General features: G+C 40.8%; 1 protein-coding gene across 1 annotated transcript; it reads right to left on the bottom strand.

Moving 5' to 3' along the window:
* Positions 1–22252: 22252 nt before the first annotated feature.
* LOC133129807 (protein eva-1 homolog A-like) lies at positions 22253–29800 on the bottom strand. The gene is made up of 3 exons (XM_061244133.1): positions 29718–29800; positions 24521–24689; positions 22253–22759 (listed from the first exon to the last, which is right to left on the bottom strand). The coding sequence occupies exons 2-3, from the start codon at positions 24564–24566 to the stop codon at positions 22368–22370; spliced, it is 438 nt and encodes a 145-aa protein (XP_061100117.1). The 5' UTR covers positions 24567–24689; positions 29718–29800; the 3' UTR covers positions 22253–22367.
* Between the last annotated feature and the right edge of the window lie 42289 nt (positions 29801–72089).

Raw genomic sequence — 72089 nt, 5'->3', positions numbered from 1 at the left:
TTTCTTTGCCGACTATCTAGCGGAAGTAAAATGCATGTTAGTTCAAAAAGGCAGGTGGAATGTGATCGTCATTGATGGAATGTGTGAAAAGTTTGTTAAGTAAATCGCCAGCTGTCCCAAGATGTTGGTCGTTCTACATTACATTTCCTTGAACCCTCGATAAGCAGAGCGAGGTATGTTGGCGTTTGTATTGTTTGCAGTGTTGCAGTGACATATGTTTGGTGTTGTAGGTAATGTTTTGTGTTGATTTCCTACTGAAGTGCATCTATGTATATTTGTGAAGCTAGTAGCCAGGAGCCTATTGTAGGCTAATTGTATGTCATTTTGCTTTATAGTTTTCACGGTGTTCACGAAGTTTGACGTCAATGATGCTCAACAAAAGAATAAAAGGCACCCGTCAGAGAACACTCCCGTTTGCTTATTGAAAAGATGTCGAGGGCTGCTACACTGATGGTTGATGTGAACATTAATTGAAGCTCTTAACCTGTATCTACATGATTGTATGCATTGCACTGCTGCCACAATTGGCTGATTAGATAATCGCATGAATAAGTATGTGTAATAAAATTCCTGATAAGTGCTCGGTGAGTGTATGTCCCTATCTCTCAAGATAATTGTCAAGATAAGTTATTCAATAATTCATTATAATTGTTCATTATTAAGTAATAAGATAATTACCGCCAAGGTGGAGTCATCAACACTATAACTTGAAAACTAGTGCGACTCCGAACAGCTAGCAGCAGAGCCCGGAGAGGGACATATTAAAATTATCTAACCGATTATTGTGTAGTTAGCCAAACAGAATCTAAGGGTATTGGATACTCCTAAGCATTCTTAAGCATGTTGTCAGCTGTCCAGTTTTGAGCCTCTCATATTCTGTTATGCAGAGAAACCAAACAGCATTTTCATCAAACAACGTCAATTACTTGGGCTGTTTAGAACTAGTTTTTTTTTGGGGGGGGGGGGGGGGGGCACAATAGGGGCGGGCCTATGCCCCTTAAACTTCATGATCCAGCCCTGAATGTAACAGACAGATTAGTACATTTACATTTTAGTCATTTGGCAGACGCTTTTAATCCAAAGCGATTTACAAGTGCATAGGTTCTACCATAAGTCAGAGCATCACATCCAGAAACTAGCAAAATACACAGGAAATGCTGTTCTAAACATAGTTGTCATCAGAAGTGCATTTTTTTTTTTTTTTTTTTTTTTTGGGGGGGGGGGGAAAGGGATATCAGAAAGGAGGGCAGGGGAAATCAGGAGGGAGGACTAAGGTAGAGTTTGAAAAGGTGGGTTTTGAGTCTGCGTCGAAATAGGGGGAGGGATTCTGCTGTTCTGACAGTGGTAGGCAAGTCATTCCACCACTGAGGAACCAGAACGGAAAACAGGCGTGAACGTGCAGCTCGACCGCCAGGTGCACGTAGAGAGGGAACCGTAAGGCGACCAGAGCTGGCAGACCGGAGTGGTCTAGCTGGGGAGTAGGGAGTGATCAGGGATTGTATGTAAGGTGGGGCAGTCCCCTTAGCAGCCTGAAATGCCAACACTAGGGCCTTGAAACGGATGCGTGCGGTAATGGGAAGCCAGTGGAGGCCAGTGAGAAGCGGGGTGACATGAGCCGACCTGGGCTGACTGGTGATCAGGCGGCTGCAGCATTCTGGACCAGCTGGAGGGGCTTGATGGCACACGCTGGGAGACCGGCTAGGAGGGAGTTGCAGTAATCCAGGCGGGAAATGACGAGCGCCTGGACTAGGAGCTGGGTGGCTTTCTCAGTCAGGAGACGACGGATACGGCGTATATTATACAGAAAGAACCTGCAGGTTCTGGCAGTGGAGGATACTTGTGGAGCCAGGGTGAGGCAGTTATCAAGAGTCACCCCAAGATTCTTTGCCGTACGGGAGGAGGAAACTACAAAGTCCTCAACAGTCAATGAGAGGTCGATTGACGGAGAGGACTTAGCAGGGATGTAGAGAAGCTCAGTTTTGGCAAGGTTGAGCTTCAGGTGATGGAAAGTCATCCACGCAGAGATATCAGCCAAGCAGGCAGAGATCCGTGTGGTGATTTGGGTGTCGGGGGGGAAGGAAATGAAGAGTTGGGTGTCATCAGCGTAGGAATGATAAGAAAAGCCGTGGGAAGAGATAACAGAACCAAGAGACATGGTGTATAGCGAGAAGAGGAGAGGCCCAAGAACCGAGCCCTGCGGGACTCCAGTTCGTAGGGGTTGAGGGTCGGAGACTGCGCCCCTCCAAGTCACTTGGTAGGAGCGACCAGAGAGGTAGGAGGAAAACCAAGCGAGTGCAGAACCTGTGACACCCATCCCAGACAGCGATGAGAGCAGAATCTCATGGTTGACTGTATCGAAGGCGGCTGACAGGTCGAGGAAGATGAGGACAGAGGAGAGGGATTTTGCTTTAGCAGAGTGGAGTGCCTCAGTGACCGCGAGAACGGCGGTTTCAGTAGAGTGGTCACTCTTGAAGCCAGACTGGTTGGGATCATGGAGATTGTTCTGGAGAAGATAAAGATAAGTGGACAGTTGGGAGCAGACCGCCCGTTCCAGAGTTTTAGCGAGAAAGGGAAGAAGAGAGACAGGTCGGTAGTTGTTCAGGGCAGAGGGGTCAACAGTAGGTTTTTTGAGGAGGGGAGTGACTCTGGCCCTCTTCAGGGAAGAGGGCATGGTGCCGGAAGAGAGGGAGGTGTTGATTAGAGAGGAGAGAAAAGGGAGAATGTCATCAGATATAGATTGTAGGAGGGGAGAGGGGATGGGGTCAAGAGGACAGGTGGTCGGGCGGTGGGAAGTAAGGAGTTTCAGTGTGTCGGCGTCAGAGAGGGGAGAAAAGGAGGTTAGGGAGTTGGGGAGGGTAGGAGGGTCAGCAGGGGTGGAGGGTTGGGAGAAGGAATTGCGAATAGCATCGACCTTCTTTTCAAAGAAGGAGACAAAGTCATCAGGTGTGAGTGATGAGGGGGGTGGGGGGGGAGGGGGGGCCAGAAGAGAGGAGAAAGTTGAAAACAGTTTGCGGGGATTAGAGGCGGCCGCGTTAATTTTCGAGTGAAACAAGGAAGATTTAGCTCGAGAGACAGAGGAATGGAAAGATGATAAGAGGGCATGGAAGGAAACCATATCACTGGGGAGACAGGACCTTTTCCATTTTCTCTCCGCTGCCCGCAGTTCGGTTCGGACAGCTCGTAGAGCATCAGAAAGCCAAGGACTGGGGGGGGAGGCCCGAGCTAGTTCGGTGGTGAGGGGACACAGAGAATCAAAGGAAGATGAGAGGGAGGGCATGAGAGTTGTAGCCGCATCATCGGGAGACAGTCGAGAGAAAGACTCCGCAGATGGTAGGGAGGAGAGGATTGTAGATGAGAGGGTGGAGGAAGACAGGTGGCGTAGGTTCCGTCGACAGGTGACAGTGGATGGTGGGAGAGATGGATGGGTGTTAGAGGAGAGTGGAAGAGAGAAAGAGATGAAGGAGTGGTCAGATATATGGAGTGGTGTTACAGAGAGGTTGGTTGTTGTGCAGCTCCTTGTGAAGATGAGGTCAAGAAGGTTGCCTGCTTTGTGGGTGGGAGGGGAAAGAGTGAGGGTAAGGTCAAAAGAAGAGAGGAGGGAGAGAAAGGTAGACTGGGTGGACTCTGAGTTGAGGTTGAAGTCACCCAGGAGGATCAGGGGGGTGTCATTGACAGGTGAGGAGCTGAGGAGAATGTCCATCTCATCCAAAAAGTTCCCCAGAGGACCCGGGGGGTGATAAACAACAATAATAAACGGTTTGAACGGCAGAGTAACAGAAACCGCATGAAATTCAAAAGAGGAGAAGGAGAGGGATGATGAGAAGACACTAGATCTCCATGATTAGGATTAGGAGACCTGTGCCACCTCCTCTGCCAGAGGATCTGGGTGTGTGGGAAAAAGAGAAGGCAGAGGAAAGGGCAGCCGGGGTGGCCGTGTTCTCTGGTGAGAGCCATGTTTCAGTTAAAGCAAGAAAGTCAAGGTTGAGGTGGGAGGCATAGGCAGATATGAAGTCTGCTTTCTGGACGGCGGACTGGCAGTTCCAGAGGCCACCAGCCACACAGAGATCAATACCAGGGGATCTGGGAGGAAAGATGAGGTTAGAGATATTCTGCCCATGTTGGCGGGAGGCGAACCTCCTACCTGACTGGGACCTGGGGAGAGGAGAGAGGACAGGGATGGGAAGGAAACACATGGAGGGAACTAGGGAGGACAAGGGGAATACTACACAGTGGAATGAGGGCAGGCAGCAAAAACAAAATCAAACATCAGGCTCTCGGACAGCCTGGATGGACACCCGTAGATAGACACCCTCGACTTTGTACACCTGCGACTTCGCACGCCGAGGCAAGTAGCCGAGGCTGCCGCACACAGCTGCCGCTGGTGCGCTACACAACTGCTTAAATAACACTGACGCTGAATACAGAAAATGCAACCAACCCACTGCAGAACAATAATGCACACTGAAGTGAGTTCAGGTGTGCCAGTAATAATAGCCTGAGCAGGGTGCAAAGTATTGGCTCCTCCTACAACAAAAGCTGTGGCCTGCCAGCCAGTAAAACAATAGCCTTTAAGAAACAAACACCTAACCCAGTTTCACTGAATCTAAATAAACACCACTTGTAATAGCTAACAAACAAACAAGTACACAACAGAACACTATAATGACAACTAAACTGAATTTAGAATCAGCAAGCAAACAAATAATACTTAACTAATCCAGGAGAAAATGCAACCAACCCACTGCAGAACAATAATGCACACTGTATCAGAAGGGTGACTGTGTGAGGTAGGGGAAGGGAGGAGGGAGGGAGAGAGGGAGGGAGGAGGAGAGGAGAGGGGAGGCATAGATTGGGGCAATGTGAACAGAAGATTTGTACCTTTGCAGGGGCTGGAAGAGGCCAGTTTGCAGTGGACAAGAGACTAACAGGCCCCCACTGGCCAGGAGGGACAGAGTGCAGGCCTGGGCTGTGTGCTCAGCCCTCTTGCTGAGGTTTTAACGGTGCAATGAGAAAGAAGAGTTACACGTCAATTTCCAGGCCAATCTTGTCCTCTCAAGACTCTGTCATATAATAACTTCTGTATGGGGAGCAGTTTGTGGACAAAAATAAATATAGAGGGAGGCCATGTTTTCCAATCATCCACAATACCAAAAGAGGTAGATCTCCTATGTGCGACTGTGCGGAGCTTATTTTCTACAAAGCTTTCAGCACTTGATCTCAATCAGTTTTAACAATAACTTTACCACTCAAGGAAAGCATTTGGTTGAAGACACAAAACACAAGTCAATTGCTCCTGCAAAGATTATGAGCAAAACAGATATCCCAAAAGCTGATTGGCTCTTCCCATTACTCAATTTTGATGGTTGATGACATCATCATCATCATCATCTTTTTGTTTGAGGCACCTGTGATTGTTAACAACACCATATCACCTTCATGTTGATCTGCCTGTAGAGGAACTCCTAACACCACTGCTTCCAGTTCCATCTAGCATGGAACCAATACATGCTGCAATCAGTCATTCCTTTTCGCTTGCTACATTTTCCTTGCCAAATCACATTCCTGCCCGAAACTTCGTTCATCTGCATAGCTCACCACCAGGAATGGCTTTCACCATAAACTACAAGGCAGGTTCGATATCTTCATGACATGCCACATTTAACTAGCGCTATTATGTTTCATGTAAAACTTACCTTTCTGAAGCTTGTCAACAAAGCACTATTTGAGGAGCTTTGGTTACGGACACAATTGAAAGATGGCTGCCAGGGGGTTGTTCCACTAGTCGCCGCTAACACTATCACAGCCAATCACACGAAGTAGGGAAGAACTTTACAACTCTGTATACAAACAATTCTGGCATGCAGAGCCTCGCCCAACGTGACTTTCTAATACACATTTCACAATTTCTCATTCAGCAATAATGTCAATAATGTTTGTCGTCAAATGAGAGTAGCTACTACGAGCAAACCTCCACGAAACCCTGTAATCCATGTAGTAAAGCAAAAACATTACAATTTAAGTTGATGTAGGGTATTTAGTGTTTTACCTTTGGGTTTCAGTGAACAGAACTTAAAAATCTGGAAAACATTGCAAAATGCTTCCCTTTTACAAATCCGGTACAACAGTCCAGGTCTTGTAAATGTAGGCTGGATTTATTTCTTCTTTTTAAATAATGTCGGAATCTGTAATATATTCCTACTTGATGGTGCAATGTTTAGGCAACATAAGATAGAAACTATGTGCGGGAAATGGAATAGAAAATATAACAAACACATGCAGTTTAGAAGCAGCAGAACTAAATAGCCTACCTGTCATGGCTAACTCTATTGCTATGAAGCTTGATGGTGTTAAGGTGTGTTGAAACATGAGTTTTACTTGACAGTAAAATAAGTAAGTAATCTTGCTTTAAAATTTGAATAAATGTGTCATGTTTAACTTTGTACCATTTAGTGGTCAGGTTCGCTTCTGTTCACCACGATTATTTAAAAGGTTTTTATTATTTAATTAATTGATTTAAAAGGCTTTTATGGGCAGGGGTGCCCGCATTTTTGCATACGACTGTATACATTGTTTCGCCACTGTGGTTCCGCTTCCCCCACCAGATAAATATTTGACCAACGTTCAAACTGTAAATTTCCAATTTTATTTGGAAATGCAAAGATCCCAGAATTAGACTCAAAACCATACAATGGGAAAGGTCACCTGGACGACTGTCCCTGCCCAATTGGAGAAAAAAAAGAAAAAAAGTTGGGGGTTATTACTTGGGGGTGATTGGCTGTGTTATTGCTTCCAACACATGCAATACATGCCATGCTTCATAGGAGAAATGGAACAAGGGGTTTAATCTCTGTGCTTTACACATTTCTCCTCAGATTTCTCCTCATATTAGTTAGAAAATATTCAAACTTTTGTTTATATTTTTTTACAATTATTATAATGTCAGAAATTACCAGTTATCATACATATCTGGTGTTGTGCCAGCTATGTCCACTAGAGGGCCAGGAAGTATTGCCAAATACACCATTAACAAGTGTGGTTTCCCAATTTAACAAGATTTATTAATAGAACAATTAAATGTATGAAGCACAAACATGAAAATAATAGTCTCTATGCGCACACTATTACCTGTTGTTCTAGCCAGCTGTCCAACCTCGTGTGCCATCCATAAAAGGGGATGTATCGTGAGCGATAGTTCCGGTATACTGCTCCCTATTAAATAGAACAGAGAAAGCTAAATATAAACACATAATGTTGAAGCCTGGATTCAAAATGTGTTCTTCATGGTTTAAATACACAGCTATATACTGAATACGATCGGATTTAAGTTCGTAAAAAGTCGCCGAGAACTCAGCCTCTCATAATGCTTTCCATTTCACAGTGATTAAATTTCTACACTTGGACCATCCCAATGAAACCACAGTGTGGCTGTATTCATGTATTGTCCCAGCAATTTTAAAAATCTGACTTAACTGGCATGATTCTGTTGCCGTCTATGATGAAATCCACTAGCATAGCACTTAGCAGTATACCGGAAATGCCATTCAACGGGACTTCCACTTTACCTCCCTATAGTGCTATTAGCAGAGAGACTTGCATTTTACCAGATGATGAAATAATTATAACAATAGCCTAATAATAAGTTGGTAAAATCTAGTTTTCTTAGACGCTTAGTTGGCTAGTTGCTATAAGCACACGCCTGGTCAATCATTGAGTCCACGCTTCATACTGATGTTCTTTCTTTAGCAACGTCAGAAATTTTGGAACACCGTGAAAACTGAAATGTAAAATTCAATTGTTTCAATACGTATTCTCAATAATAACTCAATATCATATTCTCAATAATAACTCAGTATCACAAACATATTCAGTGTCTCTCAGATTTGGAACTTTCACATGACTGCCACAATTACATTACTATCACTCTTCCAAAGTAACCCCAATTCAAAGGCAATTTCAGTTGCCTACTACTATTCACAGACATTTCTGCACCAACAGAAATGAGGTCAGTAGCTACAAGGATCGCGAGGTAAGTATAAGCTGAAACGAACGTGCACCAGCCTTCTGGTAGCTCATGCATCCCCAAGGTAAGCATTTACTAACGTCAACATACAGCGTAAATGTTTCACACCACACATCATTTTGATTCATTGCTCTAACAAAAAAGGCCGATATAATGTGCAACAAAACATAATTTTCAATTTACTGTGTGTGCTTTTGACCAGCTGTAGAATTATGACGGTAAGCTTTCCCTCTCTCTCGTCTTCCGTATACCGCGCTTTGTGCTCTACCCGCCTCTATAGAATTAACATCCGGGTTACACCTACAAAGCAATTCATACGGCGTTATTTACACTCCCAACAAATTACCTTTTGATTTATGACCAAATGTACAAAATATTATATTGGATGTACCACACACATTACTACAATAAATCAATGGTAATTTCAGAATACCCTTGAATTCATTTAGAGCACCTAACTTGAGGGACAGGGCTTTTCGCTGCTTTCTACTGGAATGACTCATTTCTAGATGTGACGTTTAACAACGGATGGTTCACTAACTTTCTCTCACCTATCTGTGTGGTAGCTTTTCGCACAAGTCCCCCATCATCCTTATATATGTCAAGAACCCGGGCAAGTTTCCATTTTCATAGCAAGGAACATCTTCTTTGATGATGACGATATCACCGACTTTCACATTTCGTCTTGGGGCATGCCATTTCTGCCTAAGAGTAATGCCGGCAAGATATTCTTATCTCCATCCGACAAATATTGCACCGCCTCCACCTTTTTCTGGCATATAAGTCCTCCTTAACAAATTTACCTGGTGGGGGCAACGGGACTGAGGATTTCATTGTGAGTAGTTGGTTGAGTGTTAGTGGCTCCAGGCTTGTGGGATTATTGATACTATTCACAGTGAGTGGCCGGCTATTTACAATTGATATAACTTCATAAAAGAATGTCCTCAGAGAAGCATCATTCAATCTTCCAGCACTCTGTGCAAGGACTGAACCTAGTACACTCCTCACTGTCCTTATCTGCCTCTCCCAAACACCTCCTACATGACTTGCGTCAGAAGTCACACTGTTTTTCCGCCAGAAATGCGTCCACACTCTCTTTGTCCAGTTCCTTCAGAGTTCTTTCCAATTCATTTCTGGCTCCAACAAAAGTGGATCCCTGGGGCCTCATTTATAAACGTTGCGTATGCAAAAAAGAATGCGTACGCCACTTTCTAAGCAAACTTTGGCATTTATAAAAAACGAACTTGACGGGAAAATGTGCGGTCCTCCACGGAAACTCTGTGCCATGCGTACGCACATTAACTGGAGAAATTAGAAACTGCGACTCCGATGGCAATGGGATGAAACGCGAGAAATGGTGTGAAATTGATACTGTTGTGTCCTGTGCCTTTAATGCTCGTGACGTAACACCAGGAAAACGGGAAGTGAAACAGGATGTAAAAAGGTATAAAGATTTGCCGGGAGTTGTGGCTGGGTATGGCTGCTGTAAGGACGTGCTGTATTGTTGAAAGTTGTAAAGTGTTGTATTGTTGAATCTCGCTATACGGGTTCTCTCCCTTCCTAAGTGCAACACAACATTTGGCGATGAGAGAAGTCGAAAATGATACACAACAGATACCACTGTGTAAAATAAATCGAAATATTACCTCTCACGTATCATATATGAAGAGTTAATTTGCAAAAACGGATAAAAGCCTCTCTTACAACGGATAAACAAACAGCTGTTTGATTGATGCTCCCTGGAGTGCCCAAAAAATATGATTTAGGATGATAAATATAAACGGAGATAATCCCTCAAATATGTAGACGAATTGTTAAACAATACTTCATGTTATTAAATGTATTCTCATTAATAATATGGTGAACAGTCGGACAAATTACGCTGCACTGATGCCGTTTACAATGCGTCAGTCGGGCAGATACGAGTGCATAGTTTCATATATTGTTATCATATTCATATATTATGTTTTATAATGTGTTTATTGTTATGGATTTTTGTTCATTTTATCTCTTAATTTTGTAACTGTGTTTTCAATGGTGCTAGACAAATAACGTGTATTATTATCATTATTATTATTATTATTATTATCATCATCGTCATCATCACATTCGTTGTGCAGAACTGTTTGTCATTTACAATCAATCAGGATAATTCCCACACCTGTAGCTTTTCAGAGGCAATCAAATGGCTGAAATCCCTTTTCTTGGCCTTCTTTTCAGCGTTTGCCATTGTCGTCTTCGTGAAATGCATATTCATTAGGGGTGTTTCACTGCCTATTTATAGGCAACTGTGGGCGGGACATGAAGCTGGCAAAGGTGCACCACATTTAGAGTTGATTGTGATTTATAAAGGAAAACTGGCATGGGACGTGCATATGCACTGTTTTATAAATCAGAATATTTTTGTGCGTACACACGTCCTGGGTTTCATGCTTACGCAACCTTTTGACGTGAATCCTACGCACAGTTTTATAAATGAGGCCCCTGGTCTAGTCTAATTTGCCTGCTCCTTGGATGAAACACCGTTAGGCATTGATGAATGCATCAGTCCTCAAGTCCTCCAATATCTCGATGTAAATTGCTCTGGAGCAAAGGCCCATGAAAAGGAGACCATACGGTTTTTGTTCCTTGCGACTCTGCTTGATGTAAAAAGGACCAAAACAATTCATACCATAGTAGGAGAACAGTGGTGAGGGATCGATGCGATCGGTTGGTAGATCTGCCATCCGTTGCTTTTCTATGGGTCTAGGTTTCCTGCAGGTGACACACTGCCTTATGTATTTGGCTACTGCCCTGCTGCCACCAATAATCCAGTAACCATTGGCTCTGACTTCATTCAGGGTTCTCGTGGCAGTGCTTTCCTCAATCGTCCTCCTACTCTAAGTATACCATCATGGAGGACTGGATCAAGCTGGTAGAGTTTTTGCATGGAAGCTTTCCAGATTTCTGGCTCAGGATGTGCAGCTCTTCTTTGAAAGCCTCTTGCTGCACGAGTTTGATGAGAGTAAATGCAGCTCTCCTTTTCTCTTCCACGTTTAGAGGTTCTGCCTTTTTTGTCCTCTTAGCCAGTTGATGAACGCGTGCAACAACGTTCACGGCAGTGGACCATTTTGAGAATCGTGACAGTCGCTCTAGAAAACAGTCCTGCCTTTCAGCCACTGTATTCAGCACTTGCGCTACCTTGACCTCAGGGTCTCCTACCAGCAGCTCTGAAGTTCCTTACTTGGTATATAATTCTCTTTCCCATAGGAACTTGGGTCCTGAGAACCAGTTTGAGTTGATTAGCTCTGCTACTCTGAGGCCCCATGGGGACATAGACTATAATGGCACTCATATAGTTATATATAGATATTGTTGTGTTTTGTATTAGCTATTGTATTGTTGTACTCGAGGTATTCTAGCTGCCGAGCATGGTATGCTAGTTTGTAAGTTGATGTATTCTTCAAAGGTTCCAATTGTATCTGTATGGTCACACTAGGACTCGGAACCATACTGTCCTCTAGGGTCCTCTTCACACTTGTTCCTGTGTTTGATCTGCACTTCATTGTACGTCGCTCTGGATAAGAGCATCTGCTAAATGCCTTGAAATGTAATGTAATGTAATGTAATGGAAGTGGTTCGTCCCACCCCACAATCCATCAGCGGGGGGCATTTCATGAGCTATAGCTGCAAGGTGATTCCACTTATTAAGTCGCTGAATTCTCTTAGCTTAACATACTCCTTTGCACCAATCTTTGGCCACCCATTAAGCTTCTCTCTATACACACGCTGTACTACAAAGGAGTGGCCAAATCTGGCATTCAGCTAGCTTCTCCCATGCTGACTGATAGGCTTCTTCATCTTTTCTGTAGAAGCTACCTTCCAAAACTGACCTTGCCTCTCCACCAGTGTACTTTTGCAAGTAGAACAGCTTATCTGCAGGATTTGAGCAGCGTCGATCTATAAGAGCTCTGAAGCTTGTGCTCCACTGTATGAACTTTAATGGGTCACCAGAGAATACAGCAGGTTCTGGAACTGGGAGTCAAGTAAGGACGACTGAATCATTTAGCACTTGTACTAAAGATGCTTCATTTTTTGGAGCATCCTGACATCCTGCGTGGGAGTCAACAGGACGAGGATCTATCACATCGCTGCATGCAGGGCTACATCTATAACTATTTCCCTTTGACTCTTCCTCCGTGTACACTTTAAGCTTGGCTTCCATAACCTCAAGATCTCTTTGTTGTTCAAGTCTTTTCAGCTGTTGACAATGTGCATCAATAGTGGCTTCCCTTTCAAATTCAACCTTCTTTGCAGCTAACTGAGCAGCTGTCTCTGTTCTCTTGGCTGATATGTTTGATATCTCCGAGGGAGGTTTGGAGCTGCTGGGTACAGTTGATCTGGAAGCTGCAGATCCATATACAGACCTAGCATAGTGCCTGTCAAGCAGCAAATGTACCCTTGGCTTTTCAGCTTCAGCATCAAATTCCTCTCCTACTTCAGTTAGGCATACTCTCATTAGTTGTAATAGATCTGCTGTTACAGCTGAGCATGCATCAATCTTTCTCCGAACTTCCTGAGATGGTGATGACTGGTCTCGTAGATTATCATATTCTGCTTTAGCTATTGAATCAAGCTTCTCAACAGAATCCGCCATCTCACAGAAGTCACTGTCTGAGCATTCATGCTTACATGGATATCCCTGACATGGGTTTTCCATTTCTCATACACTGAGTAGAACTTCCCTTCTCTTTGAGCTGATTGTTGCTCTGTTAAATCCAGCATCTTTGGTGTCAAGCGTGTCTCACGAGAGGACTTCCTTCTTACATCTACCTTTGCTGCGGCTGAATTATGCTTGCTAAACTTGTGCCAGTGTCTAATTCCTCTAATAGGCCTACCTCTTGTTGTAGAGAATCAGTCTGTTTAACTAGCTCATCTCCCTGAGTTGGCGAGTTACCGTGCACTGTCATTTTTGCGTAGGCAAAACACTTTAAGTGAGAAATCAAATTACAACACAAATATTACAATATGTGACAGTATAACACTTTGCTTAAATCTCTATGATGACACTCTAGGCTTAACACTTTAAACTAATCCCTTTACTTTCACCACTCTATTTACTTTTAACTTGTTGTGGGACTATCCATCAATTGCCTGAGGATGCATTTTAAGATTGCATAGTTTGACCTTAAGATATCAGAACTGCACACTGAGACCTGAAGTCCTCTGCAGGAGTTGAAGCAGAGCTGCACGCTGGAACCTGTAGTCCACTGCAGGAATTGTAGGAGAGCTGCACACTGTAATCTGTAGTCCACTGCAGGAATTGTACCACCTCAGCAGGATGGAGATTAGGCTATGTTTTCACTATAACTACTTCAACTAACTGAAATGTAAAATTAAATAGTTTCAATGCATATTCTCAATAATAACTCAATATCATATTCTCAATAATAACTCAGTATCAAACATATTCAGTGTCTCAGATTTGGAACTTTCACATTACTGTCACAATTACATTACCATCACTCTTCCAAAGTAACCCCAATTACAATTTCAGTTGCCTACTCGTATTCACAGACATTTCTGCACCAACATAAGCGTCTTGAGGTGAGTAGCTACAAGGATCCCGAGGTAAGTACAAGCTGAAACGAACATGCACCAGAATTCTGCAACTAGCTAGCTCATGCATCCCAAGGTAAGCATTTACTAACGTCAACATACAGCGTAAACATTTCACACCACACATCTTTTCATTGTGATTCATTTGATTCATTGCTCTAACTAAAAAGGCCTTGTCATGAAAGAGGTCTGTTTCCGGAAGTAAAACAGTACCAAAATACAAAAATACCAAAAATTTGAATCATGGTTATGTTTTGTTTTCCTGGTGAAATCACACACAGAAATTAGCTTAGTTGTTGTAAGCAAGCTTCTTGTCGACGAACGAGCCATCTCTGTAAGCATTTAGAAGGGAACGTGTTTTTTCAGAAAGACACAACCTTTCAATGTTATCTTTATGAGCACCTCCAATAAGCTACAGTGCATAATTGCGAACAATGAATATATAATATAATATTATTTTTTAATCTCTCCAGAGCATGGGAAGTCATGAAAAATTATAAAATTTAATGTTTCATTGTAGGGCGGCACGGATGGTGCCTCACAGCAAGGAGGTCCTGGGTTTGCATCCCAGTTGGCCGGGCCTCTCTGTGTGGAGTTTGCATGTTCTCCCCGTGTTTGCTTGGGTTTCCTCCAGGTAATCCGGTTTCCTCCCACAGTCCAAAGACATGCAGGTTAGGCTGATTGGAGAGTGTAGGTATGAGTGTGTGAGTGAATGGTGTGTGTGGGTATAGCTTTTTCTTGAACAAGGGACACGCGTCAGCTCAAGTTTCACCTTAACACCAGCATTGAAATCTGAAAAGTGGGCCATACAAACATTAGCATTCCCTCTGACTGGGGTGGGATAGACTAAAGCTAGGTTTTGAAACAGCTGTTAGCTGGTTGACCAGTTAGACAAGCTTGATACTCAGCATGGTTTGACCAGCTCAAGCTATGTTATGTGAAACAGCTGGGTACCTGGTCATAGCTGGATTTTACACCAGGGACAGTTAATGTCAGCTAAGTTGTATAACAAACATTTGTTTACTTTAATGTTAAGTTAATGTTTATACTGATGAGCTAATGTTAACAACATCCACATCTCTAAGACGCTAGTTTCAAATACATTGCAGTACGGACCAGGTCAACCTGGCACAACATCAACCAGCTTGGCTGCATCGAGATAGCAAAGTATGCCTTTGAATTACACACCGGCTTTCTTGCATATTGCAGTAAGCGCTGGGCAGATTTTTGTGGTAGAAAGTAATTGTGAATGAAGCAACTTGAATGTTAGCTGTAGCAACTGGCAAATGTGCTTTTAGAGCTAGAATAGCAGACTTAAATTAGTAAACAACAATTGGTGAACTTTTATGTAACATGGCAGTGTCAATAGAATGTTGTATATCCTAAACATATTGCATCTAACAGATATATTGACCATGACAAGATGAATGAAGATTCATGGAGCACTTTAATCGGAACACTAGTACTAATACTGGGTAGGGCCTCCCTTCGCTCTCAAAACAGCCTCAATTATTTGTGGCATGGATTCCACAAGAAATTAAAAACATTCCTTTGACAATAAGTGTTGATAGTGGGAATTTGTCTGACCCACTATTCAGAAGCAAACTGAACAACAAAGGAGGGGAAATCACAAGTTTGTATTGGTAGGCCTATATTGCAAGGTTTAAGTCTTTGATGAGTCTGTCACTGAGGTTACCATAAGAGCGGAAGGAGCTGTATCCCCACTGAACTGTAATACCCACAAAGTCTCTGAGGTAGAATATTCATTCACTTCATCCATATTTCAGTGTATACAAAGAAAGAGCAAGCTCTGGTTATAACTTAGCCGACCCCCTTTCCAAAACGCCTATTCATTTGTAAACATCTAGTGCAGGTTGGAGCTGGTCCAGACTGCAATTTAATGTCCGTAATAATAAAACGTGTTCAGCACTAGTAGTGTTATAGAAACATGAATGTTGTTAACATTAGCTCATCGGTAAAAAATTAACTTAATGTTCATGTAGGGAGGGCAAAATGGAGCTTTAGAATGTAGACCGCTGTGTGTGCATGTGAACTCAACAATACACTTCTCACAGAAAACATAGTTTTTTACTTCGCAGCAGTGGTGATAAAACACTAACCCATACAATTCGCTTTTTAACAATACTTGGTCAGTTTGATTATGGTCAATAATAATGGCATATAATTTCTGTTGCACCATCCATAAACAGCAAAATTCCCACTACAGGATCTCTTTTGCTCAATTGGTTTCATAGAATACAACCAATACACAGACATTTTGCCTACATTCAGATATATACAACAACAAAAAAGATTATGCTTGTTAAAAAGTTAATAGGTGTTGTGTAGCAAAGACAGTGTGAGTGCACACTGGCTTTCTAGTTAATGACAGGAGATATATGAAATGCATTTTAAATGACATTGGATGCACCATGATACACAGCTGCAGAGTGAAATTGATCTAGTATCAGATTTTTTTGGCAACAATAAAATGTGAAACTGGGATTTTCACTCACAGATTGCAATATCTTATCAAAACACGTTTCGTGAAAATGTGCCACTGCGGAACTCTTGCAGAACTGATTTTTTCTTTGCAAATATGGCAAAGATATTGCATTTCTTGCAAATTATTACTTCTGATAGTGCTGAAACAGAGGCAGTTTCCAGAATGTGTGGCCGTGATTTTCACTGTGTGGAGTTAATTCAATAATTGAATGATATAGATTTCCATATCATGAAATATTATGTTTATGCAACCTTCTTGAGAGAACTCTTAGGTCGGTCACTACCAGGAGCATGACGTTATCAAAACTAATTTGGCCCATTATTGGCTACCTACAGCGAAGTGCATTTTAAATAGCCTCAACTCTCTGGGATTTAGTTCAGAAAAAGCACTGACAGCTCCATGTCGCCATCAACTTTCTTGGGCTTGTCAGACAAAGCAACGGAGTAAGCAAACCTTCCATTCAGATAAAGCAACAATGTATTGTGAAGACTGATTTAATTCAGTTTCCCGAGCCCCAACACAGGCGTCAAGTGAAATTGGTACTACTTGGTCTCCCAAAAGTGCAATTGGTATTAACAAATTCCCATCATCAAGGCACTGACTGAGAATGAATACACGTTTCTGTAGAAATGGGTAGGCTTCCACACTGTAAACATTGCCCAACAAGTTGTATGAGATGCCAGTTACAGAGTAGACTATGCTATTATCTACTGTGGTTAACCTGGGAGGGAATTTATTTATCAAGTAATGATGGCTCATTAACACTACTCAGGCAAACAACCACACGTGCGCTGCTAGCTGAGAGTGTAACATTTGTCAGAGCTAGCAAAATGTCAGCAATTTGGCAATATTTTTCACTGGAAAATCCCACCAGTAAAACGCCGATGTGCACAGTATGCATGGCTTTAATTTTGAGGGGTGGCACTAGTGTTGCCAATTTCAATACCAGCATTCTTATAAAGCATTTGAAGGCACATCACACGAAAGAGCATTATCAGCTCATCAAGGTAAAGGGGAAGAGTTGTAAACGTTTTTTTTTTTTATTGCTAACGGATAATCATTTTTTTCTGAAGCTTCACAGAAGATTTATGTGTTTATTCATTGACATGCAAATTCAAACTACCGGCAAACTGAACGTAGCTTTCCACTAGGCTGAATCTACATAAAATAAACAAAGTAGCTAATACATCAATGGACAATGCTGCACAGAATATTACAATAGCCTGTTTCCATTCTAAACTAGCAATCTGTGGCCATTTCAGAGGGTTAAGAATGCAAACACCGCAGGGAATTGAATGCTAAAGTACTATAGTTATAAAATAATTTATGTTTGTTGTAAATCTCTAGCTATTGGTTTATTTACAGCTTATTGTATGCCGTTTCTTCATCCGTGTTTATTCGTTGACACGCAAATTCAAACTACTTGTAAACTGAACATCGCTTTCCACTATGCGATATCTACATAAAAATAAATAATGCAATACATTATCATTAGGCTATTTATCCATCAGATATTGAAAGCGAAAACTCCCTGCTTTCAGCGAAAAATGGACCACACTAATCTCACCACCACGATTATCCCGTGCCATATTTTGACCAGTTGCATATGGTAAAATAGACCCGGTGTTGTCATATTATATCAGGCAAATATTGTATGACCAAACTTCTTAACAGCAGCATATTTACAGATTTCATACTAATAAGGTCTATCAGGCAGAAGCCATGTGGAAGAAGGATGAAAACATGAAGAATTATCATTTTAATCGATGCATTTAAAAAAATGACAAACAATCGCCTGGACGTAAACTACAGGGATTTAACTACAGCCTTCTGCAACTGTGAGGTTACACAACACAATGTCAGTGTAAATGTAAATCTTTCATTTGGCAATTAGGCTATTATCTGACTTACAATGTTGATATATAACTATTAAGATGATCCAAAATAAAGTTTGAAAATTTAATTAAATTTGTCAGTACTGCCATTAAAAAATGATGAGACCCCTAGTGGTCATAAGCAGTATCAGTTACGCGCGGTTAAACGTTCAAAAAATTGGATGGTAACCGTTCACAAAAACAATTTACAGGTATCGGATTGGTGCTCGGTATCGGCTGATACGCAAGTTCAGGTATCGGAATTGGTATCGGGAAGGAAAAAAAATGGTATCGGAACATCTCTACTTCAAAGATGATGTCGTATGTGATCCCATCTTTCTCTACACTTTGGCCTTTTGGTAGAAGCTAATCATGTTCTCATCAGTCCATAAAACTTTGTTCTAGAACTTTTGTGGCTCATCTCTGTATTTCTTTGCCAATTGTAATCTTGCCTTCTGATTCTAACTACTGATGAGTGGTTTGCATCTCGTGGAATAGCCTCTCTGGTCTTCATGTTGGCCTTTTCTAACACAAATGCAGTTTTCACAGGCAAAACCCAAGGCTAAAACCAAGAGTAGACATTCAGAACTATTTATTGTTTAACCAATTAATCTTAACAGGACGCATCTGGGGAACACGAAACATCTGTCAGTCACATGTTCCAATACTTTTGCTCACCTAAAAATTGGGTGGTCTGATACAAAAGGTGAGATGGTCTAAGTTTTTTTATAAAAATACCAGGAAATGATATTTGAATCTGTCATCTCATGTACACCATTATTGCTAAAAACAAAGGAAATTACCTTGCTGTTCCAATACTTTTGGAGGGGACTGTATGTTAGGCCTACTCCTCGTATATGTCACTGCGAACGTCATTAAATCTGCAGTAAACAGTGTCCTGGAATGCGCACTATCAGTGTTCCATTAACAAAGCCTACAGTTAAAATGAAGGACAATGTTTGAAATTAAAATCAAAGATTTATTGCAAAAAATAGCATTATAATCAGATTTCACCCTTTTTTAATGTCATATTTTTAATCAGATTTTCACCAGTTTTTCTCTTTTTTTCTCACCAAAAATAAAACCCGAAAAATTCACAGATTTTTTAATAAAAAAGAAAGTCTGAAAATGATGAGCCTTTGGCCTATTTATAACCCATAAGACACTGAATTCAATGATCTATATTTTTTCATCAGTTTTGCAATCAATACAAAAACTGCATCCACTGGCAATTACATGGTGCACACTGGTTGTCTACTGCTGAGTTTCCAGCTTGAACAACTGTAAGTGTGATGACTGTGATGGTAATGTATTTTTTCAATCCCGTTTGTCACGTTGACAGATCCTTTTCTAGCGAAACCACTGGTACCCTGGGATATAGGCTCACAACAGCTCTGGAGTACTGTTCACCTTTGCCACCTGGTGGTGGTTGTGCAGCCTGTTACCAGGCAAAAATAATAATAGAAGTCAACTGGGAATTTCATGAAAGGCGCTACAACAATAACAATCATTATAAATCAAGATTTCCCCAGCTAAAAAAGCAAAGGTTTTTTTCCCCCAAGTAGAAATTATATCTTCAAACCAGAGCTAATCAATCCTCTCCATGTGGCGAGTCACCTGGAAATGCAACGCAGCTGCCCGAACCTGTCAGAACCTTGCAAGTTTTTTTTCCCGGCCGGCGGCATTCTTGCCACAGAACACCAAATAAAACATGAAAGGTCTAGAATTATTAGCACCCTTGATATATATGCACACAAATACTAAATAATTATTAATAATCATTATTGACAATAACTATTTTCCAACATGTCTAATGTAATGTGCTTCACAAAGCCATGAGCCTTTTCCTATAATTTGTGAAAAGGTTAGCGAAAACATTTTGATGTTTGACCCTTCCTCCATGCAGAACTGATCCTTAGGCTTGCGCTTATGGGCTGCCCTCTTCAGTTCAGTTCAATGGGTCTGGAGACTGAGATGGTCATTGCAGTATATGGATATTGTTTTCACTTTAACCATTTCTGTGTGATTTTTGATGTACGTTTAGGGTCATTATTGTCCTGGAAAATCCACTGAGCAAGTCTCAGCCTCTTAGCAGAGACAACCAGATTTTCCACCAATAGTTCCTGGTATTTTGTTGAATTCATTATGCCATTGATATTAAATAGTGCCCCTGGCCAGTGGTAGCAAAACTCAGAACATCAGTTCCCACCTCCACATTAGACAGTGGGTGCTTCTCCTTGTATGCGTTCCTCTACTGCTGCCCAACATGTTGATGGTGTGCATGGCTAAAAAGTTCAATTTTGGTCTCATCTGATCATAGCACTCTCTTATGACTCTCAGTCATAATTCCAGTGACGTATGTAATGTAATTCATAATCCTTGGGTTATTTAGTGCCTCCCTCACCATCTTCCTCCCTGTGTTACTGGCAAGTTTGCAACCATTCCACATAGCTAAGTGCTATGTTTAACCATTCATGTCTTTTTGTACCCATTGCTAGACTACCATCTGTCTCTTTTGAATTGGCAACTATTTGGCTTTTTCCATGGTGATGGATAACAAAGGGATTTTGCATGCTTGTTACCACATTTTTACTCTATTCAAATAGGAAGTGATGGTTTGACACAATATAGAAGATATTATATACAATACAGATATATAATAATTTATATCTAAGATTAAGTAAATTACGTAAAATTTAATTGGAAATTGAACTTTATTTGGTTTTATTAACAATAGTGGTATAATAATAATTGTGGCACCTATGGTTTTTCACTTGATAAAAAAACATTCTAACATAAATGTACTGAAATAAAATGATATTCCCATGTGTTATGTTATGGATATAACATATGGATTGGTATGTGTATTTATGATATGCAACCTTTTTTCTTCATTTTTATCAAGGGTGGCAATAATTCTAGACCCGACTACCTTGTTGACAATGCAGAAATAATATAAAACCTATGACCCCTGGCCAAATACAGCAGAGAAATACACATTTGCAAAGGGAAACTGCAGTGATTGACTGTAAATAGCTTACCTTGGGGAAAAACTATATTTCAGAAACTGTTGCTTGTCATATTTCAATTTACTCCATTATTCAGGATACCTGAATGCAGTATGATACATGCCTGTTGATTTAATGTAGTAAGTCATGTTTACTAGGCTAATCACAAACAGGAGTAGCCCAAACTCAACTCTGGTCTTCAACACTCCATGAATCAAGGATCTCAACAGTCTGACAGAAAAATCTTTACATTCTGCCATGTACACTTATGGGTGGATGAGCAATTATGGATTATATGCATTTACTACTTAAAGGTACTCATCAATCAAACCCACTATGGAGATGCCACCCTTAAACCAACACTTCCAAGAGAATGCCATTTTATGTATTTTCAAGACAATCAAAAAACTGGAGGAATGTTTAATCAATACTAAGCATTTTTTCTGAAAATAACTTCTTGGCCTTGACCTCATTACACATTAATTAAACCTACATTAAACCTAATTCAGGTTTGATTGTGTGTTCAACAAATTTACTTGCAGCCAAACAAATCCAAAAAGATGTTTAAGGTACACCACTGTGCATGTTTCCCAAAAATTACAAAATATCTTGCCCTCTTTGAGGTTTTTTCATATCCTACTTAAATGCTGACACGACTCAAGAAATGTAAAAAAAAATGTTCATACAATGAAACAATAGGATTCCATCCCTGAGGTGCCAGACAAAGCATTTTTACCACTGTATAAAAATATTTAATAAAAAAGGTACAATAAAACTATTAAATATAAAATAGAAATAAAATAGATTTCATAAGGGCTGAGATGAATTTAGAAAATGTTGCTTCCAAGTTTGGCACATTTTAAATGCTCCTTTAAAATCAATTTCTCCAGTCAGTTTTTCAAAGACAGTTTATAGGCATCCAGTCTCTGTAAACTGTCACTTATTTGAATACTGGATCAAAGCAGTGGTGGGCAAGAGCCTGCACTGTTACAATGTATTGGCCCATACTCTCCCATCTCTTCCAAGGTCAATGAAACTGACCCTGGATATTTAAATCAGAATCTAACCCAATATGGTGATAAAAAAACTCCAACAGACCTATACTTCATAATGAAAATAATGATGGTTGAATGAAAGGGATGGCACACATGTCTCCCTCTAAGCCACAATTTTCAGGCCAAGCTTCACATGCTGAAGAGCTTATTCTCACTGCAAAGGTTTTGAGGGTGCAACCACCAGAGGGCATTGTAGGTCTGGTAATGGCCCTTGGAGTACGAAGCCACCCTTCCCCCACCTCCAGGCCAGCTACAGGATCGCCGCGCCCATCAGCCTCCTTGACGGAGGGGGGTTGGGGGACGGGCCTAGTAGTAGAGGTTGAGGCTGCGGGTCCCTGGTATGTCGGGCTGTCCGTTCATCCAGATCTCCCGGATGATGCGCTCACGCTCCTCCAGCCTCTGGGCCCGCTCCAGCTCCTCCGCCGAGGTGAACACATTGGTGTGGAGTGTCCGCTCAAAGCGGCGATGGCGGCGGGCCGACAGGTCCGAAGTTGTGTCCCAGTCTGAGGAGTCACTGTCGGCACTGCTGTCGCTGGCACTCTCTGCCCCTCGGCCCCGTGCCCGTGCACCTCGCTTCCTAAGCGGCTTGGCCTGGCAGTCTGTGCGGCAGGAGATCTGGACCACCAGCGCAAACAGCGTAAGGAGAAGGCCAAGGCACACGCCACAAACAAAATACAAGGCTGCTCTCTCCGGGTGCTCTGAAATCGAACAAGAAATTCAGCACATCAATATGCATCACATACATATACTTAAAAACATGCCAATACATGATGATGCATGTTTCCAAAAGGTCTTATTCATTAGAACTTTCACACATTCTATCCTATGACAAAATGTATGTTGTAGACTGGACAGGAGTCATTTTACAAAACATTTTATCCTTGATAGCTCTTAAAGATATTCTTATAATTTTCCGAGAGTGTTGCAGGCTCATGTTGTCACTGCATTGTCCTTCGTTGATTTAGAAGAACTATGAATAAACATCCATTCAAGTTATTCTACCGGCTGGCACTTTTCATTCTGAAATACACAAACCAAGCAGCATGAGATGCATGAAATTCATTGCATGAGAGGAATGTAGTTGCACAATAAAGAACTTGATCAGGCCTACACTACCAAGTTAAATGCCTATAATGTAATTATAAAATGACAAACCTCCTGATAAGTGTTTATTACTGATACACATTGTTGACATGATTATAAAGAACATTTTATTCATATTTTAGAATTTCCACCAAATTGTGAATAGACATACGCTTTATTAGGTAGACCTGTACATCAGCTTGTTAATGCAAATATTTAATCAGCAAATCATGTGGCAGCAACTAAATGCATAAAAGCATGGAGATGTGGTCAAGAGGTTCAGCTGTTTTTCAGACACGTCAGAATGGGAAAGTGACCTAAGTGATTTTGACCCTGGAATGATTGTTGGTGCCAGACAGGGTGGTTTGAGTATCTCAGAAACGGCTGAGCTCCTGGGATTTTCATGCACAACAGTCTCCAGAGTTTGCAGGGAACGGTGTGAAAAACGAAATACATTGTGTGAGCAGCAGTTCTGTGGGCAAAAACGCATTGTTAATGAGAGAGGTCAGGGGAGAATGGCCTGGTCAAAGCTGACAGGAAGGTGACAGTAATGCAAATAACCACACATTACAACATTGGTATGCAGAAGAGCACCTCTGAATAACACATCAAACCTCTGAGTGTGTAGGCTATAGCAGCATAAGACCAATAAGTCAAAAAATTAATTACATTTTCTCTGTAATTATTTTGCTGTGGTGTGCAAATTTGCTTTGCGCAGGGTTCCAGAACTGTGTGTTTATCTTGGGCCAGGCTTGGATGTAAAAGAACAGGAAACAAATCCAGTTCTCAGTTTTAGCAGCTGTTTGGCATAGGTGACAGGGAGAACATAATTATATTCTATATCCAGATTTCAAGAGCTCATTTGTCAAGTGTTTAATTCTATATTTAATTTACAATCAGTTCAATTTAATGACATTCAATTTAAATCCAGTCAACTGCAATAGCTCATCATTGTCTCAGTGGACAGTTTTGTGTATTGTATTCTTAAACTGACATACATTAATCGTAAAAAACATGTGAATCATTCCAGCAATAGTGATTGACGCCCTTAATAAAGATAAGCAAAAAAAGTCTATAAAATAGACACATATTACATGGTCAAAGGAGATAATACGATAATACAATCAAGATAAATTTATCTCCCAAAAATATAATTTCCCTTCTGTCTCCACCCAAACTTTGATTGGAACTGGGTGCTTTTTCCCCACAAAGGCACCATTCTTCTGACACTAAACCCACCACTGGCGTGTGGCCAAAATACCTACGTTTTGGTCTCGTGACCATAACATCCGGTTCCAACTGAAATTCCAATGCTAAGCTTCAATTGGATCCGGGTGCTTTTAGTGTGATTTTGCCCATTGCTGTTCAGTACATACCTGCTATGAAGTTGTAGGCTGCCAGAGCATTGCTGATCAGAGCCATCTCCACATTCACTGCCTGGGTATCTATGGGGGGTCTCAGGGTCCGGAGAGGGTCATCATGTGCCTTTGGGAAAGGTCTTGTCTTCTAAGGAGAACAAGCCAGACTCCCTCCCTCTCTTCTTTACTGGAGTATGCACACATTTCAGTTAACAGTTAATTATATATACAGTCTACTCACTGCAGTGATGATAAACAGCATTATTTAATTACTATTAAGAACTGTATATAACATTACATTACATTACATTAATGCCATTTGGCAGACGCTCTTATCCAGAGCGACGTACAACAAAGTGCATACCCATAACCAGGGATAAGTTCGCTGAAAGACCCTAGAGGGAAGTACAATTTCAACTGCTACCTGCACAACAAAGATAAGGACCAGGGCCTATTTATTTTTTTCATATGAATCTATTTTTAATATAAAATATTATGTACTCATATTTTATAAAATTGTTTCAGGTTAACATGCAACAGCTAACAAGCTTAACTTATACAGGCACCATCATGTAGCAGTTTACCTAAACGGATCAGATGGGCAACCCCTGTAATTGAAAGTGTAAATATGCAAATCTACCGTTACAGTTAAATTACAAGCAAAATGTTCATGCCTCCTTGAGAAACAGCAGCTCAACCACACAGCTTGTAAAGAGATGAACCCCCTTAGAAATGCTCATTATATTTATTTAACCTTAAATTAGGGGAAGTTAAATGTGAAATATGGCATACAAAGTACATAAATCAACTTTAATTAGAAGATGTGTAATGTGGATTTAATCCTGTAGTGTTAACTAAAGAGGTAAGTGGTACCATCTGGACATGCTGCTATTTTTATATAGGTTTCATATGCAAATCTGTTTTTGGTATTGCTATAGTAAAACATTTTTTGGTTTGAATATGTATTTTTGTTTGAATTAAATTTCCTTTGTTATAATCAATATTAATTCAGAATATACACCAATCACTTTATTAGGAACATTTTTACTTTATTACACCTACTCTTCTGATTACCTAATCAGCCAATTGTGTGGCAGCAGTGCAATGCATACAATCATGTAGATACGGGTCAGGAGCTTCAGTTAATTTTCACATCAACCATCAGAATGAGGAAAAATGCAAAAATGTAATGTGACTTTGACTGTGGAATGATTGTTGGTGGCAGACAGGGTGGTTTGAGTATTTCAGAAACTGCTGATCTCCTGGGATTGCAGAAGAGCATCTCTGAGCACACAACACATCATAACTCTAAGTGGATAGGCTACAGCAGTATAAGTCTAAAAAAGAAATCTAATAAATACCTAATAAAGTGCTCACTGAGTGTACATATACAGTACTATGCAAAGGTTTTAGGCAGGTGTAAAAAAATGCTGTAAAATGAGAATGCTTTTAAAAATAGAAATGTTAATAGTTCATTTTTATTTAATTAACAAAATGCATGAAGAGCATTTTTTCTTAAACAGGAACATGCTCCTTCTAATGGGTGAAAATAACGCTTTTTCACCAACGACCCATGTTTAACCCATGTTATTAAAATCAAGCTAGGTGGATAACCTATTGTTGGACACAGACTTTATTCTGGCACATGCCGTTGCAAATGTCAATTGACATTTCCAGTAACAACAGTGCAGTTTTCAGAAGGAATACACCACAGCTGAATATTCTTGACAAACCCAGCCTTTGCCCACTTGTAGACTTCCATGCTTTTGTATGCCTTTTGTTAGCCTTTTGTAGCTACTGGAGTTGTGGAAAGAAAGTTTATTTGGTAGTTAAAAATATCAAACCGAGCCACGGTGGCGCATGGCTAAACTAGAGGCCCTAGATGCAGGCATCAGTTTGTCGCAGTTGCACACTGAGGACCCGGGCTTGATTCCGAGTCCTGCCAACAGCTGAGTTTGGCCAGCTCACATGGAGGAGCATAATTGGCTCGCCACTCCGAGGGCGGGGGGAGGACTCAGCAATGGGGGAATTAGTGAGATTGCTGCATATAACATAACTGGGTGCCTAGGAATCACGGTCGTGGGTGTGATGATGCGGCTTGGAAAAGGCGTGTTGTTCTCATTGCCAGATAACCGTGTAGGCGGTGTATCCCTAGCTAACACAGTGGCAATTGGAATAGGTAGAGCACAATTGGCTACTAAATTGGGAGAAAACAGGAAAAATCTGAAACAAAAGTAGTCGCTTTCCATGCAAGCCATTTATCTAGCTATTTAACTGACGTCACTAGTTGTATTTAGTTATAGTTAGCAGCTAGCTATCGTTAGCTAAGCTACTACAACCATGTCTCTTTAAAAAACTATATGGCAATAGCTGCATTCATAGCAGTCAGACTGACATATATGCAGAACAGTTATGTGGTAGCAAATTTTAGCTATGTTATGTTACCAGTGATGAATGAACCACGCCACTGCTGCGAACGAAAGTATATATTTCAGTCTTCCTGGAAAGAAACTCACAAACAAATCAATTAATTGTCTCTTTTATTTTCATTAGACATCTCAAGTTCCCTGCCCAGGAGGGGACATAAGCTGTTGAATCTCCCAAAAATATAAGCAGTAGTACTGTACAGTGGAACCCAGCTATCATGGCCAGCCAGAGGAGGGAAGTGGGTAGATTCAGATGTAAATTATGCTGATATGGTATGGAACATATTCATTCATTCATTCATTCATTATCCTAACCCGCTTATCCTGAACAGGGTCGCAGGGGAGCCTATCCCAGCATACATTGGGTGAAAGGCAGGAATACACACTGGACAGGTCGCCAGTCCATCACAGTGCACACATACCATTCACTCACACACTCATATGGGCAATTTATTTCCAAACAGCCTAACCTGCATGTCTTTGGACTGTGGGAGGAAACTCACTCAAACACGGGGAGAACATGCAAACTCCACACAGAGAGGCCCCGGCCGACCGGGATTTGAACCCAGGACCCATCCGTGCCGCCCTATAGAACGTATTTGTTGGCTAAATGGCTTTAAGTAATCAAGGGTCCAAGGTATCAAATGAGCCTCAAATCACCATGCTGCTGGCAGATATGCAGTAGATACAAAAATAATTGTTTCTCCTGACAAACGTTCCTGTTGAACGCAATGGAAAAAAATATTCAGGAGAAGCAATTCCTTTCAGATCTACTGCATATCTGGCAGCACCAAGGTAGTTTGAGGCTCATTTGATACCGTGGACCCTTGTAATCCCACCCCCAAATTCCCATAGAGATCCATTTGAATGCATTTTTCGAAAGAGGGTTTTATGTGTTTTAGTATCACTTGTCAGTCAACCTGAAAATAAGATATCCAGACTGATGATGTTGATAGGCCACAGACATCAGGAAGTCATGGCATGCAAAGGATATGCAACAAAATACTAAACATGAGTATTTTAATTAACATAACATTGCTGTACCCTGAATGTAGAACATTCATACATTATGTATAAACAGCTGTAATTTCTAGATGGTGAAACCAAAATGTATAAAAATGCATTTACTTTATTAAAATCTGACAATGTGAACTTTAACCACATGTGATTAAAACATTTTTTACAAATCTCAAATTGTGGAGTACAAAGGGTGTAGCCACAATAAGATCCGCACAGCCGTTTGGCCCTTGAGCAAGGCCCTTAACCTTGCATTACTCCAGGGGAGGATTGTCTCCTGCTTAGTCTAATCAACTGTACATCACTCTGGATAAGAGCGTCTGCCAAATGCCATTAATGTAATGTAATGTAATGTGTCCATAGATACCGACATGCAACTGTTTTGGGACCCAATGAAATCCACCCCAACCCCAAGGCATGAACTAAGTCGGGGCGATGGGAAATCCTCCCATCGTTCAGCTTTTCCTATGTGACATGAAGCTATGACTTCTATGCCCTATTTATAGCAAGTTTACATGTTTTTTCATTTACACATACAATACGAACAGGACAGAGCACATACGTTTTGGCGCTACCAAGAAACTAACATACCAAAACTTTGATAAATCCCGCACTGTTTGTGTAAATGCATTTCTGAGTTATTGTGTGCTGCGCATTGCAATACAAAGCAGAGCTTTGTAGTGCAAAAGCACACACCTTAATATTCTCAGCCATACTTCATAATTTTATTTATTTAATTTTCTTCCTTCAAAAGTTTGGCATGCTACTCCTCCCACAGTTTTGAGAAATCCCAGGCAAGATATATATCAAAACGACCGGAATAGATGGGAATCGATGGGAAAGACTTCTCAATTCTGCGACATCTCGTTTTCTTACGAAATGCGAAAAAAATGCGATTTTTGCCCATAGGAATGAATGAGAATTCGTAAAAAAAATCTCACAAATTGATCAAACCCACCCCTCTTTTTAGCTGACTTACTGACTGACTAACTAGCTAGCTAGCTGACTGGCTAACTAGTTAGCTGACTGACTAACTAACTAACTAACTAACTAGCTGACTGGCTAGCTAGTTAGCTGACTGACTAACTAACTAGCTAGCTGACTGACTCCATCCTATCCACATTATATGAAAATACCGAGGTTTTTAACTGTTTTATTTCTATGTCCATGTCTTAATGGTTGTGCTAACTGTAACAGGAGGGTGGGTGTGGTTGAGCAACCCATACTTAGCCAGACAACGCCACCTTGGGAATTGTACCCTTATACTGCCCAGACCACCCTAGCAACCACCCAGAACACCCTAGCAACCGCCCAGAACACCTTAGCAACCGCCCAGAACACCCTAGCAACTGCCCAGAACATGTGTATAGATGAGGATGTCTATTTTTGTGAGGACCAAATTTTGTTTTAGATCTGTGTGTGTGTGTGTGTGTGTGGCCTATGAACTTATCATAAGGGCAAATACACACACACACACAAGTGTATAGATGAGGTTCTCCATTTTTGTGAGGACCAAATTGTGGGTTACATCTGTGTTTGTGTGAGGGATGGGCACCAGCAGCAGCACACTTAAAATTTCCCTGGAATTCTTTCTAGTTTGCAATCAAATTCGTTCAGCTCCCATTTGCCCAATTGATGAATGATTATTTCAAGATTCCAGATCTGCGCTCATCTCATTTTCATTCAGTATATTTGACAGCTGTGAGTATGATGGTACCCTCTTTACCGCTTCGAGTCACATACTTCCTATAGAGATGCACAAGGGATATTACCTGGCAGAGAATCAGAGGTCACATAGGTGGGTCCCTCAGGAGATGTGCAGACATCTATAACATTTGGATCAGCTTGCTTGGTGGAGGCCTCCTTTAGAAGCTTCTTTGGAACTGAAGAAGAGAGTGAAGGTAGAAAGTTAGAGTGGCAATACAGTCTTGCTGATGAATTGTGTTGAGCTGAAATTATTGATAGGGCCCTTTTCCTGAAAATGCAGCCTCTCTTCCTGACTATGTGTCCCACCTCCACATGTGCTGTGACTCAAGACTCCTGCTCAGACACTGGGGGTGCAGGTGAGAGGCTGCACTCTCCTCCCGTGGCCTGCCTACATGTGAACATTTAGAAAAACATTTGAAAGAAAAAAATGCTACAACTGTCATCTTGGAGAAAGCTGGCAATTCTGTGTGGAATGGTGAAATGCGATCAGATTTTGAAGTCATCTTTTTTGCAGACCTAATAAAACCTCACATTGTCATTTTACCAAGGGGCTCTCTTTTACTATTTTTATCTCCCTGGAAACAATAGAACATGTGCGACTGAAACACTGTATTTGATCTCAGTAATTTTCAGTTAATACTACACAACATACATGAGTGATGTCACAAGCCTGCCAATTTCCGTGTTCAGAGGGATGGGGTCATGGGGTACACCGATGACAGATGACAAAAAGCCTTTGACTTGCTTCAGTAAATATAATAAAAGTATATTCAACTAAAAGGATTGTTTCCAACAATGCAAATTGGGTAAGTTGCTAAGAGCACCTACATGTATATGTTTATTCCAAGGCATCAAATTAATCATTGAAAATTAAATGACATTTTTACATTGTACCTCACCTGCCACTACTATTCACCTGCAACACAATGAAATCCAATTAACGTATAAGAATGCATGCACTGAACTGCACACTGGTTTCCCCATCAACACTGAAAAGTACACATCAATAGGCCAATTAATAAGAAAAAGAAAGCAAACAGGAACAGGTGGAAAGTTATAATTTCACATAGTTTGCATATTCTGAATTAATGGGCATTATGTATCGGACACTTAAATATAATATGAAGGAAAACGTCTCAGATAGATTTATTACATTAGCACAATAAATATGCATCTCTCTAGAGTTTGCCAAAAAGATTGGTCCACACCATTTCAACATCTAATTAAGACTGCATTGGCATGAAATTGGTAGTTAGTTTAATCAGAAGCTTGATTACTGTAAATCCACTTTTATGGAATGAGAGAGGTGTATGAGAGCAAGGTGGAACAGTACTATCAATATTCTCTGGGAAGCAGTATTAAGCAGTGCAAAAAATTCATGTTCTGCGAGATAATTGTTTCTCCTACATGCCACAAAGCTCACATACCTAATTGAAATAATCTGCCTCAGTTTTATGGGAAAAATTCTAGAGGTGGGCATACTATGCAGCATAGTATTGCGATACCTTTTTCTGCGATAAACTATTGATACCTGCCGCCATTGAATTGATACTGTATCTAAGTATATATTTTATAATGCACCTTATTTTTTTATGATTTTAATGGAGAGTGTAAGGTGACGAACCACCCTCCCTAGAGCTCATTAAAAGTGGCCAATATAATTGCTAGTCTCGTCATGGATTATCCCGTTTATAAGATACCATAGTTGTGAATAGTTCTGTGTAGAAAACTTATTTTCATTAGATGTTTTTCATATAAAAGTGAAGATTAGTAGCAAGAAATGCCTCTTTTCCCCAGCAACATAAATCTAAACCTGGAAAACAACCACTGTCATCTCTTAATAAATATTAGTTTAGTGCGTTAATGCGTTAAAAAACACTAATTAACTCATTTGTCCTTGGTTTTACATAATCTCATTGCTGTGTGAAAGGCTTTTTTTTTGTAGGTCTTTGTTGTTTAGAGTATTTTGTATTGTTGTCCTGTGAACAGCTGTCTGTGTTTGCTATTCTTTTTTTGCAGCTCTTTTGCAGTGATGTGTGGGTTCTTCTGAGCATTTCTCACCAGGTCTCGGGCCATTCTATCTGAAATCTTTCTTGGTCTTCCAGACCTTGCCTTGACTTCAACTGTTACATTTATCTTCCATTTTCTAATAATGTTAATGACAGTGGAAATAGGTAGTTGAGAGAGTTTTTGTAGCCTTCTCCTTCTTGGCGGAAATGATCAATCTTCATTATGAAATCCTTGGACAACTGTTTAGAGGAGCCCATGATTGTTTACACCAGACAGAACTGCCACTGCAGTTGGATAATTTAGAAGGCATGGAGTTACTTCAGAATAAAAAGTTCAGCCTTGGAATTATACTCACCTGACTCACTGAAGCCCTAATGCCTTGGTCTGGGCTTTAGCAATCATCTTTTTAAGAAGTAACAAAGAATAATCCAAAGGGTTCCCAAACTTTTGCATGGGGCCATTTTCTTTATATATATATATATATATATATATATATATATATATATATATATATATATATATATATATATGTAAATAAAAAATAAATTAAAATAAAAAGCAATCTTTCTTTAAAATTTGTATAAATCTGTACCATTTAGAGTTCAGGTTCACATACAGATTCATTGTAACAGACATTTAAACCACGGGTGCCAAAATTGCACCCCACTGTATCAATGCATAGTACCTAAGGCAGCTGAGCAAACATCACACATGGCTTATGCGGCATCCTTGAAACCCTATTGTATGGAACTGGAAAGGGAAAAACACCTTTCACCTTCTTCCAAATATTTCAACATATTAGTGACTGCTGTCACCACAGAGCCAAAAGGCAGACCCAAGTACAGCATGAGGGCAAGATCACTGGTATGGAACAGGCTCTACTTCAGTACAGCAGCATGACACACTCACAGACCAGCCTTAAACAGGGCACTTAATGGAAACTTGCACCCGAAATTGCTTGGATATATTGTGTGAAACAACTAATCTGATTTAGAATAAAATCTGGTAAAGCTAAAATGATGCATGGCTTGCACTGGCTCTTAAATAATAAAAGTCTCTTTGGGACAGAAAAACAATGCTGGTACAAGCAGGGAAAATAAAAATGACAAGACTACAGTCATTTAAGGTCAACAGGCAGAAGGGAGCATGGGGGGGGGGGGGGGGGGGGGGGTCCGTACATACGGGGAGCAGAAGTGATACGGGACCCATGCTGGAGTCTGCATCAGTGACAAGAAGAATCCTGAGTTCTGTAGATGAACCGAGAGATGATATTTGCTCAGGCTAAAAATAAATTATTTTGAATACTGTATCTGCCTCATGTTCACAAACCAATAATGTGTTTTTTTATTTGTTTTAGTTTGGCAGTAGAGCAAATGACTAACACATTAATGTTGTAAAAAAAATAATAATTGTGTTTTGCAAATGTTTGTGGGAACCTATTTGTTTTAGACGATGTGTGCACTGCATTGATTCTCAATTTCACCATACTAGTGATTGCTGCAAACTTCTAAAAACTTATCAAGAAATGCTTAAAGAGCAGAATGGGAAAAGAGAGACAAAGTGGGTTATCCATACTTAAAAATTAAAATGACAGAGCCAAGAATTTTGACCTGTAGAGCTTGGTGGATGATTTTGCAGACCACAAGTTGTGCTGGGTGTCTTTTAAATGAGTGAGCGGCATTTTAGCTTTTTACCGTTAAGCTATTGTGAGTCAGAAAGAGTAATTTAATATTGTGATGTTGTCTCCTATCTGTTCGTAGTGCATTACTGCTATCTGTTAGGAAAACTGGCTAGCGCTTATCCCTGTGCTTTGTCGACTGTCTGTGGTTCTGAATTGCTGGTGCATGCACCCTGCAAGTATGTAAATGGTAAATTTGGCATTTATCTAGCGCCTTTATCCAAAGCGCTGTACAATTGATGCTTCTCATTCACCCATTCATACACACACTCACACACCGACGGCGATTGGCTGCCATGCAAGGCGCTGACCAGCTCATCAGGAGCATTTGGGGGTTAGGTGTCTTGCTCAGGGACACTTCCGACAGCTCGGGTGGGGGATCGAACCGGCAGCCCTCCGACTGCCAGAAGACTGCTCTTACTGCCCGAGCCATGTCGCCCATATGTGTGTGGGCAATGTTATTGAAGGGGAGAGGGGCCCAGAGGATAATTTGCACCGGGGCCCAACAGGTCTTAGTTACACCACTGAGGAGAAGCAAGGCCTTCCATTGACAAAGTAAACAGAGACTGGAGCAGATAAAGGGCATACTAGGAGTCATGGAGTCTACTTTAATCAGAATGACACACTAATCACTGGTCGTAACATGGTGCTTACCAACTCTGCAGCAATTACAGGCCACTGATTGGGACTAATTGTCTGCACATGTTCCAGGGTATTGTATATGTAACTGCCATATTAGCTGCACAGTAATAGAGGACCTGTAGCTGTAGAGTGCCCAGACACTTAATCATAGAAAACTTTGTCTCAGGCTGCCCCCAACTAAGGATTTTTTAGTCAAGCCTTAGTCGCTACCTATGAGTGACGATTTGACTAGTTGTTATTATGTATTATTTATTCATATTATATACACTCAGCAATTTATTAAGTAGACCTGTATACCAGCTTGTTAACATTAGTCTCAAGAGACCATTGGCATTGACTTTGTACATGTGCGCCGACAGTAATAGAGCACTGTTTTGCATGTGACTGGCAGCTACCTTTCCGGAATAATTAAGCAGCCCGAGAAATGAGTGTAGTCGGCCAACGTTTTGTGGTGCTGGGGCCTCTGTAACTGCCTTGACTTTGGATGGGGCCTTGTGTAGGCCACTGCCATCAATCACATGCCCCAAGTATTCCACAGAATGCTGAAAGAATGCACACTTTGATTTACAAACTCTCAGTCTGTGCTCTTTCAGGCACTGAAGTGTGACCAGGTTGCGCAAATGTTCCTCCTCGGTCTTTTTGGTCCATAGCGCGCTGAAAAGAGCTGAAAGAGGGCGGGCGTTGAGATGATACCAAATGAAAGATACCTATACAGCCTTGTGGGTGATTATGGTCAGTATTTCCTTTGACCTTTCATCCACATGCATTTCAGGTAAGCCTGGTTCAGGTCTATCTTGACGAATTTTTGACCACATGCAAGATCCGCAAACAGATCGTCAATGTAGGGAAGGGGGTATTGTTCGACTGTTAGAACAGGGTTAAAGGGTAGCCTTAAAATCCCTACAGATTCTAATGGGCGTGGACCAATCACTCACACTGTCAGGCTCCAGAACCCCTCTCCAAACCAGGGACTCCAACTTGGCTTCAACGTTGGGTTTGATTGATTAGAGAACTGGGCGAGCCTTCAGGAGCCTAGGCTTGCTATCTGTCTTGACTTCCAGCTTGGCAACATTATTTTTAATGCTGCCCAGTTCATCTTTGAAGGCATTTTTGTTCAGGACTGCAATTAACCCTGCTTCCCCCAATGACATCACTCGTATTGCAGGCCAATCCAGTGCCATTTTCTCTAGCCAAGCACGGCCTAACAGAGATGGGTAGTTCCCACCCACCCCATATAGTGGCAGCTTGGCTTTTTGTTCATTCTGCTGGACCGCTACGTCGATCATGCCCCTCATTGGCATGGGCTCCCCAGTATACGTTTTCAGGATGGGGCTGGCTGATGGGAGTGGAGGATGTTGCAGTACCTGTTTTTATACATTCTCCGATACCAGGGAGACTGCTGCACCAGTATCAATTTCCATGTGTACTGACTACCCTTCCAGTAGTGGTGATACCCAGCAGCCATGTGAACCTCCATCTACTGTCAGTATTTTTAGCATTTCCTCATATTTAGAACTGTCACTCTGAACTGTTTTGCAGAATGAACAATGTTGCACAGCACGCACATTTATTTTCTTATTAAACCCGTGGGCCCATTTCCACCGCATTTCCTGCATTCCAGATCTTTACTCCTTCGTTAAGTGCTCTCTCAGTTAGCAGGCATTTTTGAACAGCTTCACTCCTGAGCCCACACACAAGTCTGTCCCGAATTGTGTTATTCAACACCTTATTGAAATCGAAGTGTTCAGCTGGATTTTTGCAGCAACAAACATTTTGACAGTCTCTCTCCCCTCCTCCTTAGTTTGTGAACCCTAAAACATTCAGCAATCACCAAAGGTTCTCCTCATACGGGCCAATGCTTCCAATAATTCCAGCCATTTTAGCTTGTGTGCCACACATGCATGAAACCAAAACTAAATCTCCCGTTTGCTTTGCTAGCTAACGTCAGTTTATGAACTGTGAATAATCCAGTACACTTCTACACATTAACTTCATTTTTAACTGCGTGACTTTCGCTTCATTTTTCAAATGTGAGTGAACTATTTTTCAGAATATCTCTCTACTCACTGCTACCTCAGATCACCATTTCCATTAGCCTGCAACATTCGCTGATTCCTCGTCCTTCTTCACTGTATATTATTCACTGTGTATTATTCACTGTATATTATTCATTGTATATTATTCACACGATCACTTCGCACACTGCCTAGGTTTTGTTATCCTCGTTGCTTTTGTTGTGTCTTGTACAGGTGCATCTAAAAAAATTGGAATATCGTGGAAAAGTTCAGTTTTCCGTAATTTAATTAAAAAAGTGAAACTTTCACACATTCTAGATTCATTGCACATAAAGTGAAATATTTCAAGCCTTTGTTTTAATCTTGATGATTACGGCTTACTGCTCATGAAAATCTAAAATCCAGTATCTCAAAATATTCAAATATTATAAAACCAATCAAAAACAGGATTTATAATACATGTTGACCTTCTGAAAAGTATGATTATTTATGAACTCAATACTTGATCGGGCAATCATGGGGAAGACTGCTGACTTGACAGTTGTCCAGTAGACACTCTGACACCCTCCACAAGGAGAGTAAGCCACAGAAGGTAATTGCTGAAGGTCTGGCTGTTCTCAGAGTGCTGTATCAAAGCATATTCATGGAAAGTTGACTGGAAGGGAAAAGTGTGGTAGGAAACGGTGCAGAAGCAACAGGGATGACCGCAACCTTGAGAGGATTGTCAAGAAAAGCCGATTCAAAAACTTGGGGGAGCTTCACAAGGAGTGGACTGAGGCTGGAGTCAGTGCATCAAAAGCCACCACGCACAGACGTGTCCAGGAATTGGGCTACAAGTGTCGCATTCCTAGTGTCAAGCCACTCGTGAACCTGAGACCAAGTCAGAAGCGTCTTACCTGGGCTAAGGAGAAAAAGAACTGGACCGTTGCTCAGTGGTCCAAAGTCCTCTTTTCAGATGAAAGTAAATTTTGCATTTAATTTGGAAATCAAGGTCCCAGAGGTAGAGGAAGAGTGGAGAGGCACAGAATCCAAGTTGTTTGAAGTCCAGTGTGAAGTTTCCACAGTCAGAGTGATGATTTGGGGTGCTGTGTCATCTGCTGGTCTTGGTCCACTGTGTTTTATCAAGTCCAGAGTCAACACAGCCTACCAGGAGATTTTAGAGCATTCATGCTTCCGTCTGCTGACAAGCTTTGTGGAGATGCTGATTTCCTTTTCCAGCAGGACTTGGCAGTAATTTGTGCAAAAGGAGCCCCAACCAAGTATTGAGTGCATAAATGAACATACTTTTCAGAAGGTCGACATTTCTGTATTATAAATCCTGGGTCTTATGTAATATTCTAATATTTTTGATTTTCATGAGCTGTAAGCCATAATCATCAAGATTAAAACAAAAAAAGGCTTACAATTTTCCACAATATTCCGATTTTTTGAGCTGCACCTATATATTTCAACTAATACTGAACAACAATGATAACGCGGAGACCAACTTGTGTAATTCACTGGTTTTTCTTGCATCTGACATGTGCACACTGACTCAATGGTAAGTGCCTTTTCCACACTATGGGTATCTGTGAGGAACATCAATACATAACAGACGGGTGTCAGAAAAAGAAGGAAATACCATACCCGAGCAATCATAGTCTACAATGAGAATAGCAACAAACAATTAAAAACAGAAATAAATACAGGAATTAAAATTATAAAGAAAAAAAAGTGGTGCATTTTCCTGCTTGTGGGATTCAGCAATAACAAAGATAAACGGAACAGCATACTACCAACGAAAACTGGTCATTACTGAAATTGTGCCTTAGATCTGGGTTGAGCAGGTCGGTGGCAAAAGGGTGAAATGCTGACCTGGCTGATGGGGAAATTGCAATAAACTACACTAAAATGGCAATGAACTGCCCACTCTTGACTGACACACCCTGAGCAGCAGCTCTCCTCCCACTCTGGTGTGCCAGAAGTCCCAAAATTACCAGAGGCATCTAGATCGTCCAGAAAATGCAAAATCAACAGCACGTTAGCACACAACCCGGCAGATGCCGGCCGGAGACTTGGTTGTAGGCAGATTGCCCAGCAGGACAGTGACACTAAGCATACATTAAAATCCACACAGAAGTGGTTAAGTAAAAACAACAACCATGTTCATCTCAGTCCCATCAAAAACTGAACTGAAGAAGGGCGTATCCTAAGGGTACCAATGATTCTGAAATGTTCTGCATGGAGGAATGGTCCAAAGTCCCTCCATATGTGTTCTCTCGCCTAATCACACATTATAGGAAAAAAAAGACTCATGGTTGTGTCTTGCCTAGGGTATTTGCACAAAGTATTAAACCAGGGGTGCCAATAATTCTGGAGCCCACAGTATGTTTTATTTTACTCACAAATCAAACCCTGAGTGACCGGAAAATACCGGGAACTGGCAGGTATTTGCAGATACATTTGTAGCAAGACTTTGATTTATTTGCTTTCTAATAAGAATATACTTTAAGTTTTCATACGATATAAGCAAGAACATTTCAGAGACTGATTACAGAAGCCTTGTTGAAAGTGTTTTAACTTTTAATATGCGTACATGGTATGGGCACCTGGGGGATAAGAACAAAAATAGATTTTCCAGAATTACAAACATACAAACAAACATAGACAGTAATATGAATATTGGTAAAGAGCAGCAAAAACTGGGATGTATATATAAAACATGTGAAATGTTTCAGTCTGGGGGCATTATCAAAAAAGCAAGTAAATCGAAGTATTAAGAATAAAATCGTAAATTCTTAACCAATAACTTGTACACCATAATGGACAAGTGGGGAACCTCACAGGACATTTGGAAATATTTATTTGTTAGTGATTATGCACTTGTGCACTTCTATTAATTGCTGGAGGTAAATGATTCCCTCACGATTAAATCAGAGATGCTCATAAAGAAAGCCTTACAGGGTCTTGTCGTTCTGAAAAAACAGGTTTCCTTGTAAATGCTCTTCTAAAAAAAATGGTTTGACATAAAAATGGTCCAAAAAAGTCCAAGTTCAAAGCCAAGAGATCCACAGACAATGCCCAAAACAGAAAGCAAAAGAATAGTCGAATAAAACAAGAAAAAGGTCAAAATCCAGGGAGTCAGAAAAGCGAAGGTACAAAAGGGCTGAGGCAAAAATCAGAGTTGGGAAAAAAAAAACAAGCAAATAATCAAAAACCAAAGAACCAGATGGGCAACCAAAACAAGAGGGCAAGGCAAACTCAGAAAACAAATCAAAGGAGTGTTGTAGAGAATCTCTATAATCAGGCGTAATAGGAACCTGGCACTGAAAATGATCAGCGTTCGGACAAAAGTTTCTGCGGAGACTGAGGTTTAAATACATGAGGGAAGGTGGCAATCTAGGCGGGGCTCGGGAGAAAGGTGGGCTAAACAAATAGACAACAGGTGGGAAACATAATAGGGTAATGATACAATAATAGGGGGAGACAACAACGCGGACTGGATGCATGTAAAACATATGGCTCCGGATTAGGGAGTAGACATTTGCATAGAGTGAAGACGTAGTGATAGTAACAGATAGGTGCAAACACTTCGGTGAATCTAAGCAAGTAATCAGGGATAGCATAGGAAGGTGGAATTATAGAATAGAGCGGAAAGATAGAAGATTACGTTAGTGAGTTAGTTACATGATTAATCTAAACTACCCAATAAAAGTGACTGTTTTTGTAACGTAACGTTAATTAACTTAGTCCCTCACAATTGACACTTTTATTAACTGTCTTATATACGTTTTTTAAACGTACCTTACGTACGTACAACGTTACGGTGTAATGAAGGCTCTCGGAGTCCCAGTCAGTGACGTCACTGCCCTCCCCCTTGTCAACGGGGGGATTCCAATCGCAGGCTGAATCCCATTCCAGACTCTCCACCTGCTCCTCCGTGTCCGGAGTCCTAATCTGAGGGCTGGGGAACCCCCTAGCCTCCTCTTCGTCCAACTCTGACTCTATGTCAATCTCTATCTATCTCTATATGTTACCGCTCGGTCATCACACGGTAACGTATAATATCACATCACAATAACATGGCTAATGCTGCTAATGCTGGGCAAATCCATCTACCCCGACTTCACTAGAAGCAGTTGTCTGACAATGGCAGCACCAATGGAGGCACACATCATAAATAAAAAACAATAAAAGAGTAGACAATAAAAAAATCAACTAAAAGGCAACTTAAAGTATTTGTTCCTGCATGACATTAAAATAAAGCACACTGTCATATAGTAAATCCTGCGTGCGAACTGATGTGAAACAATGTTGCCAATGTTATTAGTTAGCTGGTTTGGGCAAATTATCTCTGAATGTTATCTTGTCTGCACAAAAGTATACTTTTGCAGATTAGCTACCAATGTAGCTAGACCAGAGCACAGTTAATGAGTGGTATAATTTCTGCCGTTGGGTCAGTGCAGAATGCGGAGAGTTCATGTGGTTATACACTTTTACATTACATTACATTATTGGCATTTGGCAGACGCTCTTATCCAGAGCGACGTACAACAAAGTGCATATCCATAACCAGGGATAAGTTCGCTGAAAGACCCTAGAGGGAAGTACAATTTGAACTGCTACCTGTACAACAAAGATAAGGACGAGGGCCAATTTTTATTTTTTTATTTTTTTTTAAACAAGAAAAACAAACAAACAGAGCAAAAGTGACCAAAGTTAACTATCAAAACACTGCTTACCTAGCCAACTAAAAAATACCGATACACAAAGCAAGTCACAGAGACAACAATTAAGGTTCACAGGGAGGTAGGGAGGGATGGGGAGAGGTGCTGCTTGAAGAGGTGTGTCTTCAGCTTGCGTTTGAAGGTGGGGAGAGATTCTACAGTTCTGACCTCAACGGGGAGTTTGTTCCACCACCGTGGAGCCAGAACAGACAGCAGTCGTGAGCGTGAGATGGAGGTTCGGAGAGGGGGAGGTGCCAAGCGGCCTGTGGAGGCTGAACGAAGAGGTTTGGCAGGGGTGTAGGGTCTGATGATTTTTTGTAGATAAGCTGGGGAAGACCCCTTAACTGCTTGGAAGGCTAGCACCAATGTTTTGAATTTGATGCGAGCTATGACAGGCAGCCAGTGGAGGGTAGTAAGCAGGGGGGTGACGTGCGAGTATTTGGGAAGGTTGAAGACCAGACGAGCTGCTGCATTCTGGATAAGTTGGAGGGGTCTGATGGCGGATGCTGGGAGGCCAGCCAAGAGGGAATTGCAGTAGTCCAGGCGGGACAGAACCATCGCTTGGACCAGGAGCTGGGTCGAGTAGGGGGTGAGAAAGGGGCGGATTCTCCGTATTTTGTATAGGAAGAACCTGGAAGACCGGGTCACCGCCGCAATGTTCTTGGAAAGGGACAGTCTGCTGTCCATCACCACGCCGAGGTTCCTTGCACTGGGTGACGGCGTGAGTGTGGTATCCCCGAGGGAAATGGAGAGATCCAGATGGGGAGAGGTATTAGCAGGGATGAATATCATTTCAGTCTTGCCTGGGTTGAGCTTTAGATGGTGGTTGTCCATCCAGCTCTGGATGTCCCTCAGGCAAGCAGAGATACGGGCTGAAACCTGCGTATCAGACGGCGGGAACAAAACAAAGAGTTGGGTATCGTCCGCGTAGCAGTGATAGGATAGCCCATGTGCAGTGATCACAGGGCCAAGGGAGCGAGTGTAAAGAGAAAAAAGAAGCGGGCCTAGGACTGAGCCCTGGGGAACTCCTGTGGCGAGGGGCCGAGGTGTCGATACCGAACCAGCCCAGGCAACCTGGAAGGAGCGACCAGAGAGGTAGGACTCAATCCAGTCCAGGGCTGTGCCACAGATGCCCGTTGCTGACAGGGCAGACAGGAGGATGGAGTGATCCACAGTGTCGAAGGCAGCAGAGAGATCTAGAAGAATGAGGACAGAGGAGAGGGAGGCTGCTCGTGCGGCATGGAGTGACTCACTGACGGAGAGGAGCGCAGTCTCTGTCGAGTGGCCCGATCTGAAGCCAGACTGATGGGGGTCTAGCAGGTTGTTGTTAGAAAAGAAAGAAGAAAGTTGAGTAGAAGCGGCTCGTTCTATAGTTTTAGAAAGGAAAGGAAGAAGAGATACCGGGCGGTAGTTCTGGATGATGGAGGGATCCAGAGTAGGCTTTTTTAGCAGCGGAGTGATGTGGGCCCTCTTGGAAGATGCCGGAAAACAGCCGGAAGACAGGGAGGAGTTGACAAGGGAGGTGACAAATGGGAGAATGTCAGGTGTGATCGTTTGGAGAAGAGAAAAGGGGATAGGGTCAAGGGCACAGGTTGTGGGGCGGTGGGCGGTGGGAGAGCGGTGGGAGAACACTTGCCACAAACACTACCAGTTCACGGTCATCCATGTTTTTGTTGCGTCGTGCACCTGAAGTTGAAAATGTAAACTGGAAAATTCCGATCTCCGATGGAATATGGAACGCAGCATAACTTCCAGAATTGAGTGTGCTCGAATCGTGGGGAAAGCATAAGGAGAAACGTTACAAGGCTGGAGAAGTCTCAGACAGTCCGCCCACAGTTACACTCTCATTGGCTGTCTACAATGTCAATCACAGGAGTGTGGACAAAATAGATGTTTATGTTTTTATCAGTCAGTTGGGAAGTTAGCAACTCTGCACACAGTGAGAACACTCAAAAAGATTCAGGGCTAGTCAAAAAATTCCTGGCTGAAACCCCGGAAGCTCGATGCTGGTGACACCACTGCCCACTGTGTATAAACAGATGAGGAGGTTTTTGATGATGGGTTCATTTCATGCAGTATTTATATAACATCGAATGCATTGCAATTCCCCTACTCCCAAGTTTCAAAAATGTGGTTTGCCAGCCCCAAAAAGAAAGATAATTTCACTCCAATCAAATTGAATGGCAAGTCAACTCATATTCGTGATGGCTACAAGTTCAAAAAACTATACTACAATTTAGATTTAATTGTGCATTGCTTGCTTTTTGCACAATGCATAAAGTGAGAGGGCCATCGAAAACAGGCCCACTGCTTATGTACACAACATCAGTTTACCTAACCATTCCATAACCCATAATCTGAGTCCAGGGCCTTAACCGCTAAGATACACCCCTGCCTGCTCAACTGTTTGTTTTCTTAACTTAATTAAATATTGTGGGAGAATGCCACTGGAAGAATGCACTGAGTCAGTACTAACACTCGCTGATTTAAGGTCTGTTGGATTAACATTGGGTAGGTTTGTCTAGCTATCCTGGGTGTGTTCCTGGCCCACAATAATAATGGTACATGTGGCCAATGGTACATCCTGGTCTCTTCTGAAGGATAATCCTGTTAGCAAAAAACAGAATTATTCAAAGTATTACTAATACAAAGTTACAGATGCTCAAACACAGTGGAAGTGGAAGCTTTTTTTTCTCACTGAAATGACTTTTTTTGAATTTGAGTGGATACAGATCCTCATGGCTGCATCTGGTTGGCTTAGAAACACAATGGATGGAATGGAACCACAGCAAAAAAAGCCGGACAAATCCTTTTTAAATTCAGTAACAATATCACAAAAAATGAGCATTCTGCATTGCTTTTCCTAAGCTATGTCTTGGCTGATTTCCAAAAAGGACATTTGGAAACTCCAAAATGACATATGGAAACTAAATTATATTGTTGGTTATGTATGAGGTGTAAAATACTATAGATGGCATACACAATGATTTATCTGGCAGCAGCAGGTCCAAATGAACAATGATTGCAATAATAAGATCTTATGTACTAATACATTGATTGAGGTCCTTTTATTTAAGTTTTTGTATAAATACCCAACCCTCAGTCAAAAAATATATACAATGAGATCAGACTCCCAAATGCTGTCCTCCTCAAGTCCATTCACAGGACCGATTTCTTTCAAGGCCTCCAAATGTAGAATCTTCTATTTAGACTTAGTCATCACAAAATATTTTTTTTGTTATAAAACCTCAACCTTTTTAGGCATAAAGTCTCCAGAACTGTTCAGGTGCGTAGCGGGTTTAGCATGCATACTGAAAATGAAAGGACAATGAATACGGCGACAAAGAAAATCTGTGATGTTTCATGCAAGCCCAACAAACAATACACTGTTGGAAACATAATTTCATCAGCTAAAATGGTAATCAGTCCTCACTCTAATACCATACTCCTACCTGGTTGTATGATGAGCAGAAGTTGTATGGTAGGTGAATGCGCCCAGAGAGGGGCGTTGTCTATTCCATGCAAATGCATTACCGAGACTGGTCAGAGAATATTTTAGTTGCGATGTTCCAGAGAGCCAATACAAAAAGTAAATAATAGCATTCATATGTACAAGTACTTTTGTAAATGCATTCAATTGTGAAATGGACAAGAATGATCATTCCTCTGGAGAAATTCTCTGAGTTAGCAAATTATTATGATTATTTGGTTAAATCAGTGAAAAGGACAATGACATTACTCTACCCTAAAATACAGAGAAGGTGAGGCCCCCCTCACTTGTTATTCCACCTAAACTTCTTCTTACTGTTTTCAATGATAGTAGGGGACACCGGGGATGGTTGTCACAAGGGTTGGTTGTCACACTACTTATATCTCACTGCCTAGATGACGCTGTTCAAAGATTTTGGTATCAAAATGTTTAGTTTTGGGGTCAGAGTTTACCCAAATGGTAATTTCATGAATAAGCCACACATCATTGAAGTGAGGGGGGTTTAATGTTTTTCATGTCAAAATGCAAGATATTTTCTACGCTATTAATCTTCAAACTATTATCAACATTGAAAACTGTGAAGGGCTACTTCTAATTCTAGCAAAAATGCACAAATCTATAGCCTAAAACTTAGCCTAACTTTTTATTATAGTAATGCAAAAGAATAAAAGGTATACATACAATTACATAAGACTTAAAGGGTGACTAAGGATTCTAAGTGGAGATCATATATTGAAGGAAAGGGAGAAGGATTGAGGAGCGAAATAACTGGTAAATAACTGACAACTAACTAATTTAGACAGGGTTTTTACTTGAATTATTATAGAACAGAAATCGAAAGGTCCAACATGATATGAAAGACTCAAAGATATTAAAGCTATGTGGGATATCTACATTTAAAACATTACAAAACAAACATGCTCAGTCATTGCTATAATACATTGGCAACATGAGTCTGTTTCACATCTGCCCAATACCTTGTTTGTCTACTTATACTTGTTCTAAAAACTCTTTGGGCCTTTTCTGCATGTGGCCCTTTTTTCTTTATATGCTGTATCTGAAAAGCATTTGTCCAAAACACTGAACTTTTATACGCTTTATGGTCAGGAGCATTTAGGGGTTAGGAGACTTGCTCAGGCACACTACAACACACCTCGGATGGGATCGACTGCTCTTACCACCTGAGCTAATGTCGCTCCAAGGGTTGAGAATACTTCAGAGATTCAGTGGGGGTTTTTTCTCTTAACTGAGCGGGAGAATGTGGAGGTGGTGTTGTGAGCGGGTCTAACTCCCCCAGTCCACAACTGAGCAGGAGTTTCTTCATCAAAAACATCTGCTGGAGTACAGCATTCTCAGAGAATTATATTTTTAAGCCCTCACTCTAATAATAGATTTCCTCAGCTTTCAAGTGAACCATTACAAAAAGAGGCTCAAATCATCTGCACAATTGAAACAAAAAAGATGCACAATAATGAGCAATCCCTGATTCAAGATTAGGCATGGACCAGTTTCATGGTATAGGCTACCTCGGTTTGAAAATCTCCATTTAAATGCATAGCTCAAATAAAGAGATGGTATCATCATCTTGGCTTCACGAAAAACCAATCACCAGTCACAACACAAGTAAATGCGTTATGTGAGAGTCTATGAGGAAGATGGACTATAGAAAGTTTATTGTTGAGGTGGAAAAGCACTGGGGGCCTATTTCATATTCAAGTGACGTATAATTGAATGCGTTTAATGTCTTAAATTATCTGATGAGTGAAATAGTGGTGGACCAATATGGGTTTTTTAATGGCCAATGCCAATATTCAGAGAGCAGGGTGGCCGTTTTAAGTCTCCCTTAAGAAACAGATGTGACGCCAGCACTGTATTTGATCATATGACCGTTTTTCAAGACACAAGACCATTGAAATGCATTATGATTCCTGGGTTTAAAAGACACCACTGCTGCATTGCATCACGCCCACTTCTGAGTACGAGTAGCCTATGGATATGGATACGGATAGTTTAATTGATTGAACAGATATGAAAACAGATACAAATAATGCAGTACTCGCTCAGCCCTAGTCAAAATGCTTTGGCGGTCACATGGTTCACATAGGCTTCAAATAGTTCCAAACAAAGCCTGCCGGTCCACTGTGGGTGACTAGTAAACAGTATATAGATTTCCCCTATACAGTGCATGCTGACATATACTGAATTTGTGAATGTAATCATGTACGTACCTGATTCTTTTAACCCTCATCATTCTAAAGTCAACTCTGTACTGTAGCTTGTTTGAAGCACATGGCTGTGTGTTTACAACTCTCTTGTGGTGTTTGGGTCAAATTAACCCGTCTTTACTAAAAGAAAAGTGTTACGAAAAAAACAAATTCACCTGAAACTCCATGGCCTTGGCTTAATTTTTGTGAAGAACATGTGAAAGAAATGTTCCATGCTTTTTTATTTGTAAATTCGGCAAGTTAACTAATAGCTCATTTACTTGTTGCTACTGATAATGTACTGGTTTCGTTTTATAACTAGATATGTAGTCTTCACTTGGATAATAAGCAATAGTATACAGAGTTTCAGTGATAGCTTGTCTGGAGTGCAATCTGGGCAGCTATACGCGAACAATCAGAATAAGCCCCTACGCCATTGGCTGTGGCAATTAGAACCAACTTGCAACCAACGAGCTTGAATTATTGTACAGCTGTACAATGTTTTGGTACAGAGTGACGGACCATCAACTGTATATTTTGAAACCAGAATTTAAGGACTGTAAACACAGGCAGAGGGTGAGTCAAAATGTCAGTGAGGCTTTTTCAATGATAGGAGGGTATTGACAATGGTCTTGTAACAATTTTTTTACACAAAAATCCTACCTATTGTGCCTTTAAATGACACCATTTCCAGGTTATGTCACAGCCACTTCCGAGTATGAATAACGAGTAACGGACAATTTAATTGCTTTACTCGTATACAGAAAGGGATATGAGTAATACACTACTCGCTCCCCCCTAAAATTTATGTTCAGGTCAATTTGACCTGGGAATAATGAAATTGTATTATATACCACCAATTCGGCACGCATCTGCGCTTCAGGGTTGCTCACGTTTTTTAAACTTTTCTTTTCTCCGAAGAAGTCAGACATGCTTTTAAAATTGCTTTTGAAATGATCTGTTGTAGCCTACTTTCTTTGAAAGCAGTAGGCTATTGTTTTCTTTTCTGATAATATGCAAACATTGCTGGGAAACACGTCAGCAACAGCTAATAGCTAGGATGAGTTCAGTGCACTTTTTTTTGTCCGTTGTTCTGGTTAGGAGTGTCTGCTAAAGGACTAATCTAATGCAATGTAACTACAGTCAAACAAATGTTTTAAAACACAAAAGTGGATCGCTAGAGAAAATGTACCAACAGAAAAGGTAGGCGAGTTGTAATGATTGGATGGATTTTTTTTTTTAAAGAAGCAATTGCCAACCCGCAGCTCAACCATGACAAAACTTCTGTGTAACTACAGCAGGCTACTGTTGTCAGTAACTGTAGAGATTTATTAATATAGCATCCCCTGTTCAACTTCCGTCATTCTGGGACCGTGTTAGAGTTGATGAGTGCGTTTTTCAAGGGCTTTCCTTATTTTGATGGGCTGCTAAACCAGTTGGCTATTTTTCGTTGTCATAATTACTGTTGGATTACAGCAGAGAAAAACCTGAATGTTCTGAACCTGATTATTTATTCAGAAATGATACAGTAACCTCTGTACTGAAGAAACGTTTGTCATTTATTGCTTTTAAAAAAAATTCATTTTAATGGATTTCTGATGTGATGTGGAGTATTTGTTCCTGTAAATTACAGTATCAACTCAATGTCTATTTGTAGGCATATTATACATTTTGATATACATTACTTGGTTGAACCTTTTGGTAATTTTCTGGCCAAACCCAACTTTGGCATTGTTCAATTTTTGAATAAATGATCTGTTTGACTTAATCTTGGTTGTGACCAGGATATTTACTCGTCGTTGAAGCCTCGATATCATCCACCAAGTGGTGCTGATGTAGGAAGCCATCAAAGTGTGTTTTATTGTGAATTAAGGTTCTCTTTGAAATTATCAAAACATGCCAAGACATAGCAGTAACAACTAAATCTTTTGTACACGGTAGGCCGACTGTTGAAGTACTCAGATTTTCATTTTGATTGGAAACGGTCCACCTTACCTTGGTTGAATATGCAACACTTTAAGCCCTCAACTTAAAAACTCCCCGGGCTGGGAGGAAAAGTGGAAGAACTAATTCAAATAATTATTCTCCCCAAATACGGAAGGTGATGATGACCATGTAATACATGTGGTAACCTTCCCTCTAGCAACGACGTGCAGCAAGAATAAACTTTGCCTCTTAGCCCTATCTCTCTGACCAAATGCAGAACGTGATTATGACATGCGGTAACCTTCCCTCAAAGTCATACTTACTGGAAGCAACTCTAAACTTTCCCTCTAAGCCGTATCTCTGACTGTCCTCACCAAAACCACCTTCTTATCAATTAGGAGGCCAACATAAATCACCTGTGGAAAAGAGGTGTGTCTGCCAAAACAAAAACAAAGGAGAAAAACCAAAAGAACAAGAAATGTCAGTGTGTTTAATTCCTAGTCATAACAAGGTACAGTAAAGGCATTCTTTACCTGACCTAGTCATGGTGGCACGGTACATCTGCATGGGAATGATTGAGATAATCAGACACAATTATTTCCTGTCAATGATCACTGGTGCTTTGTCAGCGGCACACAGACAAATACACTGCTTATCTTTTCGTCTGTATATGCTCGGGTGAGAGACCCTCACTTCGGACTCATTTCCAACTCGCTGTAGATTGCTGCGTGGAATAAATGTTCATTTCTGGTCGCACTGCTGAGTCTCCTTGTCGTCTCTTAACAGAGCCTATTGTCAAAAAGATACAAGGTGGCCTCCATTTATCTTTTTCTTTCTCAGTCATGCCTCATTATTTTATTGGCCAGTAACAGTGGGAAAGGCTATTACATATTAAATTTGTTTTCTGCAACGATAGGCTGATTAGATATTTCAATTTACCAGCTGGTAAAGGTGTACCTAACAAAGTAGTCATAATGGATAATAATGTGCTAGATGGATTATTAATAGTAAATCAATATTGGTGATATGTATCTGTGCAACTTGTAATTCATTAGAATCCAAGTACATAGATTCCAATGCAGGTCCCAAAGAATTCCATAAAAATTCTGAAGCCTTAATTTTCAAATTTTCTCATGAAGGGGGTTATTTATAGACCAGACCAGCGAATCTGGGAACTTTGAAGTACACGTCCCTTCTCAGGGGCGAGTATAACACAGCGGGAATAGGATATTTTACCTAACTTATCTTTTGACAACAATTTCCGATATTTGTTTTATTATATGTCTGACAAGCTGAAAGTCGTTTGAGCATTTCCATACCAAGTTGTCATTTTTACACTGAGTAGTTTTAGAGAACGAGAGCTTTGTTTGACACCTGCGGCAGTCTCCATCTGCTCTTTTGCCAAATCTGGCAGGACACTGACTTTACGTTAAATCACTTCAACACATTCTCACCAAATCGATTGATAGACAGCCATCAGTGGATAAATAGATACATTAAATAAATAGATAGATAGATAGATAGACTCAGCACCAGTGTCAAGTAACATTATCCATACTATAATCTATCACTATATCTATCTGTACAAATTATATACAAGACACAGAGCTAGCTAACTAATATCATTTTACACTGGTGCTGAGTCAATCTATCAATATATCTCTATAAATTATATACAACAACACCGAGCTAGCTAGCTAGCTAATGTTACTTGACACTGGTGCTGAATCTATCTATCTTTTAATCTACTTATCTATTTATCTACTGCTGTCTAACGATCGATCTGGTGAGAATGTGTTGAAGTGATTTAACAACATCAGTCTAACGCTGGACTTGACGATAGGGCAGGTGCAGATGGAGACCCCAAAAAGTTGGCTCATGGACTAACTCGCAAGTGACTTTTTGGGTGCCACCCACCCCTTATTGTAGACCTAATATCTCTAGAACAACAAGGCTAATGTTTTTGATGTTCTTTATTGAATATATAAAGAACATTTCCACAATGTTTGAGCAAAATTGTAATGGTCAACTCCCACACCTTTTTTTCATGAAATTACCATTTTAAGTGTTTTGAGAACAGTGAAATTCAAGACGCTAACAGGCGAGTTTACAATTGTGGCAGACTTGTTAATAGTTGTAGCAATGTCTGGTTGTTGCCTGCATCATGATGGAAAAGAAAACAATGTTTTTATGCACGTCACTTGCATTATAGTCTTTATTGTAATGACCATAGACCTGCTCCTTGAGTGCAGAATCTAGCATTCTAGTATTTGGCTGGGGAGTTATTAAATGTCTTTTTTTAAAATTACTTACGTGTAGATCAGATTTCCAAGTTTAACCATTGCAGCCTACAATAAAATGCTAATGCTAATAATACAAAATAATAATTTTATTATTTCTAAAATGACAGTGATTGCAGAGAATATTTATGAATATTTATAGTTCATGGTGTCTTTAGGTAGTAGGCTAGGAGTTTACGGACTGTTCTTGAAACCTAGAAATACAACACTGCTGCCCTAAGTATTTTAGTATTTTAGACAGCGATGGATTAAAGTGCTCACATTTGCCACCTGGTGGTGGTTGTGGGAACAACAAGTAGTTTGTGTTGAAAGACAAAAAATAAATGCACATTTGCTGCTGGCCAGCAGATCTCCCAGGGCAGGAGTGCCAAATGAAACACAAAACCACTGTAAGGGCTGATCAAACTATTTTTCTGTTTTTTGAGGATTTCAGAAATGCAAAAATTTCACTTAAATGCAAATATTTCATAAGAAAATATTAATAGGCAGATGAATGAACTGAACAGAAGAAAATTGAACTTATTTTATATGAGTTATTTATAAATGAACCATTAGCATTTCAAAATGTGTCTTGCCCATTCAGTGCTGTAGAATATTCTAAAATAATATGAATTGGGACACAGAGGCAATATTTCATAAAGTTTATATACTGTATATTTTCGTACATTCAAAACAACAGCACAAATGAAAAAGATATTATGAATTAGATTTTACTTTTTTTACTGAAATGACTCATGCATGCATGCTGATCCATAAAAACAACCCTGTCACTACAGACTTTCTGCCTTTTTGCTAATCACATCTTGTTGGACACAAAGCGGCCTATGGATTTCAGAAGAAATTCGTATGAGTTTAATGAGGGTAGGGTGAACAGAATAAAAACGACATGTCTTAATTACTGGCTTTTTCACTGTGACTTCAGAATAATTCAGTTAAGTACAGACTGTTTTTCTCCCCCTCTCTGGTTTTACATTTTCATCTTATTAGCCTGTTTAGCTTCCTTAGCCAATGTACTTAAAGGGCAGCATTACTGCAAGGCACAGAGAGGTGGGAGAGGTGATAACTGAGAGTACTGGAGAGAAAATATTCATTTTTTTATTTTAATGGGCAAATAAAATGTGGGCAGTAAAGTATCAGGCAATTTTGAAACTCATATTAAAGCCGCATTAAATGTCTTGCAATGCTTATTCCGAGTGCCTCACTGGTGAAATTCTCTGTCAAGTACATTCAACCACTCTTACCTCCAAATTGTGGAACAGTGGACAAGCAGGTCCTAATATACCTATCGCCCAAAATGCAAAGCTTACAATACCCCGTAAGCTTATTTTTAGAGTGAGAATATGCCATATAGACATCTATTCGACTGCACACAGCTGCCTCTTTGTCAGGAAAGAATGTCTCATATTGCACACAGAACTTTTTTTTCCTTTTAAACACCTCAACAACCGAAAACAAATGCAGACCTTACCCCTTCAGCTCTATATAATGCCTGTACTGTCGGGTCACTGCCGCTCACTCCTGACTTCTCTTACAGCAGTTTCAGCTTCAGTCCTGAGGCATGTAATCCTAAAACAATGATCACCCAGTGTGCGTGCCCCCAGCCACTAGCACTGTGGCTAATGACAGCCTGGCCCAGAGTGGGACCTGCCACAAAGCAGTTGCTTATTACTCACAGAGCAGTAGGAAGTAGCCACACATCTGCTCTTTCTATTAAAAACTCTCCCCAAAAACTTTACAGCAGGCTGTGTCGGAAGAGACAACAAGGTAGGCGATCAAGAGCACAACAGAATGAGGGAGCCTAGGGGGAGAAGAAAAAAAGAGAAGAAATGCTTGCCTCGACTCAAGGAAAAAGAGATCAAAAGGTGGGAGGGAGCTCAGTAAGGGAGGGAGGGTGAGAGAGAGAGAAAGAGAGAGAGAGGCTTCTGTTATCAGCGACATGACCGAGATTTCTGGTGATAGCCTACTCATGCTGTGTAACCTGGAAGATCCTTTTTTCTCCTCCGCTTCTTTTTTTGGACTGAACCCTCCCATTCTCTCTCTCTCTTACTCACTTTGTCCACTTCGTACTGATTGTATCAGTTTTACTTACTCTCCCAATTTTTTTTCCACTGTAGAAACAGCTGAAGCCTGTCTTTCTTTACCACACTTTTTCTAGACCATGGCCCAGGACACCCAGAGTGTAAACTGCTTTCCTTCTCATTACCAAAAGCTAAGACTCAGACGCAAGCCTACTCGCACTCCACTGAACGAACGAGTGTCTGTGAATGACTTGAGCTGTGTGTGTGTTGCAGTTTGTGAACGATAAAGCCTACTCTCCACACTATGAAACCAGACGCCTTAATTTTACACCTTAAAGGAAAACACCAACATTTTGGGAAATATACCTTTTTTCTGACTTAGACGAGCTGTACGATTTTATGCATTCAATTTCCATGTTAGCTTAACATGTTAGCTTAGCATAAAGACTTGAAGCCTATCCGAGTCAGTAGCCTACCTCCTTCGAAGAAATACACCTACAGAAGGTAAATAAGACAGCTGTGGAGAGAGAGACGTTGTTTTCGGTGAAGTTAGACTATACCGCTGAACACACATGTATCCTGTTCCGTCTTCCGTTGGTTGAGTGCAGTGATCCGCGCACCTTCTCAAGGTATTTTTAAAAGGTAGAACATCTCTGAAAACGCCTCTCGTTTTAAAAAAAAATCTTCCCGCACGTGTATTTCAAATACACATGATACCTTAAATACCGTAAATAATACCGTTTTTGGACCAGTCTGGGTGAGTCTGAAAAAAGGTCTATTTCCCAAAATGTTGTCTTTTTCCTTTAAAAAGTGAGTGCACATTTTAATACTTAATTAATAAGGAATTTGTGCTTTAATAACTCTTATTGATAAATCTTATTGATATTTCTGGATAAAGTAAGTACATTATAAGGTATCCAGCACCAGAAATAATGAAGGGGTTCCCACCCAGGGATGAAATTAAAGGGTCACTTTGACTGGTCTGGTCAAGGACCAACCCAGAACTACTTTATATTTGTGCTCAAACTTAATGTCAACTTGTGTAGAAAATACGGTAAAGATATGAACAGCATTCAAATTCCACATGAGTTTTCCCAAAACTGCACCCAGATGTCCTCAAGGACAAAGTCCTCCAAATACAAAATACAAGATCTGCATATATTTTTGTCCAGACACATGAATGATCAGAAAAGCTTATTTTTCTATTTTTTATACAAAATGTAAAGACAATTAACCTTCATGTGTGTTTTATTCACATATATTCACAAGTATGTTTTTATAAAGCTTGGCAAAGGTGTTCAAAAAGCACTCTGAAAAGGATTACTCAACCTAATGCTTTCTAACAAATCTGCATCATCTTTAAAATTGAACTTTCAACTTTCAAAATTAGGTTAACCAGAGCTCTGTTAGCCCCCTTAGCCAGTACAATTACAGGCCAGTCCAAATCCTGTAATTGTGCACATCTGTATATTCATTCTGCTATGTGAATGCAGCTATATCCCTAAACACTCATCACCAGAATATGACACATTATACCTTGTTGGAAAGGGTAGGAAACCCCCTATAAGAAGCATGCCAAATTTTACATTAGTTCCATACTGAAATTATCTAGCAAAGCAGTTATGCAACAACAATAAACAGTTCAAGACGACATTCGGTTAGGTATAGTCCTGGCAAATACATGCAACTTCTGCATTCTATATTTTGTATATTGGAACATTATGTTTTTGACATAGATAATAGGTATCAAGGATACTCTGTGGCATGGTGAGGGTTGTACACTGTGAGCGTGGCAAGGGGGAAGCTGGAGTTGTATTGCCCTTGTGGGCACATTGTGGACATTCAAGCGTGAGTCCTGGCATGGTGGAGATGGGGATGACCACAGCATGCCTAATCCGAGGCTTATCGCTGGCCTCTTGACAAGCAAACCAGACAAAGATTTAAGTGTCATTTCCCCTGATTGGGGAAAACAAAAGCAGGGACTATGAGTGGCACAGCCATTCCATCGGAAAATGAAAGCAGACACTTGTCCTTTCTTGTTCCAAATGCATCTATAAAATAGCTTGGTAGCATATACATTTGAATTGGTCAGTTTTCCCATGTAAAATGCTACATCTCCACTATTTCTAAGCCAAACTTAATGCTATTTTGCAGGTAGACAAATACTTTTTGTTATACCTACGTTACGCCATTAATATAGCATTACTTTTTCACACAAAAATAGCTGAATTTAAATCCAAGGGATCCTGACATGAGATTCATCATTCTGTCAGTCATTTTCAGATATGCATGCTTTTTATACTTTCATTGCTGTAGACATTACATTTGAATGGGAAAATTCTAATTCAAAATTTGATGACGAGTTGTCCATAGACTTAACATGGGCAGACACAAAGCTACATTATATACCAGGTTAGCTTCTCCAGGATTTAATTGTTCTGAATTCCAAATGAACATGAGAACAAAGAGAGACCATTCGGTACAGCTAAGGTGTCACAGGCAGGCAACAGATAACACAAAGGCAGCACTAGTATTAGCAGCTAGTCCAGTGGTGTAACTAAGACCTGTTGGGCCCCATTGCAAATTATACTCAGGGCCCCTCTCTCCTTCAATAACATTACGGACACGCACACTGCACCAGCCATTCAGAACCACAGACAGTAGAAAAAGCACAGGGATAAGCACTGTTAATAATATCTGTTAGCCAGTTCTCCTAACAGATAGCAGTAATGTTACTAACAGATAGGAGACAACATCACAATATAAATTACTGTATGACTAACATTGGCTTAATTGTAAAAAGCAAAAATGCTGCTCACTCATTTAAAAGGATATCTACCACAACTTTCCCTCCGCAAAATCATCTACCAAGCTGTACAGGTCCAAATTCCTGGCTCTGTCATTTTCAATTGAAAGTATGGATAACTCACTTAGTCGCTCTTAAGCAGTCCTTGATACGTTTTTAGTTTTAAGAACGAGTGTCTGGCTGTTGCGGCAGTCACTGGTATGGAGAAATTGAGAAGCATTGGAGTGCATACATCACCAAAGGCAGGTGCTAGTAAAAAAGCTAGTACCTGCTTTTTCCAGTTCCAATTTTTTTACTTTTCTATTTTTGTTTTTATATTCAATATACTTCTATACTTGTGCTTATATTCAAGCATTCTCCTGTTTTTTCTCTCCGATCTTCTAAGCAAAGCACCCACACTTCTATCACACTAATTCTTACTGTGAAATGCTGTCTTTGCTTTAATTTGAATAGTATATTATCCCAAAAGTCATCATCCAGGTGTTCTTTTGCAATTGTTAGTATTGATGTTTCTCATGGTTAGCAGTGGTTTCCACCTTGCTACTCAGTCTCTTTTGTAGAGTCATGAACACTGACATAGCTGAGGATAGGGAGGCCTGCAGCTCTTTGGATGTTCTTCAGGGATCATATGTGACCTGGATTAGTAGTTCAAATTCTCTCACTGTGCTTTGGTGACTTTTCTTTGATCATGGTATACCAACCATATTCATTTGTCTGAATTAAAGAAGTTCTGCAAAGAAAAGTGGGCTAAAATACCTCCACAGCGATGTAAAAGATAAATATCAAATTATGTGTTCGATTGCAGTTATTACTGCTAAACGTGCTGCAACCAGCTTTTAAGATTAATGGGGAGAATTACGTTTTCAAAGGGGTGTTTATAATGTTTGATAACTTCTTTCATTAATAAATTCAATATAAATGTAAATGTAATTAAAAAAAAGTTTTATGTGTTTGTCTAAAGATCTGAAACCATACTGTGTGACAAATACAAAATAATAGAGGAAATCAGGAGCACTGTACAGTATATACAGTAACATCTTTTACATATTTGTGGCACGTGAAGGAATATTCTCAATTGATATTACTCATGCCATCTGTTTCATTCCAACTGCATCTGAGACAGTTCTAAGAAAAACATGATTGCGTGTAAACATAGGAAATATATGCTATGGACATTAAAGTTCCTATATTTGCATAATCACCCATACATACTCAGTGATCACTTTATTAGGTAGACCTGTACACCAGCATGTTAATGCAATGCATAAAAGCATAAAATGCATGCAGACGTGGTGAAGAGGTTCATCTGTTTTTCAGACCAAATGTCAGAATGGGGAAGAAATCTGATCTAAGTGAATTTGACCGTGGAATGATGTTGGTGTCAGACAGGGTGGTTTGAGTATCTTAGAAACTGCTGATCTTCTGGGATTTTCACGCACAACAGTCTCTATAGTTTGCAGAGAATGGTGCGAATAACCAAAAAAACATCCAGTGAGCAGCAGTTCTGCAGGCAGAAATGTGTTGTTAATGAGAGAGGTCAGTGACGAAGGGCCAGACTGGTCAAAGCTGACAGGAAGATGACAGTAACGCAAATAATCATGCATGACAACAGTGGTATGCAGAAGACGTTATGCATCTCTGAACACATCAGACCTCTAAGTAGATAAGCAACAGCAGCAGAAGACTAATAGCAGAAGCCGAAGTAGAGTCTAATAAATACCAAATACTAAAACTGGTATTTATTGTTTTATTTTTACTGGTATTTATGCTTTATTTATAGAGCACATTTAAAACAACAGTATGTTGACCAAGGTGCTCTACATAGTTAAAATAAGATGCATTAGGCAAAGATGAGTTTTCAAAAATCTGTAGATCTGCAGACACTTTCATCCAGAAGGACGTACAGTAGGCCTGCATGAATAAGATCACAGCAATATAATCTGCATTCTATCATATGCACTCTAATCCTGGATCTATCACACTAGTTTAAAAATGGTCTGTTACGTACCAACACAGTTTGTGGACAAGCTCTGTTCAAAGAGTAATACATGTAGTCCAATACACTGCACAGAGCAGAACATTAAGGTTATGAATTAGCCTCTTTGAGAGAACATTTGAGTCTTAAGCAATTTGCAATTTGAGTACATATTTGAAGTACAGCAGACATATAGGTACAGGGCTTTAGCAGTTTGTCAAAGATCTCTGCTGATACACCTTGATGGAGAGCAGACTGATACTGACTGTTAGTGTTAGGGCTGACTAATTTCCAGTCTTCCAGCAAATGCAAACATTTCACTTAAAACATGATAGATAGATATGGAATTAACAAGCTTCATGCCTTAGGCCATATACTTTTTTATGGACAATGAATTGCAATGGAAATTATAAGGAACTTATGAAACTCACCATTCACAGGCCATTGTCTTTCTGGCTGATGTCCTCTGGCTTTCTCAAAGACAAATTCTTAATACAAAATTACTTGATCAGAGAAAATTCCAATTCAATACTTTGTAACAATGCTCTTTGCTTCCCTGTCCCAGCGCCGCTTTTGAGGAAACACAGAGGGTGGAGATTATGACCGATGTGCAACATTTACGTACTTATGACTACCACTGAGAATCCTTCCGGGTCTGCTGCTCCAACTTTCTTTGATACTTTGAAGCATAATCACTGCGCGGGGCTCGAACACCAAAAAAAAAGCCAAAACTCGAGCAATCCGCTGTGCGTGTTGTAAAGTGTGCACAGAAAGAAGTGAATGCGAGGAAGCAAGGAGGGAAAAAAGATTGAGAGAGGGAGAGAGAGAGAGAATGGGAGGGTCCAGTGCAAAAAATGAGGGGGAGGAGAAAAAAGGATCATCCCTTAAAGGAGGTATGCACTGTGACTACACCTCTGTGTAAACAAAGCACAGCCGTGCCTTTTCAGAGTCAATCAGAGGAGTGGAGAGAGTGGCAGGCCGGGCAGAGCCCTACTCATGCTGAGCCTAAACTTAAAGTTGGCCTCACATGACTCCAAAGCCCTGCCACTGACTGACTTTCTCCCTCTTTTCAGTCCTATCAAGCTTAATGTTAAAGATAGCTCCAAGTTACTACAGAGCTGGAATGCAAGAGAAACAGTCAGGGTCCATGGACTGATCACCTCTGCACTCTACAAATGTGAGGCTGAAATCAGCAGTGGGGGTGGGGATGGTAGTAGTGGTGGGGGGCATGGGGGGGGGGGGGGTGAGATCAACAGAGTGGAGAGAGAGAGAACAGTAAGATAGAGAGAAAGTTGCAGTGAAGGGGGACAGTGAATGTCAGAAAGCAGCTACAGAAAATGAAATGATAATTTTATTCAGATACAATTAGAAATCTAGCCCGTACCTTTCTTGGGAAATCACTCCACATCTTAACTCAGGCAAACAGAAGAAACAACTAAATGGAGATGAAGGTTTTTTCCCTCCTGCAAAAGTTTACTTACAAATAAAACATAATGAGGCAAATATAGTGTCATTTCATATTTTGTGGAAGTGGAATTCCTCAAGGGGCACATAAAGATTAACTCAAAAACATGCTTTAACCCAACTTAGATTAGCTGCTTAAGATTTATATATTCGAGCAAACAAGCCCAGTTTGTTTATTCAAGATGAGCGTGCATTGCATGTCAGAGACTGGCATAAGAATGAAGTCAAACAGAGATAGTACTTTTAGGGTATCTACAGAGGGGTGAAAAAATGTGCGCACCTCTGGTTTAGATGTCTGTTACAATTAATCTGTATGTGACCGAAAGCAAACCTGAACTCTAAATGGTACAGAGTTAAATGTGAGACCTTTGTGAAAATTTTAAAGCAAGATTGAAAGAAATAAGGAAAACGGCCCCCTTTTCAATTATTCTTTATTACTTTTTAAAAAGATGATTACTAAGGCCCAGACCCAGGTGATTTATTTGTTAGGGCTTCAATGAGGTGAGTATAGTTCCAGGGCTGAACTTGTTATTCTAAAGTAACTCCATGCCTTCTAAAGTATCCAACTGCACTGACTGTCTGGTGTTAACAACCATGGGTTCCTCTAAAGCAGAGGTGGGCAGAGAGGGCCGTATCCATTTCTGGAATTCATTCAAACTTCTGGCCTTAATTACATAATTAGCCTTTGATGCCATCTGACATTTTAGCTACAGTACATTTCTTGATGTGCCTGACTGACAGCCGAAGACTGCTCTTGTGTCCCCCGTTTTACTGTGATCTATTCTTTGAGTGAACCAGTGTTGGTGCATGCAGCCAGTTAGTTCATTTAGCCAGGTTAATTATTGGAAACAAAAACCGGCCCTCCAGGACCTGAATTTCCCACCCCTTGTCACGTTTTATGCTTGTCATGTCATGTTTCATGTTTAGTTATTGTCTTAGTTATTTTATTGTCATGTCAGGCAGCTGGGGGCAGAGGAAATATTGAGTGGAAGGAAGAATGGATTCCACCAAATATTAATACATTCTAGAGGGTAATGCTCAAAGGTCAGTCCAGACAGGACAAAGGTTTTGGAATATCCACCACAGTATTATTGAATATTATTGAAAATCTGTGGAGCGATCTCAAACATGCCGTACATGCAAGGAGGCCAAAGAATATTTCTGAGCTAGAGGTGTTCTGCCAGGAAAAATGGGGGGAAAATCCAAAAGCAAGAATTTACAGACTCTTAGCTGGCTACAGGAAGTGTTTACAAGCTCTTATAGTTGCCTGAGGAGGAGTTACATAGTACTAACTGACAGGGCTCTCAAACCTTTGCACAGGGCCTTTTTCCTTTTTTTTTTTTTTTTTAAATTCGAAAATTGAACCATTGTACCATTTAGAGATCAGGTTTGCTTCTGTTCAGTTATATATTAATTGTAAAAGGCTTTTGACTAGGGGTGCCCACATTTTTGCACACTACTCTAGATGTATGGTAAATACTAGCCAATGAATTGTTCCAAAGAAGTCCATGAAGTTCAACAATGATAGGTTCTGATCCAAAATGTGTCTACTACATCAAAATGCAACAACATTCACATTATATAAATGCAAAGCCACATACTCACATTTTCATTGTAAAACAGCAACTTTAATTTCTTCACTTGGTTTGTTAATGCTGGTGATCGGTGAACTTCAATCTTCAGAAAAACTGCAGAATTTACATTACATTAATGGCTTTTGGCAGATGCTCTTATCCAGAGCGATGTACAGTTGATTAGACTGAGCAGGAGACAATCCTCCCCTGGAGCAATGGAGGGTTAAGGGCCTTGCTCAAGGGCCCAATGGCTGTTCTTATTGTGGCTACACCGGGACTAGAACCACCTACCTTGCGTGTACCAGTCATGCACCTTAACCACTACGCTACAGTCCGCCCTATTTACTTTTGAATTAGTTACTATCAGGTATGTCGAACACTAGACCCAGTAGCGAGACCAAGGTGTAGTTTGTCGTTCAAAGTCTTTATTATAATAAAGGCAGGTCAGACAGACAATAGCCAGCAAACTGGAATAGCAGGGAATAGGCAGTTTGTTATCAAGTGTCCAGAATAAAGGTTAATACTCCAGCAAACAGATATAACAGGGATAATCCAAATCCATAATCCACAGGCGAAGGGTCAAATACAAGTGGGCAGAGCATTAAAAAAACAGAATCCAAAGACAGTGTTATGTACCTGTGTTCTGTCTGTTAGTTTATCATTGTTATCGTTCATTTATAATTTTTCATATTCATGTCTGGTGTACTGTTTATATTCATTAGTCTTTGCACTCGTCTTCCCCTGTGATGAATGTTTACGAGCCCAGTCACTCCCCTGTCTGCGTGCCCCACTATTTGGGTGTTTACAGTAGTTCCGGGGTTCAACCTTCCTTCCAATCTTGCATTCCTTACTTCCTGCTTTCTCTCCATTTCATGTTTGTACATAGCACTAATATACGAATACCAACTAACATAGAATTTGTACAGTACTAATTATACTAACACACTAATATGTTTGTCAAACTAACATTCACTAGTTTAGGGTATTTGTCATTTAAATCACTTAACTAACTTACTAACGCATCTCCAGTTTCAATTCTGTTCTGTAACTCTGCCACCCTATTCTATCACTGATTACTTGCTTAGTTTCAGTGAAGTATTCGCACCTGTCTCTCCGTATCTCTGCATCTCCTGATTTTGTGCAATTGTCTACTCCCTAGTCCAGAGCCGTTTGTACTACCTGTGTGTCTTTGTGAATCCAGTCCGCGTTTTCGTTTCCCCCTCGTTATTGTGCTTTTACCCTTTCATGTGTCTCTCCTGATGTTCAGTTGTTCTCACTCCTATGCCCTGCCTAGTTTGTCTCATTCCCCTGTGTATTTATACCTGTCCTTTTCATTTGCACCTGGCTAGTTTGTCTTGTCCTGTTTCTTAGTCCTGAGCCCTTGAATTCCTTCCCCAGGTTCTAGCCCCCTTGTTTCCTGAGCCCTTGCCCTTCTGTCCAGTTGGTTTTTGTTTTCTGTTTTGTTCTTCTTTATGACCCCTGCCTGTGTTTTGTACTCTACTTTTGGATCAACCTTTGTACTTTTGCCTATGTGGACTATGGTTCTTGACCTTGGCCTGTTTTTTGACTCCGCTCTGTCTGCCCCTGCTTTTGCAATTAAACCTGCCATTTTTTCTGCACCCCTGTGTGCTTTTGGTTCCTCTGTTCTCCCCGGTGCAACAGACGGAGGTCAAAAAACAAAAACAGCATGTTTATAAACAGCAGTTTTAAACAAGACAGATGGGATAAGCTAAATGTGGAAGTCAAAAACAAAACGGGTCGTAATGGGTATCAATCAGAAATAAATGCTGGAGAGTATGGACGGGACACATAGACAAAAAACTAGACAATGAAAAACACCAAACCTGACAGTTAGAAATAAATGCTAATTGAATCCATGCTCATTTGCCTCTTACAGTTTGTTAGGTTGGGAAAACATGACATGCAGCACATTTGTAGTACTGATGTATGCTGAGGAGTCTAGCAAGATAGAAACTTCATTTTCATGAAACCAGAAAAACTGCTTATGAATACAAAAGTAAGCTGCCTTACTTACTGTATATGTTTTTGTGAATATCCCCTGAAATTGTTTACAAAATCCGCTAAAAAGAACTACATCTAGAGTTCATTGTGCGATTGGTACAGCCATCAGACTTTCTTAGGACTCAACAAATGCTCATTGTTCTATTACATGACATTTTAAATTAATATTAACCACTTAAGTATCACCCCTTTTCTTGACACAAGCTTAAAATGACATACCCAAAATAAAATGGTTACTATTCTTGAACCCTTTTAACTACAGGCTCATGTCTGTTGAAATTTGATGTGGTTGCTCCTGCATCTTTCATTTTAATACTCCACATTTTGCTAGTTGCAATCATTTTGTTTGGCTCGATGAGCCTGAATTATTTAAACTCAAAGGCAGACTCGTATTGTTCACAAGTCCTTATTGACGAGTCGAGTCTCAAGTCATTTTTGGATTAGTCCGTGTTGAGTCTGGTGTCTGTGTATTTGCGACTCAAGTATGGCTCGAGTTCTGGAAGGTCACCAATTTCGGGTTTGTCAGGTTCTGTACTCCTGTTTTCTGTGTATTTTGTCCTTGTTCTCTTTCCGCAGTCCTGTTATCTTGTTACCTCATTCATTCTGCCTGTCTGCTCAGTTCAACCTCTTTCATTTACCCCTACCTCCGCCTCTTGTGTATGATCATTTGCCGGTGACCTCAACCACCCTCTGTGTTATCCCTGCTGTATCCAGTAGCCCTGTGTACAAACTTTTGCCTGAAACTTTGGAGCTTGCTTATGCCTGATATTCCCATCTGCCTGTGTATGACCATTGCCTGCTCAACCTGCCTTCCACTGAATAAAAAACATTATTCAGTCTACTTCCTGGTTGTTCTTGGTTCCTTTGTTCTGAAGCCTGACAGGTTTTGTTTTCTTGAAATGATTTTCTGTTTTTGAAAGGATACAGATTATTGTGGCTGTGGCTGATGTGGTTAGAAACACATTTGATGACCATATCACCAAACGTTTGCATTCTGCTTTGGTGCAGTGGTTTGAATATCTCAGAAACTGCTGATCTCCTGGATTTTTAGGCACATCAGTCTCTAGAATTTACAGAGAATGGTGTGAAAAATCCAGTGAGCAGTTCTGTGGGCAAAAACACGTTGTTAATGAAAGAGGTCAGAGGAGAAGGGCCAGACTGGTCGAACAGTTAGGCAAATAATCACACATTACAACAGTGATATGCGGAAGAGCATCTGTGAATACACAACACATCAAACCTCTTAAGTGGATAGGCTACAGCAGAGATGGGGACTCCAGACCCAACTTGGACTCATCCAAAAATGACTTGAGACTCGACTCGGACTCATGACTTATGAACAACCACGTAAAATTTCAACAGACATTTTAAAACTCATACGGAAAGGTAAGTCAGTTTACCAGCACTGGAGCTGATCCCACCACTGTTCACTGTTGGCCAAATGATGTGTTTCAGTATGACCTTCATGTCACCATTCATCAGCATAACCAAAGCGCATTTTTTCTTATTTTGTTGACTTCCAAGTTGTATTTTTTATTGTCACTTATTATTTTTGCCCGGAATTTTTCGTTTTCGCTCTCACTCTCTCTCCCTTCCCCATTCCACATTTCGTAATAAAACACCGGTGCAATCCGGAATTTCCATATCTCCCTATGTCTAGCAATAGGAGCTCTCTGGCAGCGAGAGGAGAACTAGCTAATGTTATTGATCTAACTAGTCCTAATCTAGACAAAGCAATTAGCTTGATCCTTAGAAAGCAATGTAACTTAGCTGTATCAGTTGTCTAGTTAGCTAGAGTCATGCAATACAGAGCAAACCAGGTAGATAATACAATAACAATGATACAACCTTCTGCACTGTGACCCTGATTTTAGGAATACATACAGTAAGGAGAGTACACTGTCCATTCTCCCTACTAAAAACAATGAGGTAAAAATGCTTACTTTCTGTCTGGTTACAGACTCCTTGCAATTACTGTATTTCCTAACTGTATTGTGGTTCATCCTTGAGTTGAATATCACATCACAGTGCTTGGCCTACCCTTTCTAGTATAATAATATTTGGGATGAATTTCCACAGAAAGTTTATGAGAACCTTGGTTTCCCCCTTGGATTCAATCACAATCACCTTGCAAACTTAGGTGAAACTGAGAATCAATCAAAACAAAACAGGCAAAACTCCCCTTCCAAGATTAATATGGTGTCATATTAATTAACAAACTGTTTTAACTGCATTCAGCGCCAGATTGACTAAGGAAAAAAATGAGTAGATGAAATCTATTCACTCAATATTAATACTTAGCAATCTAGCCTGGGAACTGCAAGAAAAATATACATCAGGAAAGCTGCTTCATGCCGTTTAGAGCATAGAAATACAGTACAATGTCAATGGAGAGGAAAAACTTTGGGGTGGGATTGCATACAAAATTAATTGTTATAAGAGCACGTCTATAGCTAATAAAACAAGCAGTAGGCTAGATGACACTCTTTCCCGGCATGGTGTGTAAGCTATAGGCTATATCAGCGCAGAAAAAATACCGCCTGCTTTCCAAAGTTGCAATTAATGTTTTTTTTTAGCACTTTCACACCAGGTCTACGTATGCATTAACACATTCACCTATGCATTAAAGGAAAAGTTGCAGTGACCTAATCCCCGCAAATTACAATAATGATTAGGACTAAACATAGCACATGTTTATTACACAGATTATTCTCAAAATTCTACAAAGACCTACAGTAAAAATTTCAACTTCAACCAAAAACCAACTCTTCTTCTATGGATCTATTATGATAAGTCAAACCAATTCATTCCAGCAAATACTTTGCTAAGTAACAAACATTTTCAGAGAGGGTGTAAACACAAACCAAACTGAAAGGCAATCACAGATCTGCTGTCACAGGGATTTTTCATGAATGAACCAGTGCAATTACATAGCCTTGCAACACAAAAACCCAGTGTATTACCTTGTTTGCCTTGGAGAGAGATTAGAATATATCCATAATTAGGAACACCCAGTTTGTACTGTAGCTTTCAGCAAAAGTCAATGTTGCCTGTGACAGACTATGTCATAAAACTCAAGCAACTTTCTACTCATCATACAGCCTCTCTCCTTATCTAGTAAATACAGGATGAAAAGTTAATTCTTATCTTTCTCTGTAACAGTATGTCACTAGGCAGAATAAATGAAGTAAACACTATTAACCTGTTGATTGCAGGAAAGTTTGTCAGTAAACTCTCATCAGAATCCAGACTTTTTCATGTTGCAAGGATCGACATCCACTTTTGTTTCTTCTAGGGGTAGCCTATGTCAAGTACAAAGACACCCGGCGTGATTCTGTGGGAGCCCTGAGTCCAAGTCCACAGCAATCAGCGGCCAAAGCCTACCAGTCCCTATTGCCAGCTCGCATTGGTATGACAACAGCACCCGTGCATCTGCTGAAGAGGCACAATCTTGAGAGACCAGCATCAGCACTTCACCAGGGGATCAGCTCTCCGGGGCCAAATCCCTGTGCACTGGCCTTCACCATGGCAACCATTAGACATACTGCACAAGGTGTACAACAGGGCTCTGGAGCTCTAAAGAAACAGGCAAACACCAAGCTGTCCCCATAAAGTCCCCAACAGCAGGAGGGCTTATTACCATTCAAGATTTAGGGTCTTGCTCAGCTAGGATATGAGTAACCAGCACAAGCATGGATTGTACAGAGCAAATTCCGTCAGGGAAACAACAGACAAACCATCCCTACGCGGCTCATTGCCTACTCTGCCTCTGCAGAAATAATATAAGAAGCAAGGTAAAAAACCGGCTGCATTTAAGATCAAAAGCATATGCAATTTTCAATCACTATGGTAACAGGACATACACTTTAAAAGTGTAAAAACTCACCTTTAAATGGTAAAATGGCAGGCATTTATATAGCGCATTTATCCAAAGCGCTGTACAATTGATGCTTCTCCATTCACCCATTCATACACACACTCACACACCGACGGCGATTGGCTGCCATGCAAGGCCCCGACCAGCTCGTCAGGAGCATTTGGGGGTTAGGTGTCTTGCTCAGGGACACTTCGACACAGCCCGGGCGGGGGATCGAACCGGCCACCCTCCAACTGCCAGACGACTGCTCTTACTGCCTGAGCCATGTCGCCCCTTTAGATCTATATAACCACATACTACAAAAAATAAGGTAATGTCAGTGTCTTTTTCACAGCAATGGTCCAGCAAACCAAATTAGTTTCTAATTCTAATTCTAACTTGGAGAAATGTCAATAGAATGTTCATTCTTTAGTTTTGCTCAAGTACATATGAATGCTTTTATCTATGATTTTGTATAGACTCTCTGGAACACAATGAGCCCACATAGGAGCTTCTCTGACCAGTATTGGTAATGCAGTTGCAGAGAACATGCGCTACTCCCATCTGTGTGTAAGAAAATACAGTATCCATAACTTCTTCACAGCAAATAACCTACTACGGGCATGTTATTGAAATTACGGCTGAAAAGCATTTTAGCTAATGACTATACGATTCCAATGCTGTATAGTTTATTGTGCTATATCCCCAACAATACCAAATGGCATTGTATGTTATGACTCAATTGTGATTGCAGGCTTGGATCTCAGTAGGGCTTTTCCTGGCAGCATGACATTGTACGAATGCCTTTCACAATGATTAAATGCCCACACCCATCACCATTCTCTTCCTGGTTTTAGTATCTAAAACGCGAACAAGAAATTTGCTATGGGCAGTTACACAGGTTTTTTGAAAAGTCCCTAACCCCTCCGCCTTCTGCGGTCAGCTCCCTATATTAACATTTTGCAACCTCATCCGATAATTATGCGAAAACATACATCATGCTATGTGTTTTACAAACAGCTTGGAAAAATTGCTGTTAGACCCTAAAATAGAATACAATTGCAATTGTTTTGCTTGGAAGTATGGAAACAAATCGAAAGCTCCAGGATGATATAAAAAGCTCAAAAATATGCTTGCAGGCCTTTAAAAGCAAGTTTAGTAGCATAATTGTATTACATTATGTTATCTAGCTGACACTTTTGTCCAAAGCGACTAACAGTTGCTGGAGACAGTCCCCCCTGAGCAATGTAGGGTTAAGGGCCTTGCTCAAGGGCCTGACAGCTGTGCGGATCTTATCGTGGCTATACTGGGGATTGAGCCACTGACCTTGCAGGACCTAGTCATGTAATTTGACCACTAGGCTACAGGCTGCGCCCTTTAAAGCCATACAATGCCGATTTTCCAACTCAAAAATATCATAAAACAAACAAGCTCAGTCTTCACTATGACACACCGGCAATCTGTGACTGTTTTAACTTCTGATCAATACCTTGCTCGTATACCTGTATTTGTGTAGAATCTTGTGATAGCTATACCTATGGCAAATACACTTACCGGAGTAAATCCCTAGAGGGTGCTGTGGCCATAGGAGTGTCCGCTTAGAGGTCTGATATCTCGATCCTAGGTGAACTCAGGTGGCAAAGTCGGAGTTGAAATGCCTTCCTGATGGCACGCTGCCCTTGATAGTGTTGTTGACACACAATAAAGCACCATTAATTGTTAACCCTTGTCTTAGTGTTATGTAGAACTATACATTACTACATATCGGCGACGAGGTCTGAACTCAAATTTTGGTGTGGTGAAGTTCAACCTTTAATGAAAAAGCTGAACATGCAAGACATGGATGAAAAGGTGGCTGCAGTTCCCATGGTTTTGGCAGCACATTAACCTGTTGTGGGGGAGAGTGAACAAAGCAAAAGACTGTTAAAAAGAAAAGTTAATACATGAAAGTCATGGCGGGGTCAATAGGCTCGCTTTCAGCATTTGACGGGAATGTACAGACGTGGGAGGAGTGGAGCATTTCTCTAACGAAATAGGCAAGACAAGCAAGAAAAAGTAAATAATAATCAGTGCTCAGTTGGAGCGCAGACATACAGTGTCATGCAAAACTTACAAGACAGGGGAGAAAACATTTGACCAGTTAGTAGCTTTGTTGAAAAACCATTACAACACCAAGCCCAGCGAAATAGTCCAGTGGTTCAAATTTGATTCATGTGCAAAGAAGCCGACAGAGAGTGTGGCTGAGTACGTTGCAGAGCTCCGAAAATTAGCATCCGACTGCAATTCCAGGGATACTCTATCACAAATGCTGTGTGTGGCATTAACAATGACCACACACAAAGGCTTTTATTGGCAAAGACTGAGCTAACGTTCAAATCTGATAGCAAGCAACAGTGTGAAGCAAAGCACAAATGCAGCGGGGTTTCAGAGGAGAGACCGTCGTGATGCAGGGTTTGCAGATAAAGTTTGCTATCGATTCAAAAGCAAGCACACGCCATTTGAAAGCAAATTTCATCAAGAGATGTCATGCATGTGGGAAAATTGGGCACACAGCACACGTGTGCCACAATAAGAAAATCCCAATGGGAGAAAATAAAAGGAGGGGAGTTCTAAATGGCCTCATTTCTCGCAATGTACTGCATGCAGGGCAAAGTGAACAAAATGAAACCATTCCAAGTAAACATGGAAGTGCATGGAAGTGTGCTCTTTGAAATAGACATCAGTTTCAGCGTGATTTTAATGAATCAGACAAATTTCAATGAGACATGGAAAAACGGTGAACACCCATTACTGAAAGAGACTTCCATTTGGTTGAAGACATACGCTGGTGAGAAAATGAATGTAATGGGAGTAACTGATGTCCACATAGACCATGCCCAGCAAAGGAAAACTTTATGATTATTAGTGGTGGAAAGGTCAGGTTCACTGGGAAGAGAAACACGCCTGGCCAGAGACAATAACATTGGAACAGTTGCTGTCAAACCACGAAGGGGTATTTAAGGAGGAATTAGACTGGACTTCAGGCTTCTATTCATATAAATCCAAATGCCGCTCCAAGGTTTTGCAGACCCAGGTCTGTGCCATTTGCGATGCGACCCAAAGTCGAAGCTGAAATAGACTGGTTGCTAAAGAAGGGAATAATAACTCCTGTAAAACACTCCCAGTGGGCTGTGCCAGTTGTTCCTATCCTCAAACCCAATGACACCCTAAGGCTTTGTAGTAACTATAAACTCATAGTTAAGTCTCCTCATGGAGCAATATCCCATTCCGCGAGTAGAGAACAGTGGGCAACAGTTCCTAGTCATGCTTAGGAGCAGGTGATGATGGATTAAAAATCCAATAAATATCTCACCATAAACACACTTAAAGGGATGTTCACATACAATCAATTACCGTTTGGGGTATCTTCAAGCCTAGCCATTTTCCACCATATCATGGAGAGTGTGCTACAAGGCATAACACGTGTTGCGGTGTATCTGGATAATATACTGGTCGAGGAATACAGGAACTCAGGAAGAACACCTGGCAACCCTGTGTGAGGTTTTAAAAAGGCTGGAGGATGCAGGATTGAGGCTGAAAAGGAGCAAATGTACCCTGCTGGAGAACAAAATTATAATACTGAGGGCACTCCAAGGGAATTACGAGAGGATAGGGTTTGAATTCATATCATGGGAAAAGGAGGCCTACATTGCCTATTTTGCTGCTTTGAACAGTTGGACAGTAGCCAAAATGCTAGTTCATGTCATTGTACAGAGGATGGCAAACTTCAGCCAGGTCTGCAAGTGTGTCTGAAATGAATGGATTTTATGTTCTTGCATTATAAGTAGTTGTCCTGTTGGTGCACTTAAGTTACTTTAGCACTTTATTAGGTATTTATTAGATTTATGTTTTAGACTACTACTGCTGTAGCCTATCTACTTAGAGTTAAGATGTGTTGTGTGTTCACAGTGTTTTTTGCACCATTCTTTGCAAACTCTAGAGACTCGTATGCCTGAAAATCCCAGGAGATCATATATATATTAATATACCCTAAATTCATAAACACCCAGTATACAAAGTGACATATTACAACATATTAATATAAAAAATATCCTAAATGTAATTACAGGCATAAAGCCATTAGGTGTTGCTTCACTTGTTTTTTTAAAGCTTGCTTTATTGTGTCCTATAGCAATCTGAGATGGAAGTGAGTTCCCTGCAACCATGGCTCAATATAATACTGTGTGTTGCTTTCATTGTGTTCTAGATTTAGAAACTGTGTAGAGAACTCTGGTAGCATATCTGGTGGGGAAGGTATGTATGTTTGAGCTGAATGTGAGTTGACTATACAAGCAATTATGAATTTTCAATGCATACATTTTTCTAACAACAACAAAGAGTGATGCCGTCAGGCTCTCCTCAACTTTCAACCAGAAAAGATTGACATGCATATTGTTTACATTTGACCTTAGTGTGTGTCGGGAGCGGGAAAAGCACCAGCTGACTCCCGCCCCCTCCACAGGTTCCTATTGTTCTTATGCAGAACCCACCCACCACAAGGAGCTCAGGACGAAGCAGGTAAAGGGCAAAAAGCTTTATTTTATTCAAAAAACACAGAGCACGCCAAAACTCGCACCAACCCCACCCCCCTTCGACTTCCCCACTACTCCTACACCAACACTTCCCCCCCCTCCCGCACCCAGAGCCCGGCACAGGTAGAGCGTAAACCCGTCACACAACACACATTACATTACATTACATTATTGGCATTTGGCAGACGCTCTTATCCAGAGCGACGTACAACAAAGTGCATACCCATAACCAGGGATAAGTTCGCTGAAAGACCCTAGAGGGAAGTACAATTTCAATTGCTACCTGTACAACAAAGATAAGGACGAGGGCCTTTTTTTTTTTTTTTTGAGAACAAAGAAACAAACAAACAGCAAAAGTGACCAAAGTTAACTATCCAAACACTGCTTACCTAGCCAACTAAAAATACCGATACACAAAGCAAGTCACAGAGACAACAATTAAGGTTCACAGGGAGGTAGGGAGGGATGGGGAGAGGTGCTGCTTGAAGAGGTGTGTTTTCAGCTTGCGCTTGAAGGTGGGGAGAGATTCTACAGTTCTGACCTCAACGGGGAGTTTGTTCCACCACCGTGGAGCCAGAACAGACAGTAGTCGTGAGCGTGATGTGGAGGTTCGGAGAGGGGGAGGTGATCACACAAAGGCAATCACGGCTAAACTCCCCAGTGACCAGACAGCACTCCAGTGTCCCCCACCCAGGGCCCCCCTGCCACCCAGCCCACACCCAGGAGGGGGGGGGGAAGAAACCCCACTCAAAGGGGAAGTCAACCAACACGGGCGGGGTCTCACACACGCACTCACACCTTTCACTTCCACACACACCAACAACACAACAAATAGTCTTTAAAGAAGGGATGTAGTTGGCCCCCACCGCTGTGCTGGGCCTCTACATCCCAAAACAAAAAAACACAAAAAACGAAAACCCAACCCAACCCCTAAACAATCGGCTGTCTCCCGCTGCGCATTAAAGTCTCTGGGCCGCTGGACTGTGCCCCGAATCACTGCTGTCCACTACACACTGGAACTGCCGCACTGTCCGCCCTCAGCATCCTCGCTGTTCTTCCAATGGGGAGTGAGCTTGTGCTGGCTCCGGTCCTGGTCCGCCCGTTGGTTTTCCTCCGCGTGGAAGACTCACAGTTTCCTCCGCCCTCGTCAGGGTGAGTGTAGTCCCACTGCGTCTTTCCT

This window comes from Conger conger, chromosome 5, assembly GCF_963514075.1.
Source record: "Conger conger chromosome 5, fConCon1.1, whole genome shotgun sequence".
In the NCBI taxonomy this organism is placed as follows: domain Eukaryota; kingdom Metazoa; phylum Chordata; class Actinopteri; order Anguilliformes; family Congridae; genus Conger; species Conger conger.
The sequence above is the reverse complement of the archived record's forward strand: the minus strand, read 5'-3'. Positions and strand labels throughout refer to the sequence as shown.

Excerpts from the sequence above, each read along its gene's own strand:
- LOC133129807 (XM_061244133.1), bottom strand. The coding sequence starts at position 24,566 with ATGGCTCTGATCAGCAATGCTCTGGCAGCCTACAACTTCATAGCAG. Across the intron at positions 22,760-24,520 it reads AGCCTACAACTTCATAGCAG|AGCACCCGGAGAGAGCAGCC; the intron begins GTATGTACTGAA and ends GTTCGATTTCAG.